The 60,948-nt window shown below is 46.7% G+C and overlaps 2 protein-coding genes and 1 long non-coding RNA gene across 12 annotated transcripts; 1 reads left to right on the forward strand and 2 right to left on the reverse strand.

The window, feature by feature from the left end:
- Positions 1 to 1,960: 1,960 nt before the first annotated feature.
- On the forward strand, positions 1,961 to 8,555 carry LOC102154915 (zinc finger protein 470-like). The gene is made up of 6 exons (XM_038525524.1): positions 1,961 to 2,005; positions 3,042 to 3,409; positions 5,974 to 6,074; positions 7,066 to 7,145; positions 7,521 to 7,647; positions 8,005 to 8,555. The coding sequence occupies exons 1-6, from the start codon at positions 1,961 to 1,963 to the stop codon at positions 8,409 to 8,411; spliced, it is 1,128 nt and encodes a 375-aa protein (XP_038381452.1). The 3' UTR covers positions 8,412 to 8,555.
- Positions 8,556 to 16,391: 7,836 nt separating this feature from the next.
- ZFP28 (ZFP28 zinc finger protein) lies at positions 16,392 to 58,950 on the reverse strand. 10 transcript variants are annotated; one of them, XM_038527648.1, is made up of 7 exons: positions 58,805 to 58,950; positions 57,581 to 57,710; positions 56,546 to 56,636; positions 51,078 to 51,204; positions 50,625 to 50,720; positions 46,453 to 48,274; positions 16,392 to 18,175 (listed from the first exon to the last, which is right to left on the reverse strand). In XM_038527648.1, exons 3-7 carry the CDS (start codon positions 56,603 to 56,605, stop codon positions 17,059 to 17,061), a joined length of 3,222 nt encoding a protein of 1,073 aa, XP_038383576.1. In that variant the 5' UTR covers positions 56,606 to 56,636; positions 57,581 to 57,710; positions 58,805 to 58,950; the 3' UTR covers positions 16,392 to 17,058. The 10 variants fall into 10 exon arrangements, with proteins under 10 accessions (XP_038383576.1, XP_038383572.1, XP_038383570.1 ...); XM_038527644.1 differs by lacking the exons at positions 46,453 to 48,274; positions 50,625 to 50,720; positions 51,078 to 51,204; ... (1 more) ...; positions 57,581 to 57,710; positions 58,805 to 58,950 and adding exons at positions 20,870 to 21,030; positions 24,776 to 24,902; positions 30,674 to 30,739; positions 34,445 to 34,702 and having other exon boundaries at positions 16,392 to 18,476; XM_038527642.1 differs by lacking the exons at positions 50,625 to 50,720; positions 51,078 to 51,204; positions 56,546 to 56,636; positions 57,581 to 57,710; positions 58,805 to 58,950 and adding exons at positions 24,776 to 24,902; positions 30,674 to 30,739 and having other exon boundaries at positions 16,392 to 18,476; positions 46,709 to 46,791.
- On the reverse strand, positions 42,891 to 44,154 carry LOC119870891. The gene is made up of 2 exons (XR_005354435.1): positions 44,088 to 44,154; positions 42,891 to 43,278 (listed from the first exon to the last, which is right to left on the reverse strand). It is a non-coding gene; the product is annotated as an uncharacterized LOC119870891 (long non-coding RNA).
- Positions 58,951 to 60,948: the final 1,998 nt, after the last annotated feature.

Raw genomic sequence — 60,948 nt, forward strand, 5'->3', positions numbered from 1 at the left:
GGTGCTGGTAGGGGTAAGTGGGGGTAGGCAGATGGATATAATTCCCTCCTAATATTTCTCCTTGGTCTTGGGAGACCAATAAACACTAGGGAGGCTTGTCCTGGTAATAGGCATAGAGGAGGGTTGCACTCAAACCTCATGTCAGTCTTAGGAGGTGATAATAAAATTATTATAATGATAATGACCACATGGAAGAGAGCCTATGTGCCAAGATCTGCTCTAAATGCTTCACTGTACAACTCCGTTTGTCCTTCACAACACCACTCTAAGGTAGATACTATTCCCTACCTCACTGTACAGATGAGGAAACTAAGCTGTACAGAAATTAAGTCACTTTCCCAAGGTTCCTTAACAAGGGAGTGACAAACCCAGAATGTGAATGCACCTGTGCACTGCCTGGAAGCTCTCACCTGGGGCTGCCAGAGGCACCTGTCAGAATAGTCACAAGGCCACGCCTAACTGTAGGGGAGTCTGGGAAACTCAGCTAAAACGTAGGGGGTCTAGCACCTGGAAGAAGTGGAGACAAGATATTGGGGAACAATGAGCAGTCTTCACATCCCCCAAACACATTTAAACCTTATTCCATGTAGTTAAGATCCCAAATTTCAGGAGCTCATGGCAACTGCCCATGATGGGTGGGGCAGTAACTAAGACAGGCATTCTAATACATTGGCAGTGGGAGTGACAACAGAGAAATTACTTTGGGAAGGTGTACCAGTTAGCTATTTCAAAATGATACTATCTCCAGGTAGATAGGGTCTCCAACAGCCAGCTAGCTAGTCAGAGAATTGCTTGCTGGTGTGTGTGTGGGGGGGAACATGTACTGGAATTGGTGACAGAATCAGAAGATCTAACTTGCAAAATCCTATAGCATCATTTCTGCCATATTCTACTGGTCAAGGCAAGCCACACGTACAGCACAGATTCAAGGAATGGGAAAACAGAGTCCAATTCTTGATAGCAGGTGCTACCAAAAAAAAAAGTGTGTCATTTTTAATATCCAAAAAGAAAAAACTTAAAAAGAAAATGGAAAGGCAGGCAGGGGGCAGAGAAGAGAAACGAACAATGAAAAACAAAACAAAGTAGAACAAAGCAATTCTTAGGAAGAGGTAGTGTAGGACCACTCAGGTGCCCCTTGGGCAGTGGGTGGAGCCTCCAGGGCAGGTGAATTCTGCTCTGCCCATCCCTTCTCTGCAAGCTCCAGGATTTTATTAATTTATTTACTTAATACTTATTTTAAAGATTTTATTTATTTATTCATGAGAGACACACACACACACAGAGAGGCAGAGGAAGAAGCAGGCAGGCTCCATGCAGGGAGTCTGATGTGGGACTTGATCCCGGGACTCCAGGATCACGCTCTGAGCCAAAGGCAGACACTTAACCGCTGAGCTATCCAGGCATCCCTAGTTCCAGCATTTTCTAGCTTAGATCCAAGTAGAGACAAAAACACAACCACACGCTATCTACATCTTGCTGACCCTGTCCTGTGGCCTTTCCCAAATTCATTACATCTAAGCCTTCTCCTCCTCCTCCTCCTCCTGCAGTTAAATGACATTATATGGGTATCGAAAGTCTCTCAGGGGGCCTGGCACATAGTACACACTCAGTAAGTGATGGTGGTAGTAATCTAGATAAACCGTAAGAAGGCACACCTCAGAGATAAATGGTGAGGCTCCAAAGAGTTAATCCATGCTGAGTGCTTAGAACAACAGTCCCTGGCACTTAATAAATACCAAGAAGTAAATAAATAAATAAATAAATAAACACCAAGAAGTGCAATATTGCTATTGTTACTGTTATAAAATGCAAGAGAAGCTTAGTACATATAATAAAAATAATAAGGCTTTAGAGCTGCACTGTTGAATGCAGCAACCAGGAGCCACATAGAACCATGAAACTTTATATTAATTAAAATACAGTGCAGCTAAAAATCTAGTGCTGCGGCCACACTGGCCACATGTCAAGTGCCCATCTGCAGCTAGGGGCCACCTGCTCCGACAGCGTGGGTAGAGAACATTTCCACCAGCACAGGAAGGTCCTCAGGACAGCGCTGTGCTAGCGGGTCCTCTCGAAGAACTCAGTGGGAATTACTTCGTGTAACCCATAGGGCAACCCTACAGGCTAGGTTTCCCTCCTCACAACCTCCTTACAGGTGAGAAATCCGAGGCTGAGAGGTCCTAGGACACCTGGCTGAGACCTGAACCAGGCGGACCTGGGGCCAGAGACCCTGCTCCTACCCAGTTCTCACCCATCACCTTCTAGTTCTTTCCAGTGTTGTTGAGGCTATCCCCTTCCTTCATTTCTTCATGCCCTCATCTTCCTCGTACCCCTTTTCCCCCCTCCTCCCCCGCTTCTCTACACCTCTCACTCCTCCTCCTTGCTCCTCCCCAGGCCCCTTTTCTGCTGTCCCGCCATCACCTCCTCCCCACTCTGCTCCCATTCCTCTACTACCCCGTGCCCCTCCCCTCACTCTTCCTCCTTCCTACCCCACCTCCCCTCCTCTCTGCTTTCCTACAGCTGTCCTCCTACCCTGTCCTTCCTGCTACCCCTTCCTTCCTCATCCTGTCTTCCTATGCTCCCTTCCCTCCTCTCTTCCTTCCCTCCATCCTAAATCCCTTCCTCCCCACTTCAAGCTCTCCGCACCTCCCCTCCTCCCACTCCTCCAAGTCCCAAGCCCCACCCCGCCTCCCATCCCTATCTTCCCTTCTACCCCCTCCCTCCATCGAAGCCCCTCCCCATCCTCTCCCCACTCCTCCATCCAGTCCCCCCACCGCCTCCCCGCTTCTTTCTTCCCCCTCCCCGCCTCCCTCCAATTCCTCCCCTCCTTCCTCCAAGCCTCTCCCCCTCCCTCCAAGCCCCTCCCTCCCTTCCTCCATCCAAATCCCTCCCTATTTCCCTCCTCCCTCCTCCTCCCCCATCCTCTCCTTCCCCTCCTCCATCCAAGCCCCTACCCATCATCCCTCCCTTTCCTCCTTCCCTTTCCCCTCCTCCCTCCAAGCTCCTCCCCCAACCCCATCTCCGCCCTCCTCCTCTCCTAGGTCCGGTTGCCAGCGGAGCTTGTGGGAGCGCGGAGGGGGCGTGGTGCCGCGGGGCGCGAGCGGGAGTGGCGAGGCGCGCAGGCGCAGACCGAGCAGGACCGACTGTGGCCGGAGCTCGGCTGCCGAGGCTACGTGACCGCCGGTGAGTGGGTGCCGCCCGCCGGGTTCGATGGTCCTCCAGGCTTTCGTCGTGGGGGGAGGACTACGCACCCTGGGCCGCCAGAGGGGCGCGGAAGGGGCTGTGAATCCCGCCGCCCCTGCATGCCTCACTTTTCCCGCCCGGACAGTGGGTCTGCGGATACCCTTGTGCCCGGGCGGCGCGCTGGACTCCAGCCGCCGGACCTGCTCTTGTTGTCGCTGTTGTTTAGGTAATAGTAACGGCAGCGCCGCCGCCGGCAGTTTCGGGGCGTCCACTTGCTTCGTGCGGGGGTCAGCGCCCCACCGAGCGGGATCCTCCTCCTGCTTTACTGGCGGCGCCCTGCGCTCATCGGGGGTGCAGCCGCCCGGGGAAGACCGGCTCGGATCCGGGGCGGGGCGTCTGGAGCTCCGGGCGGTGCTGGTGCGGACGCTGCGAAACCCCAGCAGACCCCGCAGGACTTCGCTGAAGCCTCCGGGAGCCGGTTCCCTCCGCACTAGAACATCCCCGGGTTTGCGGATGTGGAAACTGAGGCACAAGGGGCACCTGGGTGGCTCAGTGGTGGAGTGTCTGCCTTTGGGTCAGGTCGTGATCCCGGGGTCTGAGATCGAGTCCCGCATAGGGCTCCGCGCAGGGAGCCTGCTTCTCCCTCTACCTGATGCTCTCACTTTGATACTAAGAATAGGACAGTAACATCCAGTATTGCTGCTACAGATTAACATGGTACTGGAGGTCCAGGTATCCTCTAAGGAAAGAAGGATTAAGAGAAGTACTGGTAGGGGGGCGTCTGGGTGGCTCAGTGGTTGAGTGTTTGCCTTTGGCTGGGATTGTGATCCTGGCGGTGCTAGGATCGAGTCCCACATTGGGCTCCCCGCAGAGAGCCTGCTTTTCCCTCTGCCTATGTCTCTGCTTCTCTCTGTCCCTCATGAATAAATAAATAAAATAAAAAGAAACTGAGGCACAAAAGTGAAAAGAGCCCCCCCCCCCCAGTGGTGGGAGGGTTAGTGCAATTTAAACCACACTTAGGAAGCCCTATGTGGGTACAAGCTCACAACAGCCCTACAAAGTAGGGGTCTTGGGTCCCGCACCTTCCAGATGAGCAAACAGGTTAAGTGACCCTCCCTGGCACACAGCTAGGGAGCGACAGGCAGGGAGTCCAGCCCAGGCAGCCTGGACCTGCGGCCTGCACTGTGTCAGGACAGTGGTCTCCATCCGACATGGGCTGTGCCAGGCGACGCAGTGGGATGAAGCCAGAATGTGGTACAGCTTGTGTTCACAGCTCGTTTCACTATGAGCAGGAAGAGCATTTCAACTTTAAGATGCATTTTTTCACATTTCCCCCCTATTTTATACATTTCCAAAATTAGGGTGTGTTTTACCACTGATGGTATGTTGTGGTTTAATTGGCAGATTTTTTTCCTTAGATAAGGAGTTCTTGAAATACAGTATGTATGTATGTATGTATTTATAGATCTTATTTATTTATTCATGAGAGATAGAGAGGCAGAGATCATGACCTGGGCCACAGGCAGACGCTCAACCACTGAGCCACCCAGGTGCCCCCAAATTCGGTATTTAGTGGCATACCCAAATATACAGTATTGGTGTAGTTACATGTATTAGTGTAATTATGGTATTTAATGTGTGTGTACATATGCACCTTATATAAATGTATATGCAGTATTTAGTATATGCACCTTATTTACAAGTATATATGGTAGTATTTATACACCTTATATACACGTTTATGTGGTATTTGTTGTATGTTAACCTGTTTATATGCCTATGCGTATGGTATTCAGAACAATGATACATGTATAATCTTTATATATAAACATCTATAAGATAGTTTACATCTATCTTATACATGTGTATATAATGGTTTTTGTGCTTGATTACATGCCACATACAGGTATATATGGTATTTGGTACCATAGCACACAGAATAATAAGGTCACATATATAGGTATATGTGGTATTTAGTGTGTGATTGGACTACATATAATGTATATATGCTATTTATTACCTATACTTCTTATATACATGTCATGTATATCAGTTCACATATACCTCATATATGTGCATATATGGGATTTACTGTGTGATTATGTCTCAGGGATACCTATAGTAATATTGTCTTTAGAGTATGTGCGCACCTTATATACTTGTAAATATCATATATTTGTGTGTGTGTACCTTATACACCTGTATATTTGGTATTTAATATTATACATATAAAGTATATTTTATACACATTTTATACACAGATACAGTCTCTATTTTGTTTCATAATATACCATGTTTTATGCTGTGGTACTTGTATATCATTTAGAAATAAACACCCAGGGGTGCCTGGGTGGCTCAGTAGGTTAAGTGTCTGCCTTTGGCTCAGGTCATGGTCCTGGGGTTCTGGGATTGAGTCAGGCTCAATCAGGCTCCCTGCTCAGTGGGGAGTCTCCTTCTCCCTCTGCCCCTCCCCCACCAATCTCTCTCCTTTTCTCTCTCTCTCAAATAAATAAATAAAATTTTAAAAAGAAAAAGAAAGAAAAGAAAGGAAGGGAAGACCCAGACTTTGCTTCCTGGGCTCAGTTTTTTTCGTTGTTTTTTGTTTGTTTGTTTGTTTGTTTTGTTTTGTTTTACAGATTGGGGTTTGTGATCACAAGAGTTTGAAGAGAGAGCGGGAGCCATATCAGGGTCCCTGGTAATGGAAGAGGACCAGTTAAAAATGCAGGTTCTGAGACCCTGTAGCCCCAGAGGACCTAAAAGACCCTGGTCTCCTCCACTTTCATTTTCCAGAGTTTCTTCTAATTTGAAGCCGATTGCTGTGGAAAATCAGTTTGGTGGTTCTTTGATAAGTCAAACCCAGAATTTCCACATGACCCAGCAATTCTACTCAGGTATACACCCCAGTGAATTGAAAACAAGGACTGAAATAAACACTTGACCGTGCATATTCACAGCAGCATTACTCCCAATGGCCAAACGGGGGAAATAACCCAAGTGTCCACCAGCAGATGAATGGATAACAGTCTGCTCACACAGTGATAAACTTTATGTTATGTGTATTTGAGCAGAATAAAACAGGGAGGCTTGTTGTAGACCAAATCCTATGCAGAGTCCTGGGATAGAGGCTAATAACAGGAATCTGTTTAGTGGGGTAAGGGGGTGTTATATATGCAGATGGTGATAATAAAATAAAATTAAAACGGGTTCCTGGCTGGCTCAGCCAGTAGAGCATGTGACTCTTGGTCCTAGGGTTGTTGAGTTCAATGCCCATGTTGGGTGTAGAGATTACTTAAAAATATATATTTTTAAAAAATTAAAACATTTCTATATTCTTACCACATGGCACATGAGATTTTAAGGGATTTACTTATACTCACCTGCTGAAATCTTGTAACGACCCTGTGAGATGGGTACCTTATCCTCAGTTTCCAGATGACAGAACTGAGGCACAGAGAAGTTAAGTCACTTGCCCAAAGATACACAGTGGGTAAGTGGCAGAGCTGAGATCTGAACCAGGTATCTGGCTCCAGTAGTCTCATAATTCAGCCCAGGGTGACAGATGTCAAAGGAGTTGTGTAGAAGGTCTGGGTTCTCTCCAGAGCCCCACGAGCTGGGTCAGAGATGGTGGGGATGCCTGGGCAGAGTGGGGCTGGTCTGATCCTGCCTAGGAGAGATATCTCCACTGCCCACTTCTGCCACTCTGCCAATGTCTGGGTAGTGTGAGCCCACATACTGTGGCTGCTGTGTCTGTGTGCTTCTGTGGATGAGAAGGGGGTGGGAGGTGTACACGTGGGTGTGTATGTGCACATCCCAGAGGCAGAGCAAGGCTTGGTCCCTCACTGTCCTTCTCTTTCTGTCTCTGGCTCCACCTCACCCCATCAGCCCCCATACTCAGCCACCAGGCCCCTATCACCTTGGACAGTGAAGGAATGGCCACCCAGCTGCTGGCTGACGAGGCCCTGGTGAGTAGTGACATCCCCTTGCCCTCCTCATGGATACTCAGGCTGGGTGGCCAGAGAGTCAAATGAGCCCTTGGCTGCCTGAGTCCCCTCCAGGGCCCATCTCTCCATCACCTGGGGAGGGCAGCTACAAGTATGATTTTATGTTGAGTCCGTGTGTCCTCATAAAGAATCATCAAACCCAGGGATGGCCTCAGGGACTCTAACCCACCCTCAAACTCCAGCCCTGTAATAATAATAATAGTCATCATCATCTCAGCTGATGTTTTTTGAGTACCTACTATGTGCCCTGTGCTGTGCTGGTATGTAGACAGTCTTCCCTGCGATGACCCACTGAAGCCAGCTCCCTGGATGGACCAGATGACTTTGTGGTTGCAGGGCCTAGTGACCTTCAAAGATGTGGCTGTGGACTTCACCCAGGAGGAGTGGCAGCAGCTGGAGCCAACTCAGAGAGATCTGTACCGTGACGTCATGCTGGAGAACTTCCAGAACCTGAGCTCACTGAGTAAGACCAACCATTCTGGGGAGGGCCCTCTTTCTGGCTCAGGGCCAGTACCTTCTCCATGTGTCCTGCATGGAGGCAAGGTCAAAGGACCTTTCTGGGGTCCCTTTTATGAAGGCACTAATCTCATCTAGGAGGGCTCTACCTACCTTCTAATCTCATCATCTGGGGGTTAAGATTTCACCATATGAATGGGGGGAGGAGACATGCAGTCCACAGTGGGTCCACCAGGCCTTACCCTAGGACTCTTGGGAAGTGCTTGAGGGGGCTTCTGTTTGCTTTTCCAGCTCCCCAACCCCAGCTCTCCCAACTCTGGGAGCAGCCTACCTGGATGACTTTTGTGTTTTGGGTCTCTTTCAGATTTGGAATCCTGGCCTGACAGGGACATCCCAGAGGCAGCCGTGCCTGCAGGAGAGCCTCCTGGATTGGCCCTGGCCGAGATGGGAGAGGCCGAGAGGGCAGCAGGAAGGGCCACTACAGAACAGTCCCGAGAATCCCAGCCGGGAATTTCAGAAGGGGGTGCCTTCCGCAGTGGCGACTGGACTGGGAGCCAGGTCCCCGCGGAGCCCCTGGCGGTGTGGAGCCCTGTGTGTGCAGCGAGTGCAGGGAGACCATCGCGCAGCGGGCCGACCTGGCACAGCACCAGCACACGCACGCCCGAACAAGCCATTTGTGTGCAGCCAGTGTGGGAGGCGCTTCGACGGGAATGCCAGGCTCAGCGTGCACCCACGCATGCACTTGGGGGAGAAGCGATTTACATGCGCTGAGTGTGGCAAGGCTTTTAGCCAGCGTGCCAACTTCGCAGTGCACCGGTGCATCCACACGGGCAAGCACCCCTACCACTACGCCCAGTGTGGCTGGGCCTTCATGCAGAACATGCAGCTGGTCCAGTGCACACACACCAGCAAGCGGCCCTACAGGTGCGGCGACTGCAGCAGGGTCTTCAGCTCTGTCACCAACCTGGTGGACCACCAGCATATCCACACTGGGGAGAAGCCCTTGGCGTGCGATGTGTGTGACAAGCACTTCAGCAAAAGCTCGTCCCTGCTCGGGCACCAGCGGGCCCCCATGGGCACCCAGCCCCATGTGTGCCGGGTGTGTGGGAAGGCCTTCCGAAAGAAATCCGACCTGGTCAACCACCACCGCACGCACGCTGGCAAGGGTCCTTCAAGTGAACGCGGCAAGGCGTTCACACAGAGCATGACCCTGGTGGAGCACCAGAAGACACGCACCAGTGAGCGCGCGTACCTGTGCCCACAGCGTGGGAAGCGCTTCAGCAAGCCCAGCAAGCTGATCCTGCACAAGAGGATCCACAGCAGCGAGAGACCCTTCCGCTGTCTCGACTGTGGCAAGGCCTTCAGTCAGAACGTGCAGCTCGTGGTGCACCAGCGCAGCCACATGAGCGAGCGGCCATTCTGGAGCAGTGCCTGCAGCAAGGCCTACAGCCAAAAGGGCTACCTGACGGTGCACCGGTGGATGTACACCGAAGAGAGGCCCTTTCGCTGCCAGGACTGCAGCAAGGCCTTCAGCTAGAAGGCGCACCTATCCACCTGCAGATCCACACAGGTGAGAAGCCCTACCGCTGCAGTGAGTGCAGGCGCAGCTTCTGGAGGGTGTATTTCTTTTTCCAGCATCAAGTCATCCGCAGTGATGAGAGGCCCTTCCATTGTGGCGTGGGCGGCAAGGCCTTTATGCGCAAGGCCACGCTGGTGCAGCATGGCTGCATCCACACCGGCGACAAGCCCTATTCGTGCGGCAGTGCAGCAAGGCCTTCTGGCACCAGCCCACGCTGGCAGCACACCAGAGAATCCACACCAGGCCTGCAGCAAGACCTTTGGGCACATCACGAACCTCACGTGCCACCAGAAGACCCATGTGGCCGGGCAGCTGGGGAGAAGGCCTTCCCCTTAGGTACCCAGCAGCTGCGCCCAGGTGATAGGCCTCATGACCAAGTGCCAGCCTTCTTTCTCTTTAGACTTGACTTAGGGATCTTAAGGGATGCCTCTGAGGCTGATGCCACATTCCTGAGAACCTGGAGAGGATACGTGACAGCAAGGCCTGCCTTATTGGTGCATAACCCATGCAACCACATAGGATGACCATGTGTTTCATGCTCTGCTGTACCACCTTGAATTGGCTAATCCAAGGGAAGAGATCAGACCAGGAGTTGAGAAGCCACAACCCACAGAGCCAGAAGACCTGCCTTTGCATGACCTACAAGACAAGAATGGATTTTACCTTTTGGAACTGTTGTTAAGATCAAATGAAAAGAGCATGAGACAGAGAGCTCCTCTGGCCCACAAAGGGTAAAATATTGACCATTGAGGCCTTCACAGAAATTTTACCAACCACTGGACATCAACCAAGAGTAACCTGTAGGAACTCTGAACTCTCTTTCACCATACTATGGCAGGGTCCCTGCTTGGTCTCACTGTCTCCTTCCCTGGTCCTCTCTGGGTGGGCTCCTCCACATCAAGTGGCGGGATTCTGAGATGGGATGGCTTCGCTTCTTTATCTCTATGCCCTCCTGTGGGCCAGACCAACTGCTGCCATTGGTCCTGATTCCCACCAGCTGTCTGTGTACCTGGCACTTAATCGAGAATAGAATAAATGTGATTCTCTGTTCAGTGGCTGCTTGTGTGCAGCAGGACCTGGGTGTCTCATGCAAGGAAAGTTTCCCAATGGGAGCTTTTTGTAGATCCCTGGGTTCACTGTACTGGTTTGCTCTCACTGCTCTTGCAAAACACCACAGACTGAGGGACTTAACCAATAGCAATCTGTTCTCCTACAGCTCTGGAGGCTAGAATTCTGAGATCGAGGTATCCACAGGATTGGTTTCTCCTGAGGCTTCTCTCCTTGGCTTATAGATGGCAGCCCTCCCAGTGCTGCTTTGCATGATGGGGTCCCTCCGTGCCCATGTGAGCCCTTGGTGCTTTCTCTCCTTATGAGGACACCAGCCATAGGATTAAGGTCTGTGTCTCTCATAAATAAATAAATAAAATCTAAAAAATAATAATAGAGCACCATTATATTTACTATTTACTGTTGACAAAATAGAGTATAATATCAATAAAATATTAAGGTTGTGGGTGAGGTATATACTGGATAATGCACATGCATAACTCATAGCACTTTATGTTTGCATGAATTCCATCCAGGGCATTGGGGTTTGTGATGGGTTGGGTGGGTATAGTGATTAGTCTGTGAATCATGAGAGAGGTCTGTCTTTCCAAAGATTCCAAGAGATTCCTGGCTTTGCCTGGGAAGGTAAAGGTTTCTGCAGGACCAGCCTCTTTTCCACTGTCTCTGAGGCTGTCAGTGGGGGCCCAGCTTCCTGGTCTGACCATTGCCAGACCAGGAATCCAAGGCTGTGAGGGGGAACTGGCTGACCCAGGAGACCCCTTCCTCATATTCTGGGGCAGGTGTGTTGGGTCCCTGAGGTTCGGTGGGGCAGTGTGTAGGTAGAGCAGAAGGGCCACCTCCCATAGGCCACCAGGTGGCCTTGTCCAGCCACCCCTGCTGAGGCTGAGGGAGCCTGGAGGGACTGCCCTCTCAGAGCTAGCTAATTCCTAGAGACAGGAAACAACTCATCTCTAAATATGCTTTTCAAATGCCAAGGCCTCCAGAGCCGACATCCCAAGAACCTTCCCTGAGAGGCTCTCACACTCCAGCCTCTGTTGGCCTGCCCTCAGCCCTCCAGGGCAGGTGCCAGACAACTCTGGCAGCCCCCATGCACCCCACAGACCCTCAACCCACTCACCCTTCCTCCCTCCACCACACCTATTCCTTTCTGTGGGCCGAAGTGACACAAGCCACATCCAGGTCTCCGGGGACTGTATTAGGTCTGGAGCGGAATGTGCTCGGGAAGACCTGCTTGCTTATTCCTAATCCAGCTGGCTAGCATTTATGGAGTGCTATCCTTGACTCATTTGTCCAGCAAACAAGTTCCAAGGGCCTGCTGTGTACTAGGCACTGTTCTAAGTCCTGGGGAGACAAGTGAGCAAGACTGAACTGACCACACCCACAGCTCTGCCCTCCCTCTAGCGGAGAAGACGGATGACAAATTAGTGGTAAGACAGGCTGTGGTCTGTCCCATGGAGGACTATGAGGCAGGGGCCGAAGCTATAATTTCAGAGGGAAATGAGGAAGATCATGTTTAAGGAGGGACCTTTGTCATTCAGGGATCTCCAGAAAAGCCATATTTCATTAGACGTGTATGTCTTATTATATATATCTCATATATCATGTATTTTATTGTATATCATATGCTATCATATAGCTCATTGTACATATCATATATATACCCCAAATTATTTTACATATAGTGTACATGTATTACATAAAATATATAATGGATGTTGCATTATATAATTATATAATTTATTGTATAATTATGATGCAATGTATGTGTTATATACGTATATTATATATATTATGTGTTATTTTATATTTAAGTACACATATATACATATATAGAGAGAGTAGAAAAGCAACCCATTTTTCCTGAACACCAGATGTGTGGGGCTTCCTCCACCCAATCCAGCTCTCAGACATCAGCTGGATGTCCTGCAGTTCACCTCAACTGGAGGTAGCATTGATTCCACAGGTCGAGGGCTCACCAGTCGAGGACCCAGTCCTATGGGACAGTCCCCGACCCTGCGCACCGTTTCAGATGCCACTCACAAGTTCAGACTGTCACACTGTCACCTGTCCCTCCGAGTGACTGCCACCTATCAGAGGTTCCCAGTCTCCATCCTTGGGTTTAATTTGTTAGTGGGGCTCACAGAACTCAGACACATTTTTCTCACTAGGTTACTGGTTTATTATAAAAGGATCTGATAGAGGACACAGCGGAACAGCCAGACGAGGAGGTACACAGGGCGAGGTCTGGAAAGTTCGCCGAGGGCAGGAGCTTCTGTCTCTGTGGAGCTGGTGTTCACCAGCTGGAAGCTCTCTGAATACTGTGCTTTCTGGGATTTTATGAAGGCTTCCTCACCTGGGCACAATCATTAAATTCATTTCCAGCCCTCTCCCCTTGCTAGAGAAGAGGTGGGTGGGAAGCTGAGAATCCCAAGCTTCAAATCACGGCTTGGTCTCCGGTGACCAGCCCGCCCAGTCACCTCATCGGAACAGAAGACACTGCTATCACCCAGGAAATTCCAAGTGATGGAGGAGGAACTGGGGGCAGAGATGAATATATTTAACATGTTCCTGTTATCTTTCAAGGAGACCCAAACCATTCCATCTACAACACTGTTTTCTGCAGCGTACATACACCATCTCATTTATTCCCCACAACCAATGCATAAGGCAAGGACTAGTATCACCTCCATTTTACAAATGAGGAAATGGGTTCAGAGAGGTGAAGAAACTTGCCCAGAGTCACACAGCAGAAGTAAAGTCTGGATTTAAATCCAGGCAGTATGGCTTCAGGGCTTCTGTTCATGTTGGCTCCATTATTCCACTCCTTTTCCATCATTTATTGAGTGAGGGCCTCGTTTCTCATCGAGTGGTGGCAATGACAGCAGGTACTTGCTAGGAGTATGGAGTACCATGTGCCAGGTTCCATTCTACATTTTCACGAGTACTAACTCATTCCGATGACTCTAGACATTTACACAACATGATGAAAATACTATATGTCTTCCTCTAGGGCATCTGGTGAAGGCTGGTAAGCATGGGGCAGCCTGCAGTGGGGTCGGGGCAAAGGCTCAGGGTGATGCAGCCCCACATGCCACCCCCAGCACCCCTCACATCCACGCTCTGCGATCTCACTCGAGCCTCCGAGCCTCCCTGAGCCTCAGCTTCCCCATCTGCACACTGGATGACGTGGCGAGAACACCAGTGTTTGTGACAAGTCTGGAGCACATGCCACGTGCTTAACAAATGTCAACTATAGTGACAAGGTGCTGCCACCACTGCCTTATGGGGAATGGTGTTGAACTCAGATCCCCTCTTCTGGGCCGTTCCGGGGGAGGGAAATCTCATTCCACCTCACTAAAACTCCCCTGGTGTCCTCGGGTTTGTGTCAGATGTCCACTCCTGGGCAGACTTGCTGACTGCCCAGTGTGCCCCCGCCTCAGGCCTCAGCTGGCTCCCGGTTCTCCTGCTGCCCTGTTCTCCACCGTGGCCTAACTCCGTGTCTCATGCTTCTCTGGCCCACTCACTGCTGCCTGACACCACCAGAATGTAAGCTCAGCACTTGGGGAGCGCATCCCTGTTGGTGCTGCACCCCCATCCTCGGCTCCAGGCAACTGTGCCCAGGTGCACCAGGACTGCTGTAGAGCGAGGGGCCGCCGGGCCCTGTCCCAGGCCTGTTTCCCACACCCTGTCCCACTTTCTGGGACCAGGTGGCCATGTGTGAAATGGGAGCTGGCACTCCTCGCTTCACCCCTCCACTCTCTGCCCTGTGCCTTTCACGAGCGCACTGTGCAGGACAAGGGAACCTGAAAAGACAGCCTCATCCCACCAGGACGAAGATGCCAGGAGCTGGCGGAACCGGGACGATGCAGGGGACGCACAGGGGCCTGGAGACAGTGGCTGCTGGTCTCTCAGTTCCCAGATGGGCCAGAGGCAACAAGCTTCCCCGTGCCGCTTCCTGACCACACTGACTTGGGTCTGCCAGAGTGGCTGGTCTTGGCTGCCTCCTCTGGAACCTGCAGCAGATGCCCCCCAGCCTGCACACAGATCTGAGGGGAGCCAGCTGCCAGTGGAATCCCAGCAGGCGCCACATGGGCCACTTCTGCTGCAGATCCTAAGGCACCAGACTTGCCTCTTCTGGGCGCTGTCCCTGGGGCCGCTGGCTGCGGCATGCGTGCACCTGCAGCCCAGCTCTGACCAGCCCTGGATGGGAGTCCCCGGGGATGGGGGTGGGGGGCCCAAAATGTCTGCTTTCTTTGTTCGAGAAGGAGAGGGAGGAAGCAGGAGACACAGAAACAGAAGGCCAATAGGATGGTGGGCTTTGTTCTCAAAGGCTGGGTCCACTTGTGAGGTAGTAGGACTTCCACTGGAACAAGAACCCCCCGTTGAAATACTCACTGCCCCATTTCAGGCTGAGGCGCCTGTGGAGGGGGGAAACTTGCTCAGGCTCACATGGCCGGACTTGCGGTCCTTCCCAGCCACCTTCCACACTGGTCAGGGCTCACCACAAAGGCCTCCGCATGTGCAGTTGCAGATTTCATTCCCCACCAACCCCCGTCTCTCCCAGTGCCCCCCACCCAGTGGCCTGAGCGATAGTTCGTGCAGATGACGGGAAGGGATGTGTGGGGACAGAGGTGTGCCAGGCACATTGAGACAAGCAGGCATGAGGCTGCAACTCTTAGCTCCTGGGGGCACCCCTGGCCAGCCCCCTGCCACAGAGGGGACTGAGGGCTCTCCTGGTGACCATGGCAGTGACAGCACTTCCCAAAGGAAATGCCACATGCAGCAAGACTTCAGTCTGATGATTAAGGCCAGAGCAGCCATGCGATTTTAAGCCCATTCACTTGATGCCACAGGCCACCTCCCTAGATCCTCCCTCCTTCCCCTGGACTGGGATCTGGATGGAATGACCAGATGGGAACGTCAGGGCATGAACAGCTTCAGCCTGGGGCCACTACCACTATTTCAAGAATGAGGGAGAGACCCAGACGTAGGCCCTTCCACACTCAGCACTTCTCAGGTCACAGCAATCAGCTGGCGGGTAAGTCCACAGAATGAAGCTTTGGGTTCTTGTGCCACTGACTGCAAGAGGTCTGTCTCTACATGGACATGACCACAAAATGAAGAGGGAAGCCAGCCTGAGGATGAGGCCGGCACAGGAAGGGAAAGCCAGAGAACCAGGGCACCAGAGCTGTGTTCCCGATGCTACGTCTAGAACAGACCTAGCCTGATGCCCACATGGCTGCCAGACATCCGAAAGCCCGTCTGCCTGGTCATGCACTCCCGAGTAGTTGTGTTTCCTACTCACAACACTAAGTGCTCAATAATATAAATGATTTCTTAAAATGAGCTGTCCACTCTGTGGGCACCAGTGTCCAGATGCATGGGACATTCGGAAACACTGGGACACTGGCGACAAGTAGCATCAAATGTTAAACAGGAAGGGCAGCGTCAGGGATCCCTGGGTGGCACAGCAGTTTAGTGCCTGCCTTTGGCCCAGGGCGCGATCCTGGAGACCCGGGATTGAATCCCCACGTCGGGCTCCCGGCGCATGGAGCCTGCTTCTCCCTCTGCCTATGTCTCTGCCTCTCTCTCTCTCTCTGTGTGTGTGACTATCATAAATAAATTAAAAAAAAAAAAAAAAAAAAGGAAGGGCAGCGTCAGAGGCCCTCAATGTACACAGTGTCAGGTCAGCCTTAGAAGGCTCACTTGGAGCTGCCTTCAAGTTTAGCTGCAAAGGGACGCTTGGATGGCTCAGTGGTTGAGCATCTGCCTTTGGCTCAGGTCAGTATCTCAGGGTCCTGGGATCGAGTCCCACATTGGGCTCCCTACAGGGAGCCTGCTTCTCCCTCTGCCTTTGTCTCTGCCTTTCTCTGTGTCTCTCGTGAATAAATAAAATCTTTTTAAAAAATTTAGCTGCAAAAATCAGTATAAAAATGGACAGTGTGTCCTCAGATACACACACTCAACCTAGTATTTAAATCTGAATATCAGGCCTGCTGGTGTTCGCCTGCCCTCCCCACTCCCGCAGGCACTGAGGCGGATTTTGACAGGACCACTGGGCCTGTATCTTCTGCACCTGACAACAGTCTAAAATTACACTGGTGTCTCTTAATTAAAAGTTTTATTTAAAAATAATTGAACAGACTCTGAGAAACTTCGGCATCTGCATTGCTTACTGTTATCTGCTAACTCTGAAAACCACCTTCCCCCCTCTCCCTGCCCCGCTTACAGCCTGCCAGTCTTAGGCTTTGTGGCCTGGGGATGGCTGGACAGAGAGGGGGATGGCCGGATGCAGGAGGGGGGATGGCCAGACAGAGGGACAGAGAGAGGGCCCCTCTGGCTTCCACCCCAGCAGGGAACCACGGAGGGTGACCACCTGACATCTGGACTAAAGCTAGGGTCCAGAAATGTCCCCATGTTCACATCTTGAATCCATCTCCCTGCCAGCCCCATCTTGCACTTTACAACTGACTGTTGCCCCAAAGACACTGGATGCCTCATCCCAGGTCCTGCAACTCACTGCCACGTCCTGGAACCCTGATGCCCAGGTTCCTGGCACTCCTGGAAGCTTCAGCCACATTGACCCTGACTATGGTCCCCAGGGCATCAGATGAAGAGGAATGTGCAGGTGCCTCGTAGGGAGACACCCCTCTAGCCCACGCTACCCTGGGCAACCACGTCAGAGCTGTCGCACTGACGGTGGGCATGAGGGTTCCACCCATCTGCTGCAGGAAAGCCCCCACACAAGAAGACCCCCAGCCTAGGCCTCCCCTATGTGTGGATCCTCAGATGGCGTGTGAGGTTGGTGTTCCGGCTGAAGGTTTTCCCACACTCGCCACACTTGTAGGGCTTCTCCCCTGTGTGAATTCTCTGGTGCACGGTGAGCGAGGAGTTCTTGATGAAGGCCTTCCCGCACTGGCCGCACTTGTAGGGCTTCTCGCCAGTGTGGATGCGCTGGTGCTCGATGAGGTATGCGCTCTGACTGAAGGCCTTGCCGCACTCGCCACAGGCGTACGGCTTCTCACCCGTGTGCCCCATCTGGTGCACAAGGAGGGACGAGCGGCCCGTGAAGTGCTTCTTGCAGATGTAGCACTCGTAGGGCTTCTCTCCAGTGTGGATGCGCTGGTGCTGGGTGAGGGACGAGTTCTTGCTGAAGGCCTTGCCGCATGCATTACACTCGAAGGGCTTCACACCAATGTGGAAGCGCTGGTGCTGGATGAGGTAGGAACTCTGACTGAAGGCCTTGCCACACTCACCACATGCATACGGCTTCTCGCCTGTGTGGTTTCTGTGGTGCAGTGTGAGGGACGAGCTCTTGTTAAATGCTTTGCCGCACTCCTTGCAAGCGTATGGCTTCTCGCCCGTGTGTGTCCTCTGGTGCTCGGTCAGGTGCATGTTCTGGCTGAAGGCACGGCCACACACATCGCACACATATGGCTTCTCCCCCGTGTGTGTCCGCTGGTGCACGATGAGGTGCATGTTCTGGCTGAAGGCCTTGCCGCAGTCCCCACAGGCATACGGCTTCTCACCTGTGTGCACCCGCTCGTGCTGTGCCAGGGACGAGGTCTTGCGGAAGGCCTTCCTGCACACGTCGCACACATATGGCTTCTCACCCGTGTGCGTGCGCTGGTGCACAATCAGGTTCATGCGCTGGCTGAAGGCCTTGCCGCAGTCCCCACATGCATATGGCTTCTCCCCAGTGTGCACGCGCTGGTGGATGGTGAGGGATGACCGCTCAATGAAGTGCTTCCCGCACACGTCGCACTCATAGGGCTTCTCGCCGGTGTGGATCCGCTGGTGCTTCATGAGGGACGAGCTGCGGCTGAAAGCCTTACCACATGCGCTGCAGTCATAAGACTTCTTCTCTGCATCTCGTCTGAACGGCTGGCTGAGATCCAGGTCACCCGAGAAGGCCTCACCACGCAGGACAAACGGCAGGGAGCCCTCTTCCCTCAGTGGGGCCGTGCGGGTGCTCCGCGGTGCCAATGCCTTACATTCCTCATGCTCCAGCCAGGTCCGCGCTTCTCCCTGCTGCCTCTCCCCCAGGTCCCGCATCCACATGCCTTCATACGCCATGCCGCGGGCACCATGCCTTGCAGGGCCTTCCCCAAGCACCCCGACAGGCGGGCGGTGTTCCACGTTGTCCTCTGTTGGCCGGGATTGCTTCATTTCCACTCTAGTCTCCAAGTCTGGGGGAGGAGAAGGAGAAGGGAAAGGCAGGTGGTTATCAATGCTGGGCCTGAGAGATGGAGCAGGATGGGAAAAGAGACACAGCAGGGCAGGAATGGAGATACCAGCAGGTGACCTGGTCAGAGGGGAAGCAACGAGCTGGCCACAAAGGCGGTTTAAGGAGGCTGAGTGAGCAGGAAGTGTCCCCTCAAGAGGGCGAGAGGGCAGTGAAGGACAGCCAGCAGGCAGCCAGCAGGCAGGAGCTCCCATGGAGGGATGGCTGAAGAGAAACAACGGGTGGTGAGCTGGCTTGGATGGGGCGGACTAGATGCTCTTGCCGACCCCAGCAAGGAGTTACCACAATGGGTTCCTCCTGAACATCCCCAACCTCTTGAGCTTCCCAAAGCATTAATTTTTCTTAGAAATGGTGAGAGGACAGCTGACATTCATGTGGCACATGCTGCCGACCTTCTGGCTCCCCTCCTGCCCCCCTCCTGCCAGCCAAGCTCGCTCCCCCTCCACCGCTGCCTGGTTCCGAAGCAGCAGGTGTCCCCAGAAGCTGGTTCCAGGCCCCTCTGCCTCTGCAGACTCCTATCTCCTTGGAGCTCACAGCCATGCGGCAGCTCCAACCCCTGCCTATGTATAGCCTATTCATTTCTAAATCTGTTTCCAGTCTAGGGAAACTCTCCTGAGTTCTGGACTCCGTGTGTAGATCAACAACTTCATGTAAAAACCATGAGATCTATGGGGCACCTGGGTGGCTCAGCAATTGAGTGTCTGCCTTTGGCTCAGGGACCAGGGTTCTGGGATCGAGTCCCACCTCATCCTACTTCTCCCTCTGCCTATGTCTCTGCCTCTCTCTCTGTGTCTCTCATAAATAAATATATTAAAAAATCTTTTTGAAAAAGTAAAAAATAAAAATGTAAAGATAGGGCCACATGGAGTGCTTCTTCCAAGGAGGCCACAGGAAGCAGGTGTAGACTGGCATCTGCTCCTGCTGGCCCATTTAAACCCCAGCCTAGCCCAGCACCACTGATCTCTGAGGCCTCTCTCCTAAATCATGCAGGGCCATGCCAGGGGCGGTGGGGGTGGGGTGGGGCGGAGGGAGTCTGGACCTCCAGCCCTGACCTCCTCTAGGCTCTGCTGACAAACATTCAAAAGTCTACCTGGTGTCCCTCTGGGATCCTGCAGGCCTGTTCTGCATGTCTGAGATGGAACCTGTAGGTTTGGAACCCCCGCCCCTCCAAAATCAACGGCAAAGAGACTTAGCAAAGTCAATGAGACACAGAAGGATTGATAGTGTATGACTCCAGTCATGTCAGGTTCTTGTCATTATCACATTCACAGAGAGAGAGAGAGAGAGAGAGAGAGATCGTGGCACCAGGGGCTGGGGGAGGGCATGGGGGGATGGCCTTTCATGGCAACAGAGTCTGAGTTTTGTGAGATGAAAATACTTCTGTTAGTGGATGGTGGGGGCTGCGCATCAGTATGAATGTACTCAGTACCACTGAACTGTACACCTAAAAATGGTTAAAATGATAAATTTTATGTATTACCTTACTACTTAAAAATTAAGGTAAAAAAAAAAAAAGACTCAGCAGCATCCCTGACTCAGCAGGCATCCCTGATTCACCCCCTTTCTCCTGCCATCCAGAATGCTAACAAGAGTCACTGGACCATCTCGCCATCACCCCTGCCAACAATCCTGTCGGCCACTCCAGATTTCCTGCCTGTAACAAAGCAAACCCGGCACCCTCACCCTGCTACAATGCATTTTCCACTGAGCAGCAAGAGGATCTTCTTAAGAGTCAGACCAAACCCTCCAGCGTCCTCCCCGTGTGCTGCTGAGAGTCAAAGCCAGCACCGTCCCTGGCCTGCAGGGTCCTTAGGACGGAGCCAGGCCCCATCTCCTAACCTGCCTCCCATCATCCATCCCTGCTCACTTGCTGTCAGCCACACTTGCCCTGAGTTTCCCTTTTTATTCCCTGCCACATTGTCCACACCAAGTTCTTCCTGCCTTGGGGCATTTGCACCTGCCATGGCCCCACTCAGCTTCCCACTGATGCTCGTTCTTCAGCCCTCTCTGTTAACATCCTCCACGGGGAGGCCTTCCCCATCCATCCCACAGTGGGAAGGCATACCCCTTCTGCTCATCTCTTGCCTGTTTCACTGTGAGCACTCATTGCAGTCTATGGTGATTCTCTCTATCCTTGGCTCTGTTTATTGCCAGGCTCCCTGTGGAAAGTGAGCTCCGTGAGGGCACCTTGTCCAGGCCCTGCTCCTACAGCAGTGCCTGGCACACGGACGCTGTCAGATGAACACGCAATGGGTGCCTGCCACATGCCTGGCGTGGCGCTGAGCGATCTGCACGGTCCCTCCACGTAGCCCTGACAATCACACGCAAGTCACGTACTCTTACGATTGTGCGCATTTTACAGATGAGGGAACGGAAGGTCCAAGAAGCAAGCCACAAACTCAAGGTCACGGCACATTCGAGGCGGAGCTGGGATTCTCGCGGTCGGATCCCAGAGCCATGGGCCCTGATGACTCACTGCTTTGCCGTGGGTTGCTTTCCTATCACAGAGGAAGAGATATTAGAGATACTCAAGGCAGGAGAATGATGGTGGCTTAGTCACCTGGGGCATGATGCTCAGATGTCAGGGCAGATGGCATGGGACATGAAGGCCCTGGGGTCAGGGCAGGAAGGGATGGCGACCCTCTGGGGGGACCAATGGGGTCTGAGACCCACTGGGAGATAAACTGGCCATCGCTGCCGAGATCAAAGTAGGCAGAGTCTCAGCTGTGAAAACAGTTCTAAGTCTTTTGGAGCAAATGCTGAGAAGTCAGGAGCTGGGAGGCACAATGCCAGCACAACACAGTCAGTCTATGGGGCTGGGTGAGGAGGAGCTTCCTTTCATGGATCAAAACCCATCAGGAGAGGGATGCCTGGGTGGCTCAGTGGTTGAACATCTGCCTTTGGCTCAGGTCGTGATCCCAGGATCCTGGGATCGAGTCCCCTATCAGGCTCCCCACAGGAAGCCTGCTTCTCCCTCTGCCTGTGTGTCTTCCTCTGTCTGTGTCTCTCATGAATAAATAAATAAATTCTTTAATAAAAATGTAAAATGTGTCCTGCCATCTGATCTGTCTGTGTTAGCTGTTTGGTGTGAATTTTTAGAACTTCCTTCCCTACAGCACACCTTTAAAAAAAAAAATACATATAACACACCTGGGCACACACACACATATGAATGCACACTTTTTTCTTCCCTCAAATGGGGCTTCTGTCCCAGAAAGAGTAAAAACGGTAAGATTTCTGTTCAGTCCACAGTGGAGGGGGAGAGGACAAAATATATAAAACAAAGGTTTTAAGACACTGGACATCAGCCAGTAAAGGGCAACATTACCTGAGAGGTGGGATCACAGAAGCAGGTCTTATGACCACCCAGTTTACTACTCATGGGAAAGGCTACAGGCTGTGGCATGGTGGGGGGCAGGGCAGGGAAATTGAGGCATTACCTAGCAGACTCCCCTGAGCATAGAGAGTGCTCTGGAGATCTGCGATGTCCCATCACTGGATCCCTGATCAGAGCGTGTGTACTATGAAACTACCCAAACTTGGGAAAAATCACCCAAAAGGATTTGAGAATGTACCCAGAGCCAATCAAGCCTGGGAACAGTGAGTGCCCTGTCACAGCAGCCAGCCACATAACTCATACCATTTAATTCACTGGCACCAGGTGGGCCACTCAGATGGTCATGGGGAAAGCAATCTGTCTAGACTGAGCATGGGTCATAGAGCCAGAAACTGAGAGCAGACCAATGTCAGTGTTGGCATCACAACAGACCCATATGGAGGAGACAGAAGAGCCCAGAACTAGACCCCCATACACATACACGGACAGCTGATTTTTGACAAATGTGCAAAGGCAATTCAGCAGAGGAAATTCAGTGGAAATGCTCAGCCTTTTCAACAAACAGTGCTGGAACATCTAGAAAGTCACTCGATGAAAAAAAAGAGCTTCAGTTAACACTTTTGCAGAATTACAAAAATTAACTCTAAAGAGATCGCAGAACAAAACACAAAACCTAAAACTATCCAACTTAGAGAAGAACACCTTTGTGGCCTTGAGAGAGCAAAGATTTCCCCAATATGGTATCAAAAGCATGATCCCTAAGGAAAATGGCTCATAACTCGGACAACATCAAATTAAAACCATCTGCTCTTCAGCAATTAGTGCTGGGGTACTTGGATACCCACATTCGAGAGTGACATTAGACCCCTTCTCTACATAATTCACAAAAATTAACTCAAAATGGACCAAAGACCTAAATGAAGAACCTAAACTACAGAAGTCTTAGAAGAAAACAGAGGAGTGGATCTGCATGACCTTGGGTTGGGCACTGGTCTGTCGGACAGGTTAGCTAAAGCATGCATAACGCGCACCCCCAAGAATAGCTAATGTGACTACGATCGCACGCACCAAGTCTGGACAAGCACACGGAGCAACTGGGACTCCCAAGCACTGATGGCAGAGATGTAAAACCATCCCACCACCCTGGAAAAATGTCTGGCAATCTCCTGAAAGGTTAACATACACATACCATGTGATTCAACCATTCAACTCCCTGGGGTTTGCTCAAAAGGAAGGAAAGCAAAGGTCCATAGTGGACATTGCACACACGGCTTCATAGCAGCTTTATTTGTGGCAGCTCAGAACTGCAGACGGCCCAAATGTGCATCAAGGGAACAGATAGGGGATGTGGATGGCTCAGCAGTTGAACATCTATCTGCCTTTGGCTCAGGTCATGATCCCAGGACCAAGTCCCACATTGGGCTCCCTATAGGGAGCCTGCTTCTCCTCTGCCTATGTCTCTGCCTCTCTCTGTATCTCTCATGAATAAATAAAATCTTTATTTTTTAAAAAGATTTTATTTATTCATAACAGAGAGAGAGAGAGAGAGGCAGAGACACAGGCAGAGAGAGAAGCAGGATCCATGCAGGGAACCCGACGTGGAACTCGATCCCGGGTCTCCAGAATCACACCCTGGGCCGAAGGTGGCGCTAAACCGCTGAGCCACTGGGGCTGCCCAATAAAATCTTTAAAAAAAACAAAAAAAAAACAAAAAAAAACAAACAAACCCAAGTGAATGGATAAATAAATCATGGTCTATCCATAAAGTAGGATATTACTCAGCAATAAAGAGGAGTGAACTAATGATACTATCATACAACATGGGTAAACCTCAAAATAATTATGCCGAGTCAAAGAAATCAGACGCAAAAAAAAAAAAAAAAAAAAAAAAAAAAGCACACACGCTGTATGAGTGTATATATATAAAATTCCAAAATATGCAAATTAAACCACAGCGCTGCTGCAGTAAAGCATTTGCACATAACGTGGTTGCCTGGGGAATGGAGGGTGGGTGCAGGAAGCACAGGGAGATGTTACAGAGGGGAATCAGATATGTTCATTATCTGGATCATGGTGATGGTTTCCTGCTGGGTGTACACAGATGTCAAAATCCATCAGACTATTTGCTTTAAATATGCAGTTAATTGTAGGTCATTTACACTCCCATGAAAGCTCTTAAGAAAATGGGAACATATTCTTGTTCTGGAAGTTAGTGATTTTGACCTAACACTGAATCAAGGGACATCTTTCCATGTCAGCATCTACAAAGAATGCTCCTCTTTGAAGAGCTACACGGTCTCCATCATACTGATACGATTTGATGTGTTTACTCACTCTTGAATAATTTTGGTCACTTCTTTTCTTCCAATGTAAAAGTCTGCACACTTATGGAAGATATCTAAAGGACAGATCTCTAAAAATGGAACGGTTCAAAATGTACTTGATAATGCCAAACTGTCCTCCAAAATTGCTGTCCCAAATTTATATTCCTAAAACAGGAAAGTTCTTTTCCTTACACCCTCACATATATGCCATCATCATTCCTCACTGGCAAAAACTATATTTCTTTGACTTGATTTGTTTTTCTTTGACTCTGGTAAGGTTTATAAATCTTTGATAAAGTGTAATTTTGTGTATCTCTACATTTATGAACTGCCAGCTCATGTTTGGTCTTTCTATCATTCTGTTTCTTGTTTCATTCTTGTTTATTCCTAGGAGCTCTTTATATAATTATAATCCTTTGACTGTTATACATGTGGTAAATATTACTCCCCCATTTCATTACCTATCAATTTTATTTTTATCTTTTAACTTTCTATATAGTCAAATATGTCCATCCTTTTTCTTACTTCTTTGTAGTCCTCAAGTGACAGGTCGATGGTAATTCAGCGAAGCTGCCCCCTTACCCAGAGACACCAGGTTCCTGTAGTTCTCCAGCATCACATCTCTGTACAGGTCCTTCTGGGCAGGCTCCAGCTGCTGCCACTCCTCCTGGGTGAAGTCCACTGTCACATCCCTGAACGTCACTGATTCCTGTAAGAGGAAACCCACAACCACTCACCACAGGGCCCTGCTCACACAGATCTGGAGAAATAGCCAGAAAAGCCAAGGAGATTTAGGGGAGGCAGACAGGATGTATCTGAATTGATTTCAATAAGGTGTGCAGTTCTGAAGGGACCAACCACTCAGTGTTCTTCATGTCTGCTTATACTGGGATGGTCCCCTGACAGAAGTAAAACAAACGTAAGACTGTTTAGAACAGAAAGTCACACACTTTAGAAACAGAGAAGGAATCAAAGGTACAGTGACTGTAACCCCATGATTGGACAGGTGTGTTAGCTTCCCCGTAAAGGCAGACTTCTAGATGGGATCCAATAGTTCAGCACACTGTCCAGAGACCATACAGGGCTGTAAGCACTGAGCCAGGTGCTTACATAGAAGTTCAAGAACGAGCACCTCATGGACGAGGCATATGAACATGTACATGAATCTGGTCAATACGCTGTGAAGGTATGAATGAAATCCTGGGATCCCTGGGTGGCGCAGCGGTTTGGCGCCTGCCTTTGGCCCAGGGCGCAATCCTGGAGACCCGAGATCGAATCCCACATCGGGCTCCCGGTGCATGGAGCCTGCTTCTCCCTCTGCCTGTGTCTCTGCCTCTCTCTCTCTCTCTCTCTGTGACTATCATGAATAAATAAATAAAATCTTTAAAAAAAAAGAAAAGAAAAGAAATCCTCTAGGTGCCTGAACAATGGCAGCTTTAGGAGGTGTCCAGGAAGACTTCAGAAAGGTGATACCGAATATGGTCTGAGGGCGGTCGGAGCAGTTGGGGCTGTGGGAGAGGTTGGATCAAGACCCAAGGCATAAGAGGTAGATGAGGCCATGAGGAATGGTGGGCACTTCCTGCAGTGGAAGCCTCCGTGCTTTCCCAGCTGATGCTGTAAACCCAGTGCATAAAGTGAATACCCTGTAGCATGGTAGGGAATGATAGTAGTAATGATGTCAACCACACAGTGACAAGACCTGTCACCATGCAGTTGCTGGGGCCCGGGTCCTGTCCAAAGTGCTTGTTATACATTGAATCATGCCCACCCGCAAGTCCCATGTGCAAGTTCGAACCCCCAGCACCTCAGAATGGGATGTTATTTGGAAACAGGGACCCTGCAAATCTCATTAGCCAAGATGAAATCATACTGGAGCAAGGTAGGTCCTTAATCCTACATGACTGGCATCCTCATAAAAGAGACATTTAGACACAGACATTCACATGGAGAGAACACTGTGTGCAGACTGGCGCTATGCTGCCACAAGCCAAGAACTCCCAGAAGCTTGAAGGGAGGCCTGGAACAGCTCCTCCTCCATGGCCCTCAGAGGAAGCACGCCCCCACCAACACCCTAACCTTAGGGACTTCGTCCTCCAGAACTGGGAGAAGACAGATTTACACTGGGGGTCCCCCAGTCCATGGTGCTTTATTACAGCAGCCTTAGCAAACCAGTATACCCGTCCTGCTCACTATCCTATACCCAGTGCTTCACACAATGCCTGGCATCTAGTAGGCACTCAATAAATAGTTCCTGAGTGAATAAATGGATCAATGAGGAAGGATGGCGTGAGAATTAAGTTAATCCATGTTTGCTGCTCAGAAAAGTACATCCATACAATAGGTGCTCAATAACCGTCAGCTACTGTTACTGCCACCCACAGGTCCTTGACTCCCTCCTGGGCACTAAACACCCCTCTCCCCAACCCCAAACCATGGCTCATCATCCCTGGGAGGAGGCCTCATCTGTTGGCCAGTTCTTTCATTGTCCCAGAGCCTGCCCAGTATCCTGGCCTCACGCTGGCCTCCCTGTCTCAGGGGCCACCACCACTCAATGCAGAAGCAGCATGTGGTAGTGGTTAAGGCTTTGAACTTGGAAGTTTGGGAGCCTGCAGTAAAATCCTGGTTCTGTCCCTCCTGGGCTGTGTTTCCTTGGGCAACTGTCTCAACCCTTCTGGGCCTCATTTGGTCAATGGGCTTCATAACAACAATGTCCTCCCTCCATGGTTGTCATGGGCCTTAAGTGAGGTAATGCATATATGCCTTCTAGCACGGTGTCTGGTACAGCTGACGTAAGCTCTTAATGAATGCCAACTTTTGCTATTGTAATTTGATTAATTTGACATTTCATATATATCTTATATATACTTTTTATTAATAATAATAATTATCATATGATATTATTTGATTCTTTGACCTAATACATCCTTTGGTCAGTCCTGCTAATAATTTTTTATTTTTTAAAAAAAGATTTTATTTACTTATTCATGAGAGACACAGAGAGAGAGGAAGAGACATAGGCAGAGGGAGAAGCAGACTCCCTGTGGGGAGCCCTATATGGAACTTGATCCCAAGGACCCCAGGATTATGACCTGAGCCAAAGGCAGATGCTCAGCCAATAAGCCACCCAGACATCCCTAATAATCCCTTCTTTTTTTTTTTTAAGATTTTATTTATTTATTCACAAGAGAAACACAGAGAGAGAGAGAGAGGCAGAGGGAGAAGCAGGCTCCATGCAGGGAGCCCGACGCGGGACCCGATCCCAGGACTCCAGGATCACACCCTGGGCCGAAGGCAAGTGCTAAACCGCTGAGCCACTCAGGGATCTCCATAAAGCGGTTTTTTAAAGAAGGGATTAGGGGATCCCTGGGTGGCGCAGCGGTTTGGCGCCTGCCTTTGGCCCAGGGCACGATCCTGGAGACCTGGGATCGAGTCCCACATTGGGCTCCCGGTGCATGGAGCCTGCTTCTCCCTCTGCCTATGTCTCTGCCTCTCTCTCTCTCTCTCTCTGTGACTATCATAAATAAATAAAAATTAAAAAAAAATAAAGAAGGGATTATTAGGGGATCCCTGGGTGGCTAGCGATTTAGCGCCTGCCTTCGGCCCAGGGTGTGATCCTGGAGTCCTGGGATCGGGTCCCGCATCGGGCTCCCTGCATGGAGCCTGCTTCTCCCTCTGCCTCTCTCTCTCTCTCTCTGTGTCTCTTGTGAATAAATAAATAAAATCTTTAAAAAATGGGGATCCCTGGGTGGCGCAGCGGTTTGGCGCCTGCCTTTGGCCCAGGGCGTGATCCTGGAGACCCGGGATCGAATCCCACGTCGGGCTCCCGGTGCATGGAGCCTGCTTCTCCCTCTGCCTGTGTCTCTGCCTCTCTCTCTCTCTCTGTGACTATCATAAATAAATAAAAAAATTTTTTTTAAAAAGCCACTTTATTGAAGTATGGTTGCCATACAAAAAGCTGTGAACATTAATTAATACAATTAGATAAGCTTGAAAAGTACATACCCATGTAATCACCATCACAATCAAGGCCATAAACTTATCCGTCGGGCAGCTCAGGTGGCTCAGGGGTTTTAGTGCTGCCTTCAGCCCAGGGCCTGATCCCGGGGATCCAGGATCGAGTCCCACATCAGGCTCCCTGCATGGAGCCTGCTTCTCCCTCTGCCTGTGTCTCTGCCTGTGTCTCTGCCTCTTTCTCTCTGTCTCTCATGAATAAATAAATAAAATCTTTAAAAAAATACAGAATACGTGATTCTTGGGTGGCTCAGTAATTGAGTGTCTACCTTTGGCTCAGGTCGTGATCCTGGGGTACTGGGATTGAGCTCTGCATCGGGCTCCCCACAGGGAGCTTGCTTCTTCCTCTGCCTGTGTCTCTGCTTCTCTCTGTGAGTCTCTCGTGAATAAATAAAAATCTTTAAGAATATGTATAGAATAAATGAAGAAACAAAGAGCAAGCCTGGGAAAATATCTGCCGTGACAACTCACACACACACACACACACACACACACACACACACGTTTAAAATTTCAAGAAGACAGAGTCCCGTAAACTGGTAAGGCGCCACACAATCTACCCACCCACAAAAGTGGCTAACATTTTCTGAAAATAAACCCTCACTAATCATAATACAGGCAACACTACTCAGAAAGAGATAGTGTGACACTGTTTGTCACCCATCACACCCAAGGTCTATTCCATGTGTCACTTATACCCCACGTGCAGAAGGAATCTCAGCCATGGCCGGTGCAGACCTCTCTTCTAGCCTGGCTGGAAGGCATACCACCGCCACTGGCTGGGAAGGTGCTAGAAGCCTCGTGGAAGGCCTCAGAAACACCCAACTCAGGGTTCCTCCTCAAGGAATACCCCCTAAGAAATCATACGAAATGCACAGAAAGACTTATGCGCCAGCCACGTCCTTCCTGACATTCACAACCATCAGTTAACTCGAAACCAATAAACATCCTACAACAGGGGAGCCATGAGAGAAGTCAGCTATGGCCCTTAGTGGAATTCTACAGTTATTGACATGGATGTGACAGGGAGCTTTTAAACACGTGGAGAAACACTTAGGATAAAATCTTCGACAGAGAAAAACCAAGATATAAAAACTGCTCAACCAGGGTGATTCTCATTTTTGCAAAACAACATGCATCCAAGGGAGAGAAAGACACACAGACATTCGAGTAGTTATCTCCTGGGGTGAGATCACAGGTCACTCTGATTCTCTTCTCTGTGTTCTTCTGGATTTTTCTAGACTCTTCATCATGATCATGCATTTCCTTTTCTACCAGGTATTTTCTTTTCTGGGCAGCCTGGGTGGCTCAGCGGTTTAGCGCCGCCGTCAGCCCAGGGCATGATCCTGGAGACCCTGGATTGAGTCCCATGTTTGGCTTCCTGCATGGAGCCTGCTTCTCCCTCTGCCTGTGTCTCTGCCTCTGTGTGTGTGTGTGTGTGTGTGTGTGTGTGTGTGTGTCTTGTGAATAAATAAATAAAATCTTTAAAAAAAAAAAGGAATTCTTTCTTCCTTTTATGATTGGTTATGTACAGCATAAAAAATTTATTTTTTTTAAGAAAGTCAAAGTTACCAGATCAACATTTAGGTACATTGACCACACAGCCAAGCAAGTGATGTCTGTAAAGTTTATAATATTTCAAAACAAGGGAAATCCTTATTGATTAAAGTTGGATGCAGGGAGGGAAAAACAATATTAAAATGGCAGAGCTAATACTTGGTCAGTTTTTTAAAATAATAATCAGAGAAGGAAGAAAATAAGTGAATACACAAATACCGACATGATTTATATATGGGGAGAGGGACCATGGGTAAATTATATTGTCCTACCTGCAGCTTACTGGGTTTTCTCTGTTTTCTATAAAGAGTGTTTTATAGGTTACTTTTTTATTATTAAATATTCCTGGCATAAAAGGAGGTTTAGAGAAAAACACAACACACAGCCATACGGGTACAGGTACCACCCAATAAAGCAGAGAACCTACTGGTGAGAGCCACAGACACCCAGGTGCACTGTCCCTGGGTGTCCTCCTGCTTCTCCCCAGAGGCAACTGCTCATTCCAGCCCCGGTTTTGCACCTTTACATGCATGTGGATGTTCACAGTGACTCTCATGAAGCTGGTACAACACTGCCCAGGAGCCTCTGAGGGGCGTTTCTCATGCTTGCTATGAGGTGTTTAAACCATCAGCTCCCAGGTGCCCATTTGTCTCCTGGAAGTCCTGAGCACAGGGCTGGTCCCTCCCAAGCTGCCTTATCCCCCTTGGCTGAGCCAAGGCAGCATCACAGGCAGGCAAGGGGCTGACGGACCTGGAAAGGGCAGAGCAGAGGACAGCAGCACCCATGCATGCCACCATCCCCCCTCTGCAGACAGGGCCAAGAATGTGAGACCCTAAGGGGGCTGGGGGCACAGAGGGTCATCCGTGGGTAGAAGCCTCTGGAAGGGAGCATGACAGGGGGGGCAGGACTCACCAGAGCCTCAGCCATCAGCAGCTGGGTGGCCATCCCTCCAGGGCTCAGGTCACCGGGATGGGCGGACTATGGTTGGGAGAGAAGAGAGAGAGAGAGAGAGAGGAGACACACTGTGAGAGACCAGGCCTGGGCCTGCTTCACAGAACAGACTCAAACTCACCAGGAAGACAGGCAAGGAGAAGTACACACATTAGTAATAAACTCTAAGCGGCCCCCCTCCCACACGCACACCCCAACACCTGCACACCCCCTGCACGCACACACTGACACACACACCTCCCCGCAGAAAGCACATGCCGACACCCGCGCATCCATTCCCATAAGCTTCTGGGGCCCCCTGCCTGCTCCTAGCCACCTGCTCAGATGTCCTTCCCAGGTCTAAGTGTGGGTCTGCAGCCCCACACCCCAGCCCTGTAGGCACCCCTACACCTCAGGATTCAACCAACAGACAAGAGGAACCTGGTGCCTGAGAGCGCACAGTAGGAGATCAACACACAGCAGCTGTTATTCCTGCCAATGGCTAAGTATATTCTGAAGGGTGGGATGCAGTCAGCTTCCTACTCAAGGGTCTTCTTTCTCACAGCACTGCCCCACTGCTGTTTATGATGGTTACACAGAATGTCCTTCATGCTCCTAAGCTGATTTAGGGGTGCCTGGGTGGCATGGCTGGTAGAGTGTCCAAATCTTGGTTTCAGCTCACTTAGTGAACCTGGGGGTCCTGGGTTCGAGCCTCACATCAGGCTCTGCACTCAGTGTGCGGTCTGCTTGAGATTTTCCCTCTCCCTCTCCCCCTTCCACTCATGCTTGCTCGCACTCTAAACTAAATAAAATCTTTTTAAAAAATATTAAAAATAAACTCAGTTGATTTAACCAAAATAAATAATTTTAAAAGTCAGTGAGCCAATTTAAATTAAGACAAATTACTGGACAGGCGGCACAGGTTGGGCAAATTCTTAGGAGTGTGAAGCCAAAGGGCCGCCCACTTTAACAAGCAAAAAGTTGCAATTTTAACTTGCACATAAGGACAGGTTGGCAGAAGCCTTTAGAACACCAGTTCTCTGCCAGGGGGTGATTTGGGGCCCAGGAGACATCTGGTAACATCTGAAGACATCGGCAGGTGCCACAACTTGGAGCAGTGTGTGCTATGGGCATTTGGTGGGCAGAAACCAAGCATGCTGCCCAGTATCCTCTGCTGCACGAGGCAGCCCCCGCAGCAAAGACTCCCAATAGCACGGAAGCTAAGACACCTAGGCACAGATTGCAAAGACATGGGCTCAGGTATCTTAGTACTCAAGTCTGTAGACTCCACGGCACCACGTCTGGCCTGCAGATAGCCCTCAATAACCATTTTCCTGTAGCTTCCCACAGCATTAGAAATCATCCACAATTGTCCCAGCTGCCCAGGTGGCCCTCATCATGGTCTGCCCCTGCTGACCATCCCCCTCCATCCCACTCCACTATCCCCTCCAGCACAGGCCCCCAGGCACTCTGGCCTTCACAGCTGCTCCCTCTTCAGGGATGCTCTTCCCATGACTAGCTCTTCTCATGGCCTACTTGGAGAAGCAGATCCTCTACCTCCAGACCCCTGAGCTCAACTGGCAACACCCTCCACCCCTTCTGCCATCTTCCTATAGCACACATGATCATTGACAGCTGACACTTTTTAATGAAGTGTTCTCAGATTTCTCATGTCTTCCCTCCACTGGAATGCAACCCCCTAGGAAGCAGAGATGATCATTTCTGGACGGGCTCTTTAGCATCTAGGACAACGTCCGGCACAAAGGAAGCACCGAAACATAGAGAGGAATGAACAGAGGAGCAAACTTGAGTGTTGGCAGAGAGACAGAGAAACGAGACCTCTCACACACAGCTAAAGGAAATAGAGTCCCTCATCTTTCCAGAAAGTTAGGCAGCAATATATGAACCCCATAAACCATCAACCCTGTCTGAGACGCTACCCAAGGCAGAGTTCTACATAGAAAACAGACGTTTATTGTAGTGCCATTCCTAGAGGCAAACGACCAACCAACCAACTAACCAACAAAAAGTCCTGGAAACAATATAAGGAATTGGGAGGGGAGAAGCTGTGTTATGAAGGATCATGTCATCTCTACAGAAGAGGAGTCCGTTCTGCATTTACTCACATCTGTAATGTCACTAAATGAGAAATGCAATTCATATAAGAGTTTTATACTGAACTTTAATAACCTCTCTGTGTAAAAACAAGCCAGCACACGGCGGGGGGGGGGGGGGGGGGGGTTGCGGTGTGCTTCTGTGCAGCATTTCTGAGCCTGGGGAAGGGAAAAAGTAGGGATGAGAAGTAGGCGTTATCCATTGTTTTCTGGTTCTGTTTCCTGGATGCAGTCATTTCACATTACTGTCCTGATGTTTGAAACAACATTTAACTTTTAAAAAGATATTTTTAGGGCACCTGGGTGGCTCAGTGGCTAAGCATCTGCCTTCAGTTCAGGTCATGATCCCAAGGGTCCTAGGATCGAGTTCTACATCGGGCTCCCCGCAGGAAGCCTGCTTCTCCCTCTGCCTGTGTCTCTGCCTATCTTTCTGTGTCTCTCATGAATAAATAAAATCTTAAGAAAAAAATTTGTTTAAACGAAGCCCATGAACTCATAGTGACTGGCCCTGTGAGGTGACATGTGCATGGGCCTGGTAACTGTCGAACCGGGTGTGGCATTTCCTTCCTTCCTTCCATTGTTTCTAGGGGAGAATCCCATGGGGAAAAATCCTGGAACTGTCTCAGACAAGTTGAAAGGAAAATAGAATTTCCCTTTTGTTTGGTAGTTTAGCATGGGGGCTCTGGAACTGGATGCCTGGGTATAGGGCCAGGTGACTCATTAGTCTCTGTGCTCAGTTTCCCCATTTGTAAAATGAGGGTGATAAGGGCTCCCGCCTGAGTTACCAGAAGGCTTCTAAATGAGGTAGTCCCAGTGAAGTGCCAGAATGGCACTCTGAGTGCCCAATACACATTCCCTGAACACATAAACCTCTGGTCAGGATGGGGCAGGGATCATGACTCCCTTTTAAGGAGGACACTGTGGGAGAAAGCAGGGAAAGAAGGATCACCTCCCCTCGGCCCCACATGCTGTCACCCACACACTGCCTTGCAGCAGATTCCTAGCCCCTCCAGAGCTTTCTATGGGCCAGACAAGTCTGTGAGGGCATGGAAGGAGCTGGGGAGTCTGGGAGCCCCAGGCCAGGCCCACCTATCCAGATATGCCAGGTCTTTCACATCTACTTTTGGGAGAGGCACACCCAGATGCACTCACGTGTGCACGCGCAAACACACACACACACACACACACACACTGAGCAATGGCCAAAGATAGAGACACGGATGGATGCACTGATAGAGAAACACACCCCACATCCAGGGACAGAGACAAATCCAGAGGCCAGGAGCAGGCACAGGTATGCACAGAGGGACACCCTCAGAGACACTCTGGCCCTGCTGATAAAGGCAGACAGGTGCAAGGCCATGCACAGGCAGGACCAGACAGGTGTGCCATTGGATGGCACCTTCAAGGACACTCTGGCCCTGCTGACAAAGGCAGACAGGTGCACAGGCATGGACAGGCAGGGCCAGACAGGTGCGCCCCAGGACGGCACCCTCACAGACACTCTGGTCCTGCTGATAAAGGCAGACAGGTGCAGAGACACGAACTGACAGGACCAGACAGGTGCGCCCAGAGACACCACGATAGGCAGGCGTGCAGGCACAGCGAGGCAAGCCCACAGGAGAACGCCCGGACTCACACTGACTCACACACTGGTACGATTGCAGGGCCGGCGCACACGCGGTCAGGCACACGGATCCGCCTCCTTCCGACGGGAGCCCAGTCTCCGCTGCCCCTCGCAGGTCCGCGCCCCTCCCCTGATCCACCCCGCCCGCAGTCCGCACGCCACTCACCTGCGCCCGCACGCCCCCTCCCCCAGGCCAGGGTCGGTCCGCGCTGGGGGAGCGGAATGAGGGACCCCGCCCCTCCCCCCCCTCCCGCCCCGCCCGCTGCCGTCTCACCCGCGCGGCTCAGCCAGGACAATGACCCGCGCCCGCTGGGCCCGCCCGGCCGCACTGCGCCTGCGCGGACGGGCGGACTACACTACCCAAAGACCCGCGCGCGACCGTCTCCGCTCTAGTGTTCGTCAAAGGAACGGAACGAAACCGAGCAGAGCCGAGCCCAACCGAGCGGAACCGAGCCCACCTGAGACCGGATTGTGCCCTTCCATCTCCCAGACGTCCCAGCAGCACCGCTGCCAAGGAGATGGCCTGTGGGTGGGGAGGAGGGAGGAAGGGGGCGGGGCGAGAGCGAGGAGAAGAGGGAGGAGGAAAGAGAAGGAAGAGGGAGGAGGAGGAAAGGGAGAAGTGGAGGAGAGAGAGAGAGAAGGGAGAGGGAAAGGAGAAGGGCCGGGGAGGGGAAGGGATGAGAGGGGAAGCCAGGGAAGGAGGAGGAGGGGCCAAGGAGGAGGGAGGAAGATGGGGAAGGGCATGAAAGAAGGAAGAAGAAACAGTGGAACGAGGGGGAGGGTGGATCTCTAAGGAGGAGGCACAGGGCGGGAGGAGAGAAGATCGGAGAGGAGGAAGATCCGGAGGAGAGAAGATCGGATCGGAAAGAAGTGGGTAGGGAACTCCAGCAAAGGTGGGGCCGTAGAGCATCTTCTGCAGTCGTCCTGGTCCTGCAGCCCGGCCTGTGAACTGCACAAGGACCAAAGTGGCAGGAATACTGATGGGGGAACAGGGGACTAGCTGAGGACAAGGCAAGAGCTTGGGGCAGCACATTGACAATTCCTTGAAACAAGGAAAGGGACATTCCTCTATGGACTCAACTGCCTCGATGTTCATACTTTGCTAAGGGCAGAAGGCAATCTTAGCCTGACCCCCAGGAGCCTCCAAGCCTACTTTAACATATAAAAATTCCTTTTGAAATTTCCTTTAATTCTAAACCCTCAAGGTACGTGTTGGTAATCATCCCCCAAGCATATGGCCCACTGATACACATCTGAAAGGTCTCATGACTCAGGTTTTATTAGATGGTAATAAGTGACCTTTTCCCAACAATAGCTAGCCCCCTCAAGGTCCTGGAAACCTTGCTTCCAAAATTCCTCAGAGACTAGGCTATCTTCAAACCCCTCCCAACTCCCAGGTATATAATCAACCACCCCTCACAGGCCAGGGGCAGCAGCTCTTCCTGCCCATGGGTCCTGTCCCTGTGCTTTAATAAAACCACCATTTCGCACCAAAGATGTCTCAAGAATTCTTTATTGTTCATCAGCTCTGGAACTCACCTATATTTCAAAACTTCATCAATACAGGACAGCTTTCTAGAACCAAGGATCACGCCAACTGGCAGAGATGCAAAGAAGGGGTCATAATAGGAAAAAATGTTGACCCTTTTAATTATATTTCCTATGTGCCAGCTTCTGTTCTTGGGATTTTATGACTTAGGAACTCATGTAATCCCCACAACCAAGCTACTTTCTGCATAAGGAAAGTGGTGCAGGAAAGAGAGGTCACACAAGAGCAAAGTGGGGCTGCTGGGGGAGGAACCAGGCCTCCTGGGTGGGATGCTCTTACCTCATAAACCAGGAAGCCAGGTACAAAAGCATTTGGTGGATGAATGACCATAAAAATAGAAAAATTAGCTAACCTTAGGTGATGACTCATTTTTTTTTAAGATTTTCTATTTATTCATGAGAGACACAGAGAGGTAGAGACATAGGCAGACAGAGAAGCAGACTCCCTGCGGGGATCCCCCTGTGGGACTCAATCCCAGGACCCCAGGATCACAACCTGAGCCAAAGGCAGATGCTCAACCACTGAGCCACCCAGGCGCCCCTTATCATTTCTTAGGTATTTTGAGATAAATGTAGATTCACATGCAGTTGCAAAAAAATAGAACAGAAACCATAAAGACCCCCTGTATCCTTTGGTACCTCCCAACGGTGACATCTTGCACTATCAGAACTAGGATGTTAATGTGGATATTGTCAAGATACAGAATATTTCCATCACCACTAGGTCCCTCCATGTGGCTCGTTCATAACTACACCCATTTTTCCTCCAGATCCCATTTGTCCTTAACTCCATGACTAATTTGTTCTCTACATCCATAATTTTGTTTTCAAAAATGTTATACTATAGGCTTCACCCCACCCATCAGCACAATTCTCTGGAGATTTATCCAGGTTGTTATATGTATCAATAGTTTATTATTTATTGCCAAGTTCTATTCCATGTTATTGACATAACTTGGGTATCACATCTGGGATATTTCCAGCTTGGGGCTATTCCAAATGGTTTTTTTTTTCTTCTCATTGTGGTAAAAACACATATATTTTGGATATTAAAACATCAGATATTTGGTTTGCAAAATTTTCCCATTCCACAGACTGCCCTTTCACTGTTGTTTCCTTATGACAGGTTTTGTGTGAACATAAATCTTCACTTCTCTGCAATAAATGCCCAGGAGTCATATGGTATTTGCATTTTTAGTTTTTTCTTGTTTAAACAAACTGCCACGCTGTTTCACAGAAGAGTTGTACCATTTTACATCCTTACCAGCAATTTACGAGATACACAGTTTCTCCAAATCCTTCTAATATTTGATGTTGCCATATTTTAAAAACTGTAGCCATTCTGGTGTGTACTGATATTGCATTGTGGTTTTGTTGTGTGGTTTTGTTTTTGTTGTTGTTTGGTTTTTACTCAGACTTTTTCAGAACAATTTTAAATTTACAGAAAAATTGAGCAGATAGTACAGTGAGTTCTCATATACCCACACAATTTCTATTAAACTCCTGCATTCATGCAGCATATTTGTTACAGTTAATGAACCTCTATTGATATATTACTAATTAAACTCCATCATCAAGGTTACTCTTTTTGTCCTACACTTTGGTGGATTTTGGAAAATGCATAATACATATCCACCATAACGGTCCCACACAAAATAGCTTCGCTGCCCTAGAAATGCCCTGTGCTCCACCTGTTCATCACCTTCCATCTTCAGGGACCCTCTTGAAACACAGATATTTTTTCTGTCTCCATAGTTTTGCCTTTTCTAGAATGTCATATAGTGGGAATCAGACAATAGATAGCATTTTTAGACTGGCTTCTTTCACTTAGCATTTTATACGCATTTAAGTTCCTTTTTAATTTTTTGCTTAATAGCTCATTTGTGTTTATCACTGAACAATAATCTAAGTACCACAGTCTGCTTATCCATTCACCTTAAAGGATATCTTGTTTGCTTCCATAAAACTGCTATAAACATCCACGCTCAGCTTTTTGTGTGGACATGCTTTCAACTCATTTGAGTAAATACCTAGGAGTGTGATTGCTGGAAGTTATCATACAACTAGGTTTAGCCTCAAAGACATTGCCAAACTCTCTTCCAAAGTGCATTCCCGTCAGCAATGAATGAGAGCTCCTGTCACTCCACAGCCTTGCCAACTGAGTTCCTTTTGGATTTTTGCCATTTTAATAGGTGTGTAGTGGCATCTTGTTAATCTGTGGTTTCCTGGGGCACCTAGGTGGCTCAGTGGGTTGAGCATTCAGCTCAGGTCATGATCTCATAGCTCCTCAGATCAAGCCCTTCATAGAGCTTGGAGGTGCTCAGCCTGGAGTCAGCTTGAGGATTTTCTCCTCTGCTCCTCCTCTACTCAGTCGGTCTCTCACCCTCTTTCTAAAATATATATATTTATTTTAATCTGTGGTGTACAAATTACATGATGGTGATCATATCCTATGCTTACTTGCCATCTGTGTATCTTTGGTAACCTGTCTCTCCAGTTTTCAATTGGCTTTTCGGTTGTTTTAGGAGTTCACTGTAGATTTTGGATAAAAGTCCTTTTGTGTTACATCTCTCATTTGCCTACAAAACTTGGAGGATTCAAATGAGAACTGAGTCCCTGGGGGATGAAGGAGCCACAGGTGGGTGAGGTCTGCACCCTTGAGACCAAGTAGAGCAGAGCCCCCAACCCTCACCGGCTGTGATAAACTAACATTTACTGGGATAAGAAACTACTGTTATACTGTTTCTGAACTTACATCAAAAACATTTCAAGAGACTTTGAATACTGGTATTAAGGGCTAGCTTACAATCTTACAAAATTCATATGTTGAAGCCCTCACCCCCAGTACCTCAGAATGTAACCATGTTTGCAGATAAGGTATTTAAAGGCATGACTGAGTTACAAAGGCCTTTAGGGTAGGCCCTAATGCAATCAGACTGGTGTCCTGGTAAGTTTAGATCACAGACAGCACAGGGGAATGACCACATGAAGACACAGTGAGAATGTGGCCATTGACAAGCCAGAGAGAGGCCTCAGCCCCTCAACCCTGAGTCCAACCTCTACAGCACTGTGGGAAAACACACTTCTACGGTTAAGTCACCCAGTCTGTATTTCAGTCTGTATTGCCTTAGTGTAGGACAGCCCTCCTACACTAAGGCACCTGGGGAGGTGGCACTAGAGGCTCTTGAATTCAGAGCTGCCCAAGCCCTAAGGCCCTGAGGGTCTGAAGCTCCTCTTCTGGGTACAACCTCACCCAGAGACTAATAGCTGGGGGCTAACCCTCTCTGCCTTTATTCTTCCCGGAAGGAGCTTCTCCAGATGGTACCAAGGCAGGTACCTAGCTCTTTAATGCAGATACCACTGCTGTTGCCGCCTTTGTGTGTGTGTGTGAAGGGTAAATGGACGCACACAGGGCAAGCCTGGGAGGGAGTGTGGGGACTGCAGGCTGAACCCATTTCTTCCAGAGCACCTGAATCAGGATCCATGATTCCATCCAGTAAGTGGGAGTTCAGTGATGCTGTAGGCAGGTCTGTGGGCCCGATGTCCTGCTCCTTTCCGCCCATCCCTTAGGCTGTCTTATGCATTCCCAGATCATGAGTACTGGTTCCATAATGAGGTTCATTTTTATTTGAATAATCCACAAATGACTCAGCCCAAAAAATGCAATTTGCCTGATCAGGGATGCCCTGAATATCAGATGCCCAGATAGGGGACATCATTTCAGGGAGAGGGAGAGGAGAAAAGGAGAGAGGCAGAGAGAGGGAGAGAGGAAGAGGAGAGAGGGAGAGGACCTGTCAGACAGCATTACCAATATTACAGGCTCTTAGCACATGTGTTAGGTGAGAAGTTGGTTTTGAGGATACAAGGGATGATAGTGCGTGGCCCCTTCTACTCCATGAGCTGACCTGGCATCCCATTCATGAGGACTCTCTGCCCTCATGACCTAGCCACTTTCCAAAGACCCCACCTCCTAATACCATCACCTTAGGGTTTCAACTAAGAATTTGGGAGAGGCACATTCAGTCTGTAGCACTGTCCCTGTGGAATAGGGGAAGCTCTGGCCCCAGGGCCTCACCCTGGTCAGAGGGTTAGCTTCCTAATTACCTATGGCCCCAAGTGGGTCTTCTACAGCAGTAAAGCAAACCCTACCCCTTCTAGGACTCTTTCCAGAACCTTTCAAATCCTAGAGCTGGGGTCTATGTTCCTGAATTCAGCAACTGTAGTCTCTCACTTAAGAACTGTGTGACTTACCAGAGGCAGAGGTCCTCTAGTGAGATCTGGTGGCCAGGCTAAGCTGTCCCTCCCACCCTCAGAACCAGGAACACAGGAGAGTCTAAGAGATACCTAATGTTTATACGCAGTCTTTTCTTCTTTTTAAAATTAGATTATTTTTTTTTCCCTTGTCATTTTCTGGAAGTTTAGAATGGCAACTTTTTGTGTATGTAGCCATTTACAAAATATTCATGCTTGCTTTTTTTTTTTAAGATTTTATTTACTCTGCTTCTCCCTCTGCCTGTGTCTCTGCCTCATTCTCTCTCTCTCTGTGACTATCACAAATAAATAAAAATTAAAAAAATTAAAAAAAAAAAAAAAAAAAAAGGGATCCCTGGGTGGCACAGCAGTTTGGCGCCTGCCTTTGGCCCAGGGCACGATCCTGGAGACCCGGGATCGAATCCCACGTCGGGCTCCCGGTGCATGGAGCCTGCTTCTCCCTTTGCCTGTGTCTCTGCCTCATTCTCTCTCTCTCTCTGTGACTATCACAAATAAATAAAAATTAAAAAATTAAAAAAAATTTTTTATTTACTCATGAGAGACAGAGAGAGAGAGAGAGAGACAGAGAGACAGAGAGAGAGAGAGAGACGCAGAGACACAGGCAGAGGGAGAAGCAGGCTCCATGCAAGGAGCCCAATGCGGCACTGGATCCTAGATCTCCAGGATCACGACCTGGGCCAAAGGCAGATGCTCAACCACTGAGCCACTGAGGCACCCCAATATTCATACATCTTAAAAGATTACTTCGTCTACTTTAAAAGGTCACTTCATCTTTAGACTCGTTTTCTCAAGACCCTGTTCTTGTTCTACTTATTGAAGCAACATTTTTAGGCTATCTAAAATTTTGTTTCTCAAAGAAGAAAATACTGAGATTTTTAAAAAATAAATTTTCAACTGATAAGTTTACATAATTGACTGACTTTATAGACCCCCAAGAAAAACTTTTGTTTCATGTTTTCAAAACAATGTGTGCTTTCTAAATTATTTTGATTTTTCATTCATTTTAAGCCACTTATGTCTACTTAATTTGCTGAGGCACATTTTCTCTCCTTTGATCATTTTTCCTTTAAAATTATTTGTAATTTGGTTAAAGTCCATTACTTCCTCTGAAAACACTATATTTTAATTCCAATAATGATATTAAATAAAATCTCAGGAATATTGGGTGGAAAGAAATCCTTGAGGTTGTCAGTCCCAATCTGAGCTACTCTGGATTGTTTCTAAATCAGACTATCCTCTTTTGAAAACCATATTAATAATGTCTAGACTCAAGAACAGCAGCCCAGAGATAACGACATATTGCCCTTATGAGGAGTTTCCAGAATGCCCATGAGGTACATGTACTTGGGAGTTGCAGGCTCCTCGGATACAAGAAACACACTTCGTATGAAGGCCACAACTGGAGTTAAGCATCGGAGTTTTCCATGCTACAATCTAGAAATGTTGATTCCTTCAATTTATCACATAGCCCCAGTGTTACCTTCAGACCAACTTCCTGGAAAGGTCAAGATCAGTCCATTCGGAGTAAACTGTCAGAAGCATCTCTCAGTTGTTGCCATAACTTCTCTTTAGTAGCTCTGGTGTCTCTTCCTCTTCTTATAAGGATACTAGTCCTATCAGATTAGGGGCCCACCCTCGTCACATCATCTACTCTTAATTTAAAGGGCTCCTTAATTTGAAGCCCTCCTTTAAAGGGCTTCAACAAATGAATTTGGGGCGGGGAGGGGGGAGATACAATTCATTCCATAACAACCACTCTACAATAAAATATGGAATTTAACAGCATCCCACTTTAGCAAATCATAAAAGGAGACTCTTAATTTCATTGAGTAATCTTATTCGTATGCTATTTGAGTCACATGGCCTGACTTCAAATAGCATACGACATCTTTCAACAATATAATACAAAGACCCCCTCCAAAAAAATATAATACAAAGACCCCTAGTTGAAATTTTTTGCCTTGATGCCAGAAGTTCCAGATCTGAGTTTTAAACTACACAAAGCAATTAGATACCAGCATCATACACATTTTTGGACTTAGAATTCCTCTTTCTGTTTAAACTGCCATTATCCAGGTCTAAACTGCCATTATCCAGGTTCCCTGACTTCTATTCATCTTAGGTAACTACAAATAATAATTCAGTTGGATATTTACCCAGTGCACACCGCAAGCTCTTCACTTTCTTAGGCTAGAAAAGAAATGGGAGTTTTACTTGTCCCATCTCACCTAAAAACAGATCCCTAACACTTTCAATTTTCCAAAGATTCTATGGCCTCACCTAATCTTCATACCAAATTCCATATTGGTTAAGCTTCTTTATTGCAAGCAGATGAGCAATGTAGGTAAAAAACGAAGTAGTAGAAGAATAGTAGGTAGTTTGAGGAATTATAGGCTTAGAAAGCACAAAAACTAGAGTGACCCCCAAAGATCTCAGCCATAAGAACACCAGCATCATCCTTTTAGAGAGCTGCCATTGGATGACACAGACCAACTACCTTTCAAACTCCAGAGAGAATTTGATTAGCCAAGACCATCGAAGCCATTATGATACAGTTTGGTCAGTTGCTCAAAGGAAAAGAAGAGATGGTAGTGTCAAAAGAAGGAAGCATGGAAAACTGGGCAGACAAAAACAAAAATACATATTTTAAGTTTTATTTTTGATATTACAATTATGAGGTTTATATTAGAACACAGGTCTAAAAATTTTTTTCATTTAGTATAACTATACTTCTATGGCTATTATTCACATTTATAGTTCTTTTTTCAACAGCTGCATGTAATTCTATTGAATGCCTACACCATAATTGACTTACCCACTTACCCAGTACTCTAATAGTTTCTAATAGAGTTCACCATTAAAAATTATTTTTGTCATTATACATTTACCTACCTTTGTACACTTTGGTTTCTGAGGAATGATTCCAATGGCATATACACACATAAATTTATATAACTGACAATGGAATTGTCTTGTTTTTGACAGTCACTAGATATAATCACACTTTTCTAGGATTTAAAACCAACCTAGGGATCCCTGGGTGGCACAGTGGTTTGGCGCCTGCCTTTGGCCCAGGGCGCGATCCTGGAGACCCGGGATCGAATCCCATGTCGGGCTCCCGGTGCATGGAGCCTGCTTCTCCCTCTGCCTGTGTCTCTGCCTCTCTCTCTCTCTCTGTGTGACTATCATAAATAAATAAAAATTAAAAAAAAAATAAAACCAACCAACCTATTGGGGGAAAAAAGTAGAGATATAACAACACTTTATATTGCATTTCATTTCCTTCATCACTGTGATACTTAGCTATTTTTCCCTCTTTGAACTGGCCACTAGCTTTGTCCATTTTTCTTTTTTTTAAAGATTTTGTTTATTCATGAGAGACACACAGAGAGAGGCAGAGACACAGGCAGAGGGCGAAGCAGGCTCCATGCAGGAAACCCAACATGGGACTCGACCCTGGGCCTCCAGGATCACACCCTGGGCCAAAGGCGGCACCAAACCGCTGAGCCACCAGAGCTGCTCACTTTGGCCATTTTTCTACTGAATTGCAGATGTTACTATTATTGATTTGTAATAATGCTTTGACTATTAGGGACTATTATCCTTTGTTATATTTGTTTGCAAATATTTTCTTTCAATCTCATATCTGTATGACTTTATTTGTTTTGGGTTTTTTTTTTTAATTTTTTTTTTTTTTAATTTATGAGAGAAAGAGACAGAGACATAGGCAGAGGGAGAAGCAGGCCCCATGCACCAGGAGCCCGACGTGGGATTCAATCCCGGGTCTCCAGGATCGCGCCCTGGGCCAAAGGCAGGCGCTAAACCGCTGCGCCACCCAGGGATCCCTGTTTTGGTTTTTAAAAAGATTTTATTTATTTACTCATGGGAGACAGAGAGAGAGAGAGAGAGGCAGAGACACAGGGAGAGGGAGAGAAGCAGGCTCTATGCAAGGAGCTCAACATGGGACTTGATCCTGGGACTCCAGGATCACACCCTGGGCCAAAGGCAGGTGCTAAACCACTGAGCCACCCAGGGATGCCCTGACTTAATTATTTGTATGACTGATATTTTCCACACATAAATGTTATCTTAATGTCAGCTCTTGGGTTATGTGTAATAAATACCTAAGAAGGTCTACCTCAAAGTTATAGAAATATTTTCTTGTACTTAGATTTTTGATCTTTAGAGCTTCATTAGTGTACAAAGTATAAATATAGGTCTTTCCAGAGAGCAAAGTGTCCCCCCACCATTTGATTAATCCATCTTCCCCCACTGCAATGAAAAATTATTTTTATCATACATAGTGGGAGTCTAATAAGACCACCCATCCCCTAGTCTCTATCCCAAAGTAAAGAGAACACCAAAGCTCCACTTTCATACTCATGCCCTCTGGAGCCACAAGCTCCCTTCACATGGCCTTCTATGCTGCCATAGGACAGTCAAGAGGGAATCCAAAAGCACAGTGTGGTCCAAGTAAGGGTACTCCTCTAGGGGTGGGGGTATTCTTTTTTAGGTAATGAAATGTGGTAATGATGGCATAACTGAAATAGTAAGTCATTGAATTGTATACTCTAAATGGGTGAATTGGATGATACGTGGATTGTATCTCAATAAAGCTGTTACCAAAAAAAACAAACAAAAAAACAAAACAAAACAAAAAAACAGAAACAGACAAAACAAACAAACAAAAAGAACAACCTCCACCAGTCCTGAAATCACTATTAGTAAAGAGTAAAGAGAACTCTCATGATCTTTCTTAAACCATCAATTCTCTCCTCCTGCAATACTGAAAGCATAATTATCTACCTTTGGACCAAAATGACTACTCTCATTATGCCGGTTGTGTCTGAGTTACCTGCTTCTAATGCCCACATGTCCTGCGAATACTAAGGCACTACTTCCACCATTACTCCCTAGCTTTCAGTGATTTCTCATCATGGTACATATTACATACTTATCACATGGTATATACTTCAACTTTGTCTTCTCCCACTAGGTCTGTAAGGGCAAAAACTTGCATATTTTACACTCTGCTGTATCCCCAGAACCTAAAACAGGACCTGGCACATTAGCTAATGCTCAGTTAATGTTAAGTGAGTACTATATTCCTTCTCATACCATAATTCTATACATGATCAGAATCCGCATATCAACTTAAAAATATATTGGGAGTTTTACTGGATTATCATTTACATATTTAACACAGAAATATCTTTGCCAGACTCCTTCTATACAAAGATGTGTCTAGCTCTCCATTTACTCTACCTTTTAATATTTAAAAAGTTCCAAGTTTTAACATCTACATTTATAAGCTAATTGCAGCATATGTTTTTGTTTTGGTACCAGTCTTGTCAATCTCATAGAATAAGATGGGCAGCTTTACTTTATTTTATGCTCTAGAACATTTCAAACACCACAGGAATTGTCTGTGCTTTTCTAGAGGTCAAAGTGTTAAACTAAAAACAAACAAACAAACAAACAAAGTGTTAAACTACTTTCTTCAGCTTATTTCATAGCTATTAATCTACTCAAGTTTTCGTAGCTTACTGAGACTTTAGTTTGTTTTAAATATCTGGCTAGTCCTACATTCTATCAAATGTCTTTGTTCTAACTGGCCTATTCTCACTTCTAAGTGCCAGGCAAAGTGAGAGTTTCTCATCAGCAATTCTATCAGTCCTTGTGTTTATTCATATAGAGGGAGTGGTGAGCCACCACATTACCCTTGTTCATCACAGAATCTTTCAATTCTGAATGTGTTCAGTTTTCTACCTCCTGGGAAAGTAGAGTCCTCTGTCTGCTCTAAAATCTTTAGGTTTCTTAGTCTTGACCTACTGCAGATTTACTTGCAGCTGAACATGACAGCAAGGAAACCTTTACCTTAATGGCACTAACTAATTGTATGTCAAGAATGGTGTGCTAAGCCTTTTAAATGGACTAACATACTCTTAAAGACAAATGTTTTAAATGGGAAAGCAACATAAGTATGGATTTTTATTTTTAAAAGATTAAGCTGCCACAGTGTTAAAAATGCACTTGAGAGGAGAAGGGAAAATGGTTATAATACTATAAAAATCAAAATGAGGTGACTCCATATTGTACTATGATGATGGAAAAAACTGGATGGATCCTAAAGGCATTTAGAAGATTGAATCTAGAGGACTTGGTGGTATGGGGATGGGGAAGAGGGAATAATTGAGGACTCCCCAGTATGAATTCGCTGATGATGAGCAAGATGTACACTTTGCCTGAAGGCTTTCCCACATTCTTTACATTCATAGGGCCTTTCTCCAGTATGAATTCTTTTATGAAGTGTAAGATGGGCAAACTGGCTGAAGGCTTTGCTACATTCCTTACACTCGTAAGGTTTCTCTCCTGTATGAATTCTTTGATGTAGAGTAAGGGATTTACGATGGCTAAAGGCTTTCCCACAAACATTACATTCATAAGGTTTCTCACCTGTATGACACCTCTGGTGACAAATCAGGGATGCCCTCTGTCTGAAGGCCTTTCCACATTCAAGACATACATATGGTCTTTTGCCAGTGTGGAGTCTCTGATGTTGAACAAGATAGGAGCCATCACTAAAGGCCTTCCCACATTCAATACACTCATAAGGCTTCTCACCAGTATGAACTCTCTGGTGTTGAACAAGGTGTGCAATTTGACTGAAAGCCTTACCACATTCCTTACATTCATAAGGTTTCTCTCCAGTGTGTATTTTCTGATGTTGTGCAAGGTGCGCATTCTGGCTGAAAGTTTTGCTGCATTCCTTACATTCATAAGGTTTCTCTCCAGTATGAATTCTCTGATGATGAGCAAGGTGTGTGCTCTGCCGAAAAGCTTTCCCACATTCCTTACATTCATAAGGTTTCTCACCAGTATGAACTCTTTGATGAAGGGTAAGTGAACCACGATGGCTAAAGGCTTTCTCACATATATTACACTCATAAGGTTTCTCTCCTGTATGAATTCTTTGATGTACAGTCAAGGACGAGCCATGGCTAAAAGCCTTCCCACACACATTACATTTGTAAGGTCTCTCTCCAGTATGAATTCTCTTATGCTGAATAAGTCCTATGTGATCAGTGAAAGCCTTCCCACAATCAATACAATCAAATGGTTTCTCTCCAGTGTGATAATACCTCCGATGACGTATAAGAGAAGCGTTCTGCCTGAAAGCTTTCCCACAGTCAATACATTCATATGGTCTTTTCCCAGTGTGAATCCTTCGATGATGAGCTAGGGATGAACAATCACTAAAAGCCTTCCCACATTCAATACATTCATAGGGTTTCTCTCCAGTATGAACTCTCTGATGTTGAGCAAGATGTGCAAGCTGGTTGAAGGCTTTATTACACTGCTTACATTGATAAGGTTTTTCTCCAGTATGAACTCTCTGATGTTGAATAAGGTGAGCATTTTGACTGAAGGCTTTCCCACATTCAGTACATTCAAAAGGTTTTTCTCCTGTGTGTATTCTCTGATGTTGAGCAAGGTGGGCACTCTGGCTAAAGGCTTTCCCACATTCAATACATTCATAGGGTTTCTCTCCGGTATGAATTCTTTGATGAAGAGTAAGGGTTGATATTTTGCTGAACGTTTTCTCACAGTCATTACATTTCAAAAGTTTCTTTTCTCCATAGACTTGCTTGTGTTTTTTTACAAATGAATGTGTTTTTAAACTTTTCTGATCTGTGTCAAAACTATATATTCTCTCTTCAATGGGAAATACCTGCTTTAGATAAGACAATCTATTCAGATGAAAAACTGTCCCAGACTTGTTAAAGCAGCCTCTTTTCTCAATAAGGTTATCTATATGAGTGACTGTCTCTTGACTAAAGTGTGTCTTCTCACTTACCAGCTCCCACTTAAATAGGTCTTCACATTTCCAGCTTACCCCTAATGTGGAACATTTAAGGTTGTAGCTTGGAAGTCTTTCCATTATCATTGCCTGGGATAATTTTTCTTCATAAATGTCCTGGTTTGGAGGTAATTCCCTGGTCATCCAAACATACTTCAAGTCTGAAAAATATTGAGAAAGCAAATGTCTCCTTTACTTAATGTTAGAAGAATGGAAACTTCCAAAATGAAACCATGGGACTCAAATAGTTACTGAAGACCACAGAGGTCTTTGACAATTCTTATATAAAGTTAGGCAATGCAACCATCCTTGCAGTTCTGAAATAAACCCTCCCAGACTCTGGTATATGATTTCAATATGAATTTTTATTAAAAATTATGTACCAATGTTCATAATTGAGATTTGTCTGTATTTTCCTTTTTTGATGCTATTTTGGTGAGATTTGGGCATCAAATGCTGTCTTCATAAACACAATTTTTTAAAGTTCTCTTTTTTATTCTCTGTTGTAGAAAATTTTAAACAATGTCGATATTTTTCCTTACAGGTTTTACAGAATTTATTTGTGAAATTATTGGAGGTTGTTGCTTCTGTTCTTGGGGAGGCAGTTTTGAAATAACTTCCTACATTTCTTTTTTTTTTTTAAGATTTTATTTATTTATCCATTAGAGACACACAGAGAGAGAGGCAGAGACACAGGAAGAGGGAGAAGCAGGCTCCATGCAGGGAGCCCAACACAGGACTCGATCCCCGGGGCTCCAGGATCATGCCCTGCGCTGAAGGCAGGTGCCAAACTGCTGAGCCACCCAGGGATCCCCTTTCTACATTTCTTGAATGGTAATCAGTCTGTTGAAATTTTCTCTCTCCTGGTGTCAGTGGTGGTAATTTATATTCTCCTAAAATACTGTCCATCTCATCCAGGTTTTCAAATTACTTACAGAAAATTGAGGAAAATAGGTTCACATGATTCTTTTTTTTATATATTATTCTTCTAAGTACTTATACATCAATGGTTACTTACTATTATTTTTCTTATTTTCTCTCATTTGATAGTTTATATGCTCTATTGGTTTTCTAAAGCACCAATTTGATTTATTTTCATTAAATACACTATTTTCTAGTTCATTTATTCCTACTTGTATTCCCAGCAGTGTAAGTCACTATTCATAACTTATTTTAAGTGTTCCTTAGACTCATTTTCTCTTTTTCTACTATCTTGAATTGCATGCTTATTTATTTTTTATTTCTTATTTACTAATGTACACCATTAAGTGTACATTATAAGTGTACCTATAGGTATCCTACCAACATCATCTTCTTGAACCTATGAGAACTGGAAGCCTGAAAAAGCCATACTACAAGCTACAGAATAAACTGTAAACATCCCACATGAGGTGGATTCCACTGTAATATATAATCTATAAACTCTTATCTAGCTTTCATACCAGAAATACAGCTTTCAAGCAAGGCAGGGAAAAAATAAATTTTAAAAAATAAACTGGGCCAAAAATCCCAGTGAGTACAACAAAAGTGGGGTGATGATGGACAAAGAAAAAGTAGGTAATACTTGTTACCTAATTTATTCTTTTATACAAGTGTCAAATGATGATGCTTTGAATCTCAAGTGATTGGATTTTAAAACACAGGTTTAAAAATATAAGGGGGACGCCTGAGTGGCTCAGTGGTTGAGCGTCTGCCTTTGGCCCAGGGCGTGATCCTGGACACCCGGGATCGAGTCCCACATCGGGTTCCCTGCGTGGAGCCTACCTCTCCCTCTGCCCATGTCTCTCATGAATAAATAAAATCTTAAAAAATATATATACAGGGCAGCCCGGGTGGCTCAGCGGTTTAGTGCCGCCTTCAGCCCAAGGCATGATCCTGGAGACCTAGGATCGAGTCCCACGTCAGGCTCCCTGCATGGAGCTTGCTTCTCCCTCTGCCTGTGTCTCTGCCTCTCTCTCTCCTCTCTGTGTATTCTCATGAATAAATAAATAAAAAATCTTAAAAAAATATATATATAAGGGTAACAATTTGTAGAACTTTCAATTCAAGGAGTGGGATGGCATGGTGGGGGGGAAGACATAAAGCAAAAATAAATAGCAAAACAGAAACATCATCAAAGACAAAAATAATTAAAAGCAAAAGGAAGAGCATAGCTATAACAATTGTAAACCTGATAAGCTTATATTTTAAAGAAAATATTTAAACTAGTTAAAAAAACTAAACATAAATTTGTCTAAAGAATTCTGAAATGCTGACCATCAGAGATTATTAAGAACTATGTAAGCATCATAGAATATATGAGTTCACAGATTGTGGTATTTGCAGGAAATCAGTAAAGGTAAAAATGGTATGTCACATAGTGGAGAAGATCCATTTAAATATGGTGTTAGAAAAAAAAGTTCAATTTGAGAGGGATTTTGAGAGGTGTTTTCCAAGAAGTATCAGAAACTTTTTTTTTTTAAAGAAACATCTTGAGAATAGTACCTCAACTCTATAGTTATTTGCACTTACCTGGGTAGAGATCTCTTGTCATCTCTCCCTTCATCATCCAAGGCTCTTTACCTTGCTCCAATAAGGAGATTATGTCTGGTTTAGAAATGCAGAGACCTGCATATAAGAAAAGATAAGAGGGACACCTGGGTGGCTCAGCAGTTGAGCATCTGCCTTCAGCTCTAGACATGATCCCAGGGTCCTGGAATTGAGTCCCGCATTGAGCTCCCTGCAGGGAGCCTGCTTCTCCCTCTGCCTATGTCTCTGCACCTTTCTGTCTCTAATGAATAAATAAATAAAATCTTTAAAAAAAAAAAAGAAAATTGGCTATGTTATGGATATTGCTGAGCTATGACCCAATCCAAACGGTATTGAGAGAAAAGGGATATTGTAGGAAAATGCGGATACAGACATGAAAGACTACTGAGGTGGAAAGACTCCAATGGGGAGGTAGAAGGAGGAAGATACCCTTACCCAATGAAACCAGGTTCCTGTAGTTCTCCAACATCACTCTCTTGTACAAAATTCTTTGAGCAAGATTCAACCATTCCCATTCATCTTGGGAGAAGTCTATGGCCACATCTGTGAAAGTCATCGAATCCTAAAATGACACAAAAATAATCTTGCTCAATGTTCATGCCATTTCTTAGCTGGCTCTAGGGGTAAAGGGCTATGCTGTTCACATGATGGGGGGAAAAAACAAACTCTGTGCATAAGTAATTATACCAAGGTCTAAATCATCTAGGTCATATAGTTAGCTACTGGACAACCTTTCTGTCTAGTTATATTATACATATTAGTAAAAAAGAAAAAATATGAAAGACACTCTCTGCTCTTCAAACATTTACAATTTTATAGTGGTGAGAAGATATTCTCATGAAAAATGTTGACTGCATTTACAACAGACTATCAAGTACTAAATTGCAGTTGACTCCTGGACAACACAGGTTTGAACTTCACAAGTCCACTTACATGTGAATTTTTTTCAGTAAGTACAGTAGTGTATTTTCCCTTCCATATGACTTTAACAATTCTTCTCTAGCTCACTTTATTGTAATATAATGTATGATACACATAACATACAAAATATCTATTGATCAACGGTTTTTATTATCAGTAAGGCTTCTAGTTAACAGTAGGTAATTAGTAGTTATGTTTGGGGGAAACAAAGTTCTATGCAGATTTCCAACTATGCGAGGATCAAAGCCCCCAACCCCCATGGTGTTCAAAGGTCAACTGTGTATCTATGTTAGGAGCTAGATCACTTTTCTACATGGAAAAATTAAAGAGCTCTGGGACTGTGGGGGGAAGATTCAAGGAAAGATGCTGACCTGATGAACATGTTTTCAACCTCCACAACATATTCTAAGAAATCTTAGTGTTCTGAGATATTAAGAGGTGTGTCTACAAAAATAAAAGAAAAAAATACCTAGCAATATTTTTTCCTTTTGACATAAAAATATATTTGCATTAGGAAAACACATTTAAGGGATACCTGGGTGGGTCAACAGTTGAGCGCCTGACTTTGGCTCAGGGCCGGATCCCGGGTTCCCAGGATCGAGTCTAGTATCAGGCTCCTTGCATGGAGCCTGCTTCTCTTCCCTCTGCCTGTGTCTCTGCCTCTCTTTCTGTGTCCCTCATGAATAAATAAACAAAATCTCAAAAAAAAAAAAAAAAAAAAAGGGAAACACATTTGTAAAGTTGTTTTTGATAATCTGCTGAGATGTATCAAAAGAATCATATGAGATGAGTACAACCTGTTTTATTACATGGGCTGAATTTCCTAACCAACCAGCAAGAGGTATCAGTCACCCATTTGTGGTTGCTGGCAGATTTTCCATTTCTTACTTTGTGATTTCACCTATATCAACATTTAAGAATGAGTTTTGAATAAACACCTGTTGTGAATAAAACCAGAGAAAAAAAATCAGATCATTCCAAAGAATTCATGCTCTGGCACTAACTAACTAGGTGATCTTGGCAAAGTTAATTAACTGCTGTTAATTAAAAAACTGTAAAAAACTGTTGATTTTGGAACCCAGCTCATAGCTGCATCTTGAGAATTAAATGAAGTAACAGTCGTAGGACCTGGCTAAGTGCTCAAGAATTGCAACCTATGATGATGATGGAGGGATAGGAAAGAAGGAATAGGAGGAGGCAGCCAAGAACAGGTGAAAACATTTGGTTTAAGACTTCAACAAAAGTTTTACTTATTATTTTATCTAATTTCAATATACTATAGTAATAAAGAACATGGTCTCTGAAGCCAGACTATGCTCAAATCCTGTTCTGTTCAGTAAGTTGAAGACAACAGTTTTGCTTTTAACCTTTGAAGATATTTTAAATAACTCAGAACAGTCTATTGTATTTACACATATATATTTACCATTTCTGTTGTACTTTCTTCATTCCTGATGTTCCAGTTCCCTTCTTATAATCTCTATCTGAAGAACTTCCTTTTGCAATTCTTTTAGAAATCTGTCAATGAATTTTCTTAGTTTTCCTTCATGTGAGAAACTACTTCACCAATTCTGAAGGTTATTTTTGCTGGACATATAATGGTGGGTTGATAGTTCTTTCCTTTGAGTACTTTTTAAGTTGTTCTACTGTCTTCTGACTTCCATAATTTCTGATGGAACAATCCACAGAACTGAAATTGCTGCTGCCCTATATGTTAAGCATCATTTTTCTCTGGCTGTAGTGTCCAGCAGTCTCATTATGAAGCTCCCACACAAGGATTTCTTTCGAGTTTATCTATGCTGGAATTTGCTGAGCTTCATGGATTCACAAGTTTATGTCCTTCACTAAAATTGGGAATTTTTCAGTCATTATTTCTTCAAATATTTTTTCTACACTTCACGTTTTGGGATTTGAATGATACAAGTGTTGAACATTTTGGTATTGTCCCACAGGGCTCTGAGGCTCTGTTCAATCTTTTATCTATTGTTCAGATCAGTTTCTATTTACCTTTAAGTTCACTAACTCTTTCCACTGTCATCTCCATATTGCCACTAAGCCCATCCATTGAACTTATTCTGGTAATTATATTTTTCAATTCTTATTGATATTTTCTATTTCTTTGCTGAGACAACCTCCTTGCTCTAGGAGTGTTCACTTTACTTGTTGGAGCATTTTTATAACAGCTGCTTTAAAATTGTTTATCAGATCATTCCAACATCTACGTCACATAAATGTTAGCATCTGGTGATTAACTTTTCCGCTGTGAATTGAAATTTTCCTAATTTTTCATTAGCTGAGTAATTTTAGGTTGTATCCTTGACATTTTGGATATTATGAAACTCTATATCCTGTTTAAAATATATAGAGAATGTTGATACTTTGTTCAGGCTCCATTTCCAAAGCCTATGAAGTGATATTTGCCTCTGTACTACAGATGCACCACTTGGTGGCCAATGGTCTATCCTGGAGTCCACTTCTCATAGGCTATGGTATGCTCTTCAGGGCCCGATACATGCATAAGCAACTTAGAGGAAGCCCAGGAATTCATAAACAACTTTTTATGGTTGATTTCCAAAGCTCCTCCTTCTCTGGTCTCTCCAGTGTCTTCTATTTCCTAGGGGGTTCCTCTTTTCAGTCCTCTGGGCAGATAACTGGGGCTTATTTATTCCACTCTACCGTGAGGCTCAGCTACCCTGACTGTACCCACCCCTGGGGCCAAGCAAGGAAAGAACAGAAACAGGGGTGGGAAAAGAGGCAAAAAGTTTACTCCACCCTCTAGGGAACATAGCTTCTTCAATAACAGAAAATTCTCCTTCAGAATTTTTCTGCAGACCCCACTGCAACTGTCTCAGGGCACAAAAAAAGAGAATTTTTTTTGAAGGAAGATTTCCATTCACCCTCTCTGATTATTAGATCCCCTTCCTATTTCTTGAGCCTGAACTAAGTTTTCTCGCAGTTCTTTTTATCCATGCCAAAACCCCCTTCTCAGTTTTGTGCTTTGTTGAATCCATGCTAGGAGATACTGGGAGGAAAAAAAAAAAAAAAAGGTACACACATCACATCTTGGGTTTCTTCCCTAATCACCCTACTACAATTTACTTTTTTAGAGACTTCAAATTGCTACTTCATGCATGCTGTTCTGATTCTATAGCAACTTTCAGTGGGAAAGACAGGGTAGTGTCAGCCCAAAACAAGGACTTTCATATTCAGTGTAAATTATTATTAGTTTTAAAATTAATATTCCATTGGAAATAAAAAGCCTCCTAATCTTTAGGGCTTCCTGTGCATCAAACATCATACTGTAGGTTTTTCACATTTCTGTTATAGTATGTATATAATGTATATATTGTATGAAGAACTACATGGGCACAAAAGCTAATAGTAGCATATAAAGCTAATGTTTATATAGTGCTTATTATGTGCCAAGTATTTTCTAAACACAAAATACATTAACTCCTTAATGTTCACAACAGTACTATAAATTAGGTATTGGTATTATTCCCATTTTATGGTTGAGGAAACTGAAATTAAGGTAATATATCCAGGATGTATTAGAGCTACAATTTGTACCCAGGCAGTCTGGTGCCACAGTCATGTTATTAATCTTTATGCCATGCTCTGTGCTCTTAAGATATTTTCCTCACAAATAACACTGCTATCGTCTAAAATATTTAAATGCTTAGGAAACAAGTTCCATTGATAGTATGTTTTGTGGCATTATATCTAATCAGAAAAGGGGTTTTGCTTTGATATAAGTTGCTCATGGCCTTTTATACAGAAGTAGACAAATTCTACTATCATGTTATTTTTTGATAGGCTTTTTAAGCTTAATAAAACTTTATAATTTCTTATAAAATTTGCTGATGACACTCATTTAGTAGTTTACTTTAATTACAACATGAATTACAGTGCTTAATTCTATTATTGGTCATAAAAATATTAAAATTAAAAATGTTCTAAAGTTTGAGAAGCTCTAATCCAAAAGAAATGAAAAATTAGTAATTTAGTCCAAGAAAATAATCAGTGATGAGGGCAAAAATTCAACAACAAAGATGATTACTGCAATAATCTCTATTAAATAATAAAACATGGGACACCTGGGCGGCTCAGTGGTTAAGTGTCTGCCTTTGGTTCAGGGTGTGATCCTGGAGTCCCAGGATCAAATCCCACATCAGGCTCTCTGCATGGAGCCTATTTCTCCCTCTGCCTATGTCTCTGCCTCTTTCTCTGTATCTCTAATGACTAAATAAGTAAAATCTTTAAAAATAAAAAATTAATTAATTAAAAAGATACAACTCAGGAATTGTACCTTCCAACCCCTCCTCTCTCCAACAGTGACTATGATTATGCAGGCTATATGCCATCAAGGATCTCTCACCAAAAGGCAAAAAGAAGGTAAAAACAAAGTAATTTCCTCTTACTAGATTGTGGCCTGTTACAGAGCTTCACCAGTCCAGAGGAAGGGACACCTTTTTCTAACTCACTGGAAGGTATTCATATGGCCCATGAATGGTCCTTTCTCACTATTCTGGAGGAAGTCTAATCTATACCTACAGCACTGATCACACTGTATAAATAAATGTTCACTGCCTTTTCGTTTCTCCAACATATTATAAGCTCTCTGAAAGCCAGGATGGCTACTAAGGAAGTAGGCAAATCATGACTCTCAAATTTTCTCTAAGGACTGTCCTTCTGCGTTATCATATACTCATAAAAAACCTGAGCATATGGAAGAGCTCAGAGTGGGTCATTTTTTGAACAAAGATTAAACAGCTCCAGGAAGAAGAGGAAGCTCTGAGACGGCTCTGGGTTATCTGAGTCTCTCTCTATGGACCCACCACTCATCAGAAAGGGAAAAAAAAAATAGGAAACAGGCCCCACCTAGTATGGAACTCTTAAGCAAATAATCTTCAGAAGGAAACAAACATTACCAAATCCTGTAAGGCAAGACTGTATTTTAAGGAGAGGGAATACTAACTCACCAGAGATGTGGCTTTAAGAAGTTCAACTCCTATCACCTCCTCCTCTTCCTGGCTCCTCATTAGGAGAAGGGCTTTACCCTGAGAGGTAGAGCTGGGAAAGGAGAAAAGAGTACTGAGAAGCTTAGTAGCTCGAATAATCACTGCCTAGAAACTCTTTCCTCCCTTCAACTCCAACTGTTCTCACTCCCCAACTCCCATCCCAAACTCCACTCAGGCACTCACTGGGAGACCTATAATTTACAGCTGGGGTTCTTCTCTGCTCTAGGTTTTTCAGGCTGAGTACAATCTCCTTCTCTCTCACAGCCACCTACTCGTTAACACTTGGAAAAAGCCATCTGCCCCAGAGGGAAGTACTACCTCTGTCAGAAAGAATTCATGTGGCTTACAGAGACTGAACCAAAAAACAAAACAAAACAAAACAAAACCATCAAGAGACCCATTTTGCTCTGTGACAAACTATAGTTTTAAAAAAGTCCCCTCCCACTCTGAGCCAAGTTTCTTCAATCAGAAAGAGGATTAAAGTATCTGACTTGGGCAGCCCGGGTGGCTCAGCGGTTTAGCGCCGCCTGGGGTCCAGGGCGTGATCCTGGAGACCAGGGATCGAGTCCCACTTCAGGCTCTCTCCATGGAGCCTGCTTCTCCCTCTGCCTGTGTCTCTGCCTCTCTCTCTCTGTGTCTCTCATGAATAAATAAATAAACTCTTAAAAAAAAAAAAGAAATTTAAAAAAATATAAAGTATCTGATTGATTCTGGTTTTTTCCTCTAAACTCCACTTTCCTCAAAGCTTTATTATAATGATGATAATAAGAATGAACACTATTGAGCACTTGTTACAGGGCAGGACCTACAGGTGCTTTATGGAGCTCATTTAATCCTTATGACAGTCCTATGAGGTTCACATTCTCATCTCCATCTTACCTAAGAGAAACTGGGTCAGAAAGTTTGAGAAACAAAAACTTTCTTGGTGGAGGTTTGAGATTATTTACCCTCTCAGAGTCACTTTTGCAACTATCCCAAGTGGTTCAGGATACTGACCTCAAGCAGTTGTAGAGGGGATTACATGAGATGAGTACAGAAGGGACTCCACAGTCAGCCAGTCCTGCATCTGAATCCTGGTCCCTCCACTCACTAGCAATTACTTGTCCTCCACATGCTTACATCCTCTCTGTAAAAAGGAGGAAGTTTCCACTTTGTGATGTGATATATGTATATGCTACCTGGTGTTACTCAGCAAAACCAGCAAAGAACAGTATGGCTGTGAGCAGTGCTTCCTCCTACTGTCTCTCTCTCCTCGCTCTGGTGGTGGGGAAAGGGGTGCAACAGAGAAGTGCCAAGCAGGAATGGGAAGAGTTCTGTGACCTCGCTCTGGAAAGGAGGGGGTCACTCTCCATTTCCAGACGAGGCTTCGAACATCACTTCCCCTGCAAGCCCCACCCCACAATGACCTGGGGGCTAGGGCCTTAGACCAGATCAGGTGACTCTGTACAGGTCAGCCTCACACTGCAGCCCCAGGCACTCGCAGACTCTGTGGACAACTCACCCTCACTCTCTGGGCACAGGGACCCCCCACACACGACTCTGTGGGCAGGTTAGCCTCACTCTCCACCCCAGGGGGCCCCCCAACTCTGTGAACAGCTCAGCCTCACTCTGGGCACAGGGACCCACCGACCCTGTGGACAGGTCAGCCTCACACTCTTGCACCGGGAACCTCCGACTCTGTGGAAAAGTCAGCCGCACACTCCGGCCCCGGGGACCCCCCGACTCTGGGACTCCTGGGGCCGCCCTGGTCCGGGACCCGCACCACCGAGCCCCAGCTCCTGTCACCCTTACCTGTGCACTCAGCCCTGGTCCGCCACTCAGGTCTCACGGATCCCACAGGGCCCGCACCAGGCTCCCCCAGGAAGCTGTCCCGAGCCCGGCCTCCGCCGCCACCGGTCCCCGCACGCCCCGCCGCCCTCGGGCTGCCGGACGCGGGCAGCCGCCCCCCGTCCCCCCGCACCAGTCAGGCAGTCAGCCGCCGGCTCCCGAGACGCCCCGCTCTCTCCTAAGCAGCTGCCCGCCCTCTGGCTCCAGCAAGCCGGGTCCCCGCCGGAAGCGGGCGCATCCTCCGCCGCAAGGGCCCCTGGGGAGGGTAGTCGAGATCCGGCGGGGCGCTGCCGGTCTGGTTCCCCCCACCGCGGCCTAGGGACTGCAACCCTCAGCTCCTGTAGAGGCCCCTGGTGCAGAACAGAAACGACCTGTCGGCCCGGCTTTGGGTACCTGAAGTACAGGACGCCTCTTGAAGCGAGCGGAGCCCAGGGAATTCTGGGAGTCCCCCTCCCCGCCTCCGCCAAGCTCGGAATGCGCAGGCGCCTCCCAGAGGCACCCCACGCGGAGGCCTGGGTCACCGCCCCTGTGCACAGAGGATCACAGGCGTCCTGCGGTGCTCAGGCGGGAGAGGGAGTGGGCGGGGCTCAGGGCTCAGAGGCGGAGCCTTGGGAATAGGAGGTGAGTGAAGGTTTGGGCTTTGCGTGTTTTGTGCACTTCTGTGATTTGTGACTTTCTGAGTGTGTGTGTGTGTGTAGCCTGTCTTAGTTCATGTCTAGTCCTCTCTCTGGTGAATCTAAGCCCCCAGCCCATTTTCTGTAGCCCTGTGAGAATGAGAGCCCCATGAAGACGCTGCTTGTAGGTCCTGGTTAGGGTTCTGTTCCAGGCACATAGTAAGTGCTCAGGAAGAAATAAAATTACAGGGGCACCTGGGTTGCTGGATGAGCATTTGCCTTTGGCTTAGGGCATGATGCCGGGGTCCTGGAAACGAGTTCCACATCCGGCTCCCTGCAGGAGGATCCTGCTTCTCCCTCTGCCTATGTCTCTGCCTCTCTCTCTCTGTGTCTCTGATGAATAAGTAAAATCTTTTTAAAAATAAAATAAAGTTACAGAGTGTGTAGATACTGGCCCACCAGATATGGCAAGCCGCACAACACCATCTGGAGCTGGATTCCCAGGTTCCAGTCTCCCTGACTCCGTTGACCCCAACAGGATGTGAATTCTAGCCCAGAGAGTGCCATTTCTAAGAACTGCAAATGGAATCTCAGTGTTTGTGATGGTGTGTGGTTGGAATGGGTTAAAAGCTATATTGATACTTTCCGTTTTAGAAATAATGTATAAAGAGCTTGGAAACCTTCACTCTTATCTTTACAAGAAAAACATTCAACAAACTGAAAATCAACCACATTTTTAAAACACCATCAGAGAATTGAAGTCACAAAGGAAACAACACCCCAAAATTTGGAAAGATAGGCGAATACAGAAAATCATAGCAAGGATGAGCTTACCTGAAGCAAAAGGTGCCGGAGCCATTATCTGGTGCAAACATTTAACTGATACTTTGGGTGAACTGGAGGCTTGGTGTGGACTAGCTTGTGAGTTCAAAACTCCTGAGGGCTTCATCTTAGATGGGCCCCCACACTTTCATGATCTTACCGCCAGAAACTCCACCAAGTTCTAACACTAAGATTGGGGTTGGGGAAACTCCTTCAGTTTGTGGCAGGGAGGGGGAGAAGAGTAAACATTTTAGAACACTCAGAACATGCTCTAAAACAAAGTCCGGCATTCTTAGGAAAACTATATACCAGAGCCTTTTTGGACCTGGAGGAGGGGCAATAGCTCCAACCCCTTCCTCTCTCAGTCAGGGCTAAGAAGCACTTCTGAAGATCACAGCCTAAGGATTCAAGCTCATCGAAAAGCTGAGATTGAGTCATAAGATTATACAATATTTCCCCTTCCCAATACTTGACTACCACACCAACAGGGCTCCAGTGTAATATCAGCAGATTACAACAAGCTGCACAATACGTAAGAAGGATTTTTGGGGAGCACCCGGGTGGCTCAGGGGTTGAGCATCTGCCTTTGGCTCGGGTCATGATCCGGGGATCCTGGGATTGAATCCTGTATCAGGCTCCCCATGGGGAGCCTGCTTCTCCCTCTGCCTGCATCTCTGCCTCTCTGTGTGTCTCTTATGAATAAATAAATAAAATCCTTTTTTTTTTTTTTAAGAAGGACTTCTTGGGAAACCCAAAGACAGCAAGGAAGTAAAAAATTAAAGTAAACCAAACCCTCTGGCACCAGCAATACAGGAAACATTAGACAAGAGCCTAGCCAAACTAACATAAAACCTAACACTAAAAGCCTCATTACCTTAGTTACTATTACCTAGTACATCATGTCCAGCTTTCAACAAAAAATTACCAGTCATGCACAAAAAAAAAAAAAAAAACAGTCTGTTTTGTGCAGCGGTTTGGCGCCTGCCTTTGGCCCAGGGCGCGATCCTGGAGACCTGGGATCGAATCCCATGTTGGGCCCGGGTGGCTCAGCAGTTGAGTGCTGCCTTCAGCCCAGGGCCTGATCCTGGAGACCCGGGATTG

The sequence above is a fragment of the Canis lupus genome, chromosome 1, assembly GCF_011100685.1.
Source record: "Canis lupus familiaris isolate Mischka breed German Shepherd chromosome 1, alternate assembly UU_Cfam_GSD_1.0, whole genome shotgun sequence".
Taxonomy (NCBI): Eukaryota; Metazoa; Chordata; class Mammalia; order Carnivora; family Canidae; genus Canis; species Canis lupus.

Bases quoted from the DNA above. Each gene is read 5' to 3' on its own strand.
- LOC102154915 (XM_038525524.1), top strand. From the start codon at position 1,961: ATGTCAAGTGCCCATCTGCAGCTAGGGGCCACCTGCTCCGACAGC. The intron at 2,006-3,041 runs GTGGGTAGAGAA...CTCCTCTCCTAG, and splicing joins GGGCCACCTGCTCCGACAGC to GTCCGGTTGCCAGCGGAGCT. The intron at 3,410-5,973 runs GTAATAGTAACG...TTCATTTTCCAG, and splicing joins TTGTTGTCGCTGTTGTTTAG to AGTTTCTTCTAATTTGAAGC.
- ZFP28 (XM_038527648.1), bottom strand. From the start codon at position 56,605: ATGAGGAGCCAGGAAGAGGAGGAGGTGATAGGAGTTGAACTTCTTAAA. The intron at 50,721-51,077 runs GTAAGGGTATCT...TCTTATATGCAG, and splicing joins CAGGAACCTGGTTTCATTGG to GTCTCTGCATTTCTAAACCA. The intron at 18,176-46,452 runs GTCCTCAATTAT...CCTGGATCTCAG, and splicing joins CAGCGAATTCATACTGGGGA to CCAGCCGTTCAGACGAGATG.